General features: G+C 42.5%; 5 protein-coding genes across 8 annotated transcripts; 4 read left to right on the plus strand and 1 right to left on the minus strand.

Moving 5' to 3' along the window:
* Nucleotides 1-4,049: 4,049 nt before the first annotated feature.
* On the plus strand, nt 4,050-6,721 carry tac4 (tachykinin precursor 4). Of its 2 annotated transcripts, none has more exons than XM_086290520.1 (5): nt 4,050-4,335; nt 5,724-5,823; nt 5,940-5,972; nt 6,080-6,133; nt 6,322-6,721. In XM_086290520.1, the coding sequence occupies exons 1-5, from the start codon at nt 4,210-4,212 to the stop codon at nt 6,354-6,356; spliced, it is 348 nt and encodes a 115-aa protein (XP_086146646.1). In that variant the 5' UTR covers nt 4,050-4,209; the 3' UTR covers nt 6,357-6,721. The 2 variants fall into 2 exon arrangements, with proteins under 2 accessions (XP_086146646.1, XP_086146647.1); XM_086290521.1 differs by having other exon boundaries at nt 5,727-5,823; nt 6,322-6,691.
* Nucleotides 6,722-9,043: 2,322 nt separating this feature from the next.
* LOC147331807 (histone acetyltransferase KAT7-like) lies at nt 9,044-27,503 on the minus strand. Of its 3 annotated transcripts, none has more exons than XM_086288077.1 (15): nt 27,069-27,503; nt 25,382-25,526; nt 24,146-24,346; nt 21,385-21,669; nt 21,195-21,277; nt 20,951-21,037; nt 18,931-19,029; nt 18,754-18,843; nt 17,758-17,949; nt 16,200-16,289; nt 15,452-15,592; nt 15,063-15,156; nt 14,772-14,918; nt 13,165-13,271; nt 9,044-13,034 (listed from the first exon to the last, which is right to left on the minus strand). In XM_086288077.1, exons 1-15 carry the CDS (start codon nt 27,081-27,083, stop codon nt 12,936-12,938), a joined length of 1,875 nt encoding a protein of 624 aa, XP_086144203.1. In that variant the 5' UTR covers nt 27,084-27,503; the 3' UTR covers nt 9,044-12,935. The 3 variants fall into 3 exon arrangements, with proteins under 3 accessions (XP_086144203.1, XP_086144201.1, XP_086144202.1); XM_086288075.1 differs by having other exon boundaries at nt 18,733-18,843; nt 27,069-27,500; XM_086288076.1 differs by having other exon boundaries at nt 18,733-18,843; nt 21,385-21,666; nt 27,069-27,497.
* Nucleotides 27,504-28,508: 1,005 nt separating this feature from the next.
* Nucleotides 28,509-40,669, plus strand: aldh16a1 (aldehyde dehydrogenase 16 family, member A1). The gene is made up of 17 exons (XM_086288078.1): nt 28,509-28,794; nt 29,968-30,067; nt 30,196-30,322; nt 30,409-30,566; nt 30,652-30,729; nt 31,269-31,456; nt 32,019-32,177; nt 32,261-32,419; nt 32,591-32,747; nt 32,896-32,971; nt 33,210-33,315; nt 33,615-33,748; nt 33,843-34,016; nt 34,984-35,188; nt 35,291-35,476; nt 37,841-37,966; nt 38,105-40,669. The coding sequence occupies exons 1-17, from the start codon at nt 28,705-28,707 to the stop codon at nt 38,276-38,278; spliced, it is 2,397 nt and encodes a 798-aa protein (XP_086144204.1). The 5' UTR covers nt 28,509-28,704; the 3' UTR covers nt 38,279-40,669.
* A 4,662-nt stretch (nt 40,670-45,331) lies between these two features.
* Nucleotides 45,332-47,038, plus strand: LOC147331809 (ferritin, middle subunit). Its single transcript, XM_086288079.1, has 4 exons — nt 45,332-45,659; nt 46,074-46,220; nt 46,398-46,523; nt 46,628-47,038. The coding sequence occupies exons 1-4, from the start codon at nt 45,558-45,560 to the stop codon at nt 46,781-46,783; spliced, it is 531 nt and encodes a 176-aa protein (XP_086144205.1). The 5' UTR covers nt 45,332-45,557; the 3' UTR covers nt 46,784-47,038.
* Nucleotides 47,039-53,144: 6,106 nt separating this feature from the next.
* On the plus strand, nt 53,145-54,851 carry LOC147331810 (ferritin, middle subunit). The gene is made up of 4 exons (XM_086288080.1): nt 53,145-53,472; nt 53,887-54,033; nt 54,211-54,336; nt 54,441-54,851. Exons 1-4 carry the CDS (start codon nt 53,371-53,373, stop codon nt 54,594-54,596), a joined length of 531 nt encoding a protein of 176 aa, XP_086144206.1. The 5' UTR covers nt 53,145-53,370; the 3' UTR covers nt 54,597-54,851.
* Nucleotides 54,852-70,012: the final 15,161 nt, after the last annotated feature.

Here is a 70,012-nt window from a genome sequence, read left to right on the forward strand (position 1 = left end):
GACATATGTAGTGTTCCCAAACTGTTAAAATGTGTATTGTTCGCTGATGACACCACTCTGTGTTGCTCAGGTAAAAACCAGGAACAGCTTCTGACTACAGCGGAAAAGGAGTTAAATATATTTAAAACACTGGTTTGATGTAAACTTATCATTAAATACAAACCAAACAAAATGTATTAATTTTGGTACCAGACAAATGAAAGATTTATCTAAAATCAGGGTTGATGGAATTGAAATTGAAAGAATGTACAGTTAAAATAAATTCCTTGGAGTGATGATTGATGATGAGCTGAGCTGGAAGTCTCATATAAACCACGTGAAAACAAAAATGTCAAAAACCATTGATTTTCTCTACAAAACAAACATGTCCTGAACAAGAAATCATTACACACACTATTGTTCTCTGTGCTTCCATATATGACTTACTGTCTACAGATACGGGCTAATGCATATAAAACAAATACTCTTCCCATTTTGGAGTTACAAAAAAGAGCTATAAGAATTATAAACCAATCAAACTATATAGAACCAACTAACATTTTGTTTATTAATCTGAATACCCTGAAATTTTATGATTTAGCTGAATATAAAATGGCACAGATAATTATAAAGCACAAAACAACTGGCTTTGCTGCAGTCAGAGAGAGTCAATATGACATAAGGGCAACAGATTTCTTTAAAAAGAACAAGATGAGGACGAACATAAAGCAGAGACGTGCTTCTGTTAGAGGAGGAAACCTGTGCAATAGTTATGACAGGGATTTAAAAAGGTGGAGTTCATTTCACTTGTTTACAAACATGTTTAAAAATAGATTATTAGAAAAATATATAATTCAAGAATGAAAAGAGCAAAAATAATAATACTGAAACTCTTGGTTGTTTTGCTTTGATTATTTTAATGAAATTTAATTTAATCGATTTACTTATCTAAGGTGGAAAGGTTTTTTATTTTGTTTTGTTTGTTTGCTTTGTTTTACTCTTTGCTTCGAGCCCTGTGTACATGAGCTGCATGCTAGAAGATCTTTTGTTAAAGCGTAATAAGCACATGATTCAGCCAATACCTTTTGATCAGCTTTGTCTCGTGCTTTCTCGCTTTGTGGTAGATCTTTATTCTGTATTCACTGAGATGCTAATCAATAAATCAATATTCAACTCAACATGGTGACGGAGACAAGGGATCACAGGAAGGCAAAAGAAATATCACTGAAACAAGACAGAGAGGGAGATGGTGAGGGTGGAAGAAATGATGAAACACGTGAAATCAAAGCAGGAACTAAAACTAACATAATGAATAAAGCAAAAAAACCAGGAATCCCAAAACATAACAAACTTCAAGAACAATAAAAGACAAACTCAAACACCAAGAACCCAAATCCTCGTTGGAAGTTGTTAAATCTGAAAGAATTATTTTGAAGCACAGATTGAACAGGTTGAGTCCATGCACTAATGTCAGCTACAACAATGGGAAAAATGTTGACACTGGTAGAAAACAAGCTACTGCATTAAGACTAACAGCCAAGCTAGATATAGTTCAAGCCTGTTACAGATGGTGCACTAATCAACAGACAGACAGAAAAAACTCACAGCTGCTGAGCTCTGCATCACTTTGAACACATGCTGCAACATGCAGCTACATCTTGAGGAAGATGAAGGTCAAGTTACATCAATGCACACAGCATATTGAGCATCAGACAGACAAAGTATGTGGGTTTGTTAGTTGGTTGAGACCAGAATCGGAGCTCAAAGAGTGAATAAAACTGCACTAACGCTCCTCCAAAATGGCCAGAAAGGCTTTGGCTACTATGCTAATTGCTAATTCGTTGCAATCTTCACCTTTTCACAGCTTTTACCTAAAAGCTGCTCATAAGAACAGCAATCGCTACATCAGAAATCATCAAAGCTACACACAGCTTCCTGAGGCTGTAGAGCTGTATAGAGAAGCACCTGCTATTAGACGAAAAACTTATAGACTAATGCAGTGTTGAATGGTGGCCATAGCATCGGCTATGTGGTGTAGGATAAGCTGCAGATTTAAAGCAGTAGTGTTTCTTTGTGAATTTAGTTGCATAGGCATGTTGCTAATTTCCAAATTGAGCATCAGAATGGTAAAAAAATGCTTTAAGTAAGATAAGTAAGAGCTACACCAGCAGAAGACCACATCAGGGCTACACCTGTCAGCTAAAAACAGGAAGCAATTCACACTGGCTTACCAAAACGTGACCATGGAAGATTGGAAAACCATTACCTGCTCGGATGAGTCTCAATTTCTGCTGCAGCATTTTGGTGTCAGCATCAGAATTTGGTGTAAACAGCATGAAAACATGGCGCCATCCTGCCTTGTGCCAGTGGCTCTGCTGCAGGTGGTGTACTGGTGTGGGGAATGTTTTCTTGCTGCAATTTTTGCCCTTTAGTACCAACTAAGCATCATTTAAACACTACAGTCTACCTCAGGATCACTCCTGACCTTGTCCACCCTGTATGACCATACTGTACTCATCCTCTGATGGCTGTTTCAAGCAGGATATGTCAGGAGCATGTCACAAAGCTCAAATCATCTCACGCTGGTTTCACAAACATGGCAATGAGTTCACTGCACTCAAATAACCTCCACTCTCAGCAGATCTCAATCCAATAGAGCACCTTTGTGATGTGGCGAAGCAGGATATTCACATTATGGATGTGCAGCTAACAAATGTCAGAAACTGGGTGATGCTGTCATGTATGGACCAAAATCTCTTTTCAGCCCCTTATTGAATCAGGGAGTCCAACCCGGTACTAGTAAGGTGTACCTACTGACGTGGCTGACTGAATTTTGTGCTTTCTTTATAGTAAATAAAAACATTTCCTTCAAATGTTGATACAAATCGATGCATCAAAATTGACCAAAATTCAGGAAATGAAATGTCTGATACTCACAGGTTCCTGGGAGAAGTCTTTCAGATCCCTCACATGTAAACACTTCTGGTCATGTGTCTCAAGTATGAAATCTGCCCGGTGTGCTTAACTCCTGTCCCAAAAGAAAACTCCAATTTTGCTCCATCTTTCACTCTCCTCACTGAGTCTTGAATGAAGAGCTTGTGTAAAGCTATTTTCCCCAAAAGGAAGTGAGCGCTCCTTAACTGTTGCTGAGAGATGAATCAGTTATGCCACATAAATAAATAAATAAATAAATAAATAAATAAATAAATACATACATATGTGAAAAATTTTTGCGTGGGTGTAGCTACTTGTGCCACTCATTAAAACACATAGAGGTGGAGACTGATTGATCAAATGGATACTAATAGCAGAATAATTTGTTGGTGTTAACAGCGTTTTTTCAAAGAGTTCTGGTGAGCTGAAGAATCCTGTATTGAAAATGAAAGAAAATTGAAGTCATAGGACATTCAGAGCAGAACCAGTTGAGTTTTACCCAGCGGGTGGGTCCAAACCCACATGTGGGGCTGATGCGCAATTGTGTGTTTGTCACAGATCAAGTCAAAGGATGGATTCTCGTCAGAAGCTGCACTGATCATGATTATAAACCCATCATAATACTGTGGCACTCACCCGCAGAGTCACACAAACAAACCATGAATACATCTAGCCCCGAAAATCAAATTGCACTGGGACAAGGCGACACGAACCATAAAGAGGACACAAAACACGATTATGATCTGGTTCAGGGAAATATAACCGTGTCAGTTGGAGTTGTGATTTGGTTTGGCGTCTTGTGCTCAGCCTGTAAAATAAAGACACATCCTGTCTTTTCCTACGCTCGCACCATTTTTCTTCCTTTGGGTTCATCGAGCTGACATTTCAAAGGCACACTGTGTCATACATGGCTTTGCCACATTTTACCATAAACGTGTGGGGTAAATGAAACAGAAGCTAACCAATCAGCACACCCATCCTTCACAGTTTGGGTCAGTTGGTTTTAGATTAGATGAAGTTTACTCACAGTCAACAGCTCATGAGTCAGACAGAGGGGTGGGAAAAATACGAGGCTGCTGGAGGAAGCGGGGAGGAGCGAGCACAGGGCGTTTATAAGAGCAAGCACGGACCTCGCCTCAAGACCAGAGCACAAAGTGCAGAAACATAACCACGCGTGGACGGGTTGAATTCTGTTGGCTCCTGTATGCGTCCGAATCAGGGAGACTCTTCTTGACTATTTGCAGCCACTTCTATATTTTATTATTGTTGTTATTACTTTGGCATCCTTAGGTAGCCATGGAGACGCTGAAGTTTGTAGTAGTGATGCTGGTGGTCGTGCTGGTGCAGGTTTGCAGCGCGCTGGGGACTCCGCTCTCCGGGGAAGAAAACGACGGAGAAATGTGGACGGTGGAGGACTGGCAGGTACAACCCCCACCCCGACCCCTCAAAGAAAAGAAAAGGGAGAGGAAGAGAGACGCAGATTTGAGGGTTGCATCCCCATATTACGGAGCTTTGTAGAGAAAAAGATATTTTCTTATCAGAATCAAGTCTAAATTTGTTTAAGCTGTATAAATATTACAAAACAAACTTCTCTCTCTTTCTCTTCTTCTGCAGTTTCTTTGACTAACTTGCTTTTCAGCACCACAGACAGAGACCGAAAGTCCAACAGAGGCTGGAGGATCATCGCCTTATTTGTTAGAGCCAATCATCTAAAATCATCAGCAGCCGATATTAAAAAATAGTTCTGGTAATAGTTCTCTGTCGAATGTGCCTGCAGCTACAAATCCTCAGAGAAATGTGAACATGACAACCGAGCGTGTCCGCCAAACTGGTAATTAGATGGTAAATGGGCTCGTTCACGCTTTTCCACTCTAACCGAGCAATTCAGTGCTTCACACACACACACACACACACACACACACACACACACACACACACACACACACACACACACACACACACACCTGGTCTATCTGACCTGGTCGATCTCCTCGTAAACATGCTAATTTCCTTTATTCATACATTTCACTTAAAGCCAAAAACTGAAGTACAGACAGTGAAGTGTGTTCAGTGACGTCAGACGCGTCACCGCTGGAATAGTTGAAAGCGAGGAGAACTCGTCCAGGGCAGAGACGTGTTCGTGCTGACTGCAAACTTTAGACTTTTGGAAATAAATTCACGCGTGATGCTGTGCTTTATATCTACGTGAGTGTGGCGAGCCTCAGTCTTCTGTTGTTGTGTGTGCAATTTTCTGGGACACATCTGCAGATCCGCTGAATCACATGCCTCCGAAATAAGAAAATCTGCGGTGGTTTATTTGCGATTTGACGCGTAGAAATGAAGGCCTAGCAGGCACAGATGGCGTGTTTATTACCATATTTAACAGCTGGAGTCTCAGCTAATGTCTCTGCTTCTGTGGCAAAGCATTTCAAAGCCATGTTCACGAGTAATTCTTACAGCTAAGATGTGTCATTCGGAAACATTTTAGAAGTCTGAGAAGTAGATGTATTACAGGGTTATGAAGTCTCCACGACTACAAATAGTGTTTTGTGTGTTTGGTGTGGTATATCTATAGTATGTGGTGACCTTTAGTCCAGATGCTGGTGAAGAATTTTGTAACAGACTTTTATGAGACACAAAGAACGAGTGTATGCAGAGCTTAATACTCCCATTTCTGCTTATTTCCACAATCTGACTAGATCCTAGTATTTATATCAGCAATAACCTATTGTACTATATGTACGTGTGTGTGTGTGTGTGTGTGTGTGTGTGTGTGTGTGTGTGTGTGTGTGTGTGTGTGTGTGTGTAAGCAGGGTTACCCAGTGGAGAGAGGAATAACCATTCGTCTGGCAGATCTCATCAAGCGGTCCAAAGCGCAGCAGTTCCACGGTCTGATGGGAAGAAGCTCAGGTGAGCAAATAAACCAGCTCATAATTGTACTGCATGGTTTAGAGTTGATGATGTGCTCCACAGTCCTTTTTGCTTCCTGTAATACCCGAGACTTCTTTATCTCTTGCTTGTTTCAGGTGTATCCCACGCTGTGAGACTGGGCAGGAAAAGTGAGTAAGACAGATTAGAGTTCAGCTTTTCTTTATTGTTTTATTTTGGTAGCGAGCCTAAAAATCTTTGTGTTCCTCTTTCTCTGTGTGTTGGTTTGTTTTTACAGGAAATAAAGGGGAGATGTTTGTTGGACTCATGGGCAGAAGGAGTTTAGGAGGAGGTAAATGTCCGGCTACAGCCACGTCTATTTGTATATAATGTTTGCTTTGCATAACTCTTTAGATAGAGAAGCGGCTCTGTTATCATGTTTGAATCTGCCATTTAAAAAGTGATTTTCAAACTTGATTATAATCAAATCTAAATGTTCATTCTAATATTTGTTTTTGCTGTTTTCTTTCTGTTTTACAGACATGGAAGAAGAATTTAAATCGGACTCTTACTGAAGACAAAAAAAGAAAAGAAACCAAACTCCATTTCAGTTATAACGTCTTATTCAGCCATCCGTTGTTGACCAACAGGACACTGAGATGATGCACTTTGACCGACACGGTCCAAACACCTGTTACAATGAGCTGAAATAAATGCTTTTAAAAATCGCTAACTTCACTCCCGTCGATCTGATGAACTGCACTGCTGTATGTTGTAGCTGATGATATCTTGCCACATTTAAACTTAATGCATATGTAAGTCTCGTGTCTTTTCAAAGGGTTCGCTCAGTTTGTGCCAGATTCATTAAAGATGATTTCATTAGCTAAGTGTGCTTTCTTTCTCTGTCATGCATTACTTGCAGAATATCATTCTCTCGTGTTCATGACCCCTACTGGTCCACTAATTCTTAATTTACGTTTTAATAATTAGAAATAAGCAAAAAAGATGTTTGGTGTTAATTGTTATTACCTATTGTTATTTAAACTCACTAAAATAAAAGTGGAATAGAAACCCTGAGTATACGAGGGCATTTTTAAGTGTATTTACAGGGAACCACACTAATATTCAGCTCTGCTTTAGGCTACATTTGCTTATCTAATAAGTAAATTAATTCATTAATTAATAAATATTTAGAATTTGCAACCGAAATAAACATTTGGTAACAGATGTTTTATTTAAAACACTGACAGGCACATTCTTTTCCCCTGCATCGGCCCTCTGTAAAGATATTACAATTAATAAATCACATGTTACATCTTTGCATCTAACTAACATGAAAGCGTGACCAGGAAAAAGAGCAGATCAAAGATCAAAGGTCTCCTATCATCTCCCTCATGTGTGGAATTAGCAAGTGTTACAACTCTGAGTCAGTTCTGCTCTTTAAACATTTTGAGGCACCACAGAGATCTGTTCTTGATCCAGTTATTTAATCTAATAATAATGACATTGTTATTCCAAACCAACACTTTATGTTCAACCTTCTTTTTAACTGATGATACAATAATATATGCTAGAAAGAGCCTGCAGGCCCTGATTTATCTTAATCCCCTCAATCTCTCTTTGGCAGCTCAAAATCAGCATAAATGCAGAAAGGATCTTAAAATAATCTTTTTGAAAACCTTTACATCCTGTGCAAATAAAATAAATGGATCTTATAAATATTTTTTTTAATAGCGTGTGAAAAACGTACATTTGAGATTCATGTTCAACGAGGGGCTCAAACACTGCACCGTACAGAAATGTTGTCTTTCATTTTCCAGCTGCAGTATTATTGTGCAGTCAGTCTCCATAACTGTCCTGGCCTATGAAGAGATTCATGCAGCCCAAACAACACTCCATCACTTAAACCCCGTATGTCATCATGCTTCTTTGAGCTCTGAAGGAAAAGCTTGGATGGATTCCCTTGAACAATTAACAGCCCTCGTGTGGTATTCCTTTGTAAAGCCTCCAAACCACACATCTCTCATTTAAGTGTTGTAACAACAATTAACAATAAATTGACATTTTAATTTCAGATGCTCTCCAATGAAACCACCTGTTGGGTAGAACTGGTTTCAGCAGCACTATTCAAACTGAATAAACTCAAACCACAGACCTACATTCTCTTTGTAGCTCTTTAAGTTTTATGATCTGATGTTTGTTGGAATTTTGCAATTTTTTTTAAATTAAGTGTATTTTGTGCAGCTTTGTTATTTTTTTCTGCCAATTGTGTTCTTGTGGATGTGGGATATCTTGATTTTCAGTCTCCAGTGTGGACAAAACTCGATCATCTTCTTCAAAGCCGACATGACCGCAGTAGTGCCAGGATTTATTTAGTCAGATTAGACATGCAGTAGATACTTGCTATTGCTGAAATGCCCCTTTAAGCGATCAGTGGCATTGCATATTTAGTTATTTAAACAGGCACGACACATAGAAATATTCTTTTGTCTATAAGTTCCTTATTAGCTGAGCAAACTGACCGAGCCTAAACAATCCTTAAACCTTTAAGGATGCTGTTCGGGACACAGTCAACACATGAGGCGAAATCTGTTTGTTTCACCATTTGTCTTTATTGAAGAGGAAGGCAAAGAGGAGAAGCAGGTACAAAAGCACAACTGAGCTACACAGCAATGTCACGCTACTTTTGTGTCACTTCTTTGTGTGAGTAGTTTAAATAGGTAGCACTACAACAACAGCTTTCTGGTGACCTATGAAAGGCAAAGGAATGCATCTTTGTTTCTCCAGGGAGTCGTGATAGCATATGGGTGCGTTAGTAACCAGCAAAATGCTCTAAAACTGTCCATCTATAGCTGCCATTGGCACCAGGGGGAGGAATGAAGAGGTGATTGGAAAATAGACACAAGCACAACAACGTCATGACAGGTTTCTTGAAAACAAGGACCCTACACACACGGGTAAATTTGATTTTTTTTCTAAAGTTCAAAACACTCCAGTTATTTACAGATTTAATGGGCTGTATTCAGCATTATAATTAGGTCCATTTTCTGCTCAGGTAAGAAGGAAAAGAGTACACCCTTAATGATGGGATTTCTTCTTGTAAGACTCTTAAATATCAGCATAATGGAGGCCTGAAAAAAGGAACCCATCCTCTATAATATTTTCTCTGATACCAAAGCCTTTTGCTTACCAGTCATCTCAGCCAAAAAAGACCTCGAGAGCACAAGTATCCCAATCATGTATGGAACATTGTAGCCAGGAGTGTTTGAGGATGCTTTTTATTCATTGGAGATTCATTTAAAGGCAAAAAAAAAAGAAAGGAGAAAATGGTAAGTAAGCGCACTTTGCTGTTAATGCACATGAGTTAAAAAAACAACAACAACCTACCAACAAGTAAATTCAGGCTGCAGCACATTTGTGAGTGATTTATTGAGAGCTCATGCTAAAAGGATAAATGGAGTGTCTGTTAGCACTGTTGCCCTGTGCTGTATGACCCAATGACAGTGCATTTAACCACATTAACCACCGGATAACACAAATATGTATTAATATGTCAAATGCAGATAACCCGTACACAGAAACGATCAGTATATAAAACAGGACAAAAAGACATTGATTTTTTTAAACTAATGAACTTTAAAGGCAACAGTTGTTTCAACACAAGAAGAAATGTAACTTTAAGCCGCAGTCGGGAAAAGAAAATGGCTCAAGTGTGACACAAAAGCTACAGGAAAAAATATAAAAATAAAAAAGATAATGGTTGATTCAATGTGACATTGTTGGCAACACACCTCTAATTTCACAGCCAGCTGCTGTCTAAACTTATGCACAATGTTTCTGACTCTTACCAAGTGTTAGACGGCACGATTGAAACCACCCCCGTGTCTGTTTGGTAAAAAACAAACAAAAAACTACTAGTAGTATTTTTACAACTGCTAGCTTGTTTCGCTTTTAGTGCCTGCAGCCACTCAGTGTTTAAATATGTATTTCCTTCAGTTACCTAAACTGAGGATTGTTAGGATGTATGTGAATCCTCTGTTGGACCAAGCAGATGTTTAGTCTGAACAAAAAGGGAATTTCCTGTTTTAAAGTCGGTTATTTGCTCGAGCCAGAACGGCTATTTCCCAGTTTCCAGTCTAAGATAAGCGAACAGCTTCATATTTACCGAACAGACGCGAGAGAGATATCGATCACAGATCAATGTTCACAGATCCACATTTGATAATAACAGCCAGCTACTCCTTTACCAAAACATTAAATGCTGATTAAAATTCTTCAACATGTTGATCCAGATCAATAAATGTAGAGATTGTCAATAGAATTAAAATAATATTTTAATCAATCATATAGAACAAATTAAAAAAATTTAAAGTGCTGCCAACCATGCTTATTGAGCTTACACAACAAGGCTGCCCTTTTCTAACAGCTCACAGCATCAACTATGGTGGTAATAGGTAGTGACAATGTGCACAGTGACATGTTTTGACTCAATCACGTCACTTTTGATAACATGGAATAAATCTCTGAAATGTAAATGACTCATCGCCTTTGTTGGTGGGGAAATGCTCTGGATTGTTCTTCCTGTACTTCCCAGTTTGTAGACACATTCAAAAGCACGTACAATTTTTTTTTAGATTTTTTAAAATATTTGATTCACCAGGAAATCAGTTCCCTAGAAAGGAGAGATTCCTCTACGCTTGTTTACGCTCTATGTAGTTAATGTGGTTTTTTTAAGAATATAAATAGGCTATTTAAAAAAAAAAATCTATAAAAAACCCCAAAACACTTGCTGGGCAGTAACATCTACATTATTTTCACGTTAATACACACACAAAAACTAAAAAACAACAACAAAAAACCCCAAACACAACAAAACAAGAAGCTTAATGCGCCATTTTAGCTTTTTATACAGTGGTAAAACCTCAGAGGTAGAAAAAGTATGAAAATCATTGAGAACTTTAACAAAACCAAACAAAGCACACAAGAGCTCCCAAACTCTATAAACTGATAAAAAATGAAACTGCAGACACAACTGAGAGAAAAGTCTTAAAACATGAGTTACAAAAACAAACGGAAAACACACAAAAACACACATCGTGGGTAGGTTCCTCCTTGGTGACGGTACAAACGTGGCCCAGTGGCAGCTATAGCTTTTTGCTAACCAAGAGATGGATGAGACGGGGTTAAATGCTGGACACAATGTTGCATGAGAAGCTCTGTTACTGATCGGCTCTGGGTTCAAACAGCCACAAGGCCGTAAGGTAAAACACCTGACCTAAAACCATATTAGCTTTTCAATACTGCATCTAGTTGATAAAATGGATTAAGTTAAGTTAGATCAAATCACTTTTCACTACTTTTCACCTGTGTATGTGTCAAATATGTGAACACTAATTTACATAGTGTTGTTTGCTCACTGTGGTTTGATACTTTTGGACATTTTCTTTCTTTAGATTTCATCACTCGTCCCAGAGGAATGATCAACCTTATTTCTTCTCCAGTTTGTTTGAAAACTCTCCATTTAATCATGTGGATGGCAGTATTACATGCAAGCCCAGACATGGTCCTGTTTAATCACAACCAGCTGGTCTGTGTCTGCAAAAACACGTTTACACGAGTCAAAGTGTTGCCGACCTGCATTTTGTCTCAATGACAGACTGAAATGCACTGCAGATTTGATACCACATGCCACTGATTGGATTAGCAAGCGGGCCTGGTGCGCCGTGCTAATTAAGTGTCTGGGAGAAGGTGCGCTAACGATGCACGATTACCTTCACTTTGCAGAGAACAAATGAGGTCAAGAAGCTATCAGCGGCCATGCTACGTATACACACGTCAAAAGAACCTAAAGATGAATAGTGGCTGTGGTCAGTGTATAATAAAACCTGTCTGTTCTATTGTGTAAAATGTATAACTGCATTTGTGAAAATGTTAAAGAATTACATAAAACTCAAAGCCCATTTCATCAGAACAATCCAACATTCAATATTGTATTGAATAACATTCTCATGTTATCCCCCACTTTAAAAAATAATTTATAGCAAAAGCTAATCAAAAGCTAATTAGCTAAACTCAACATCAATAGTTTATAGCTAGCTAGTTAGCTTATAAAATACTGTTTAATCAAGAAATATTCATCAGTTTTATTGAATATCTGTGTTATTTTTGCCATTTTTCCCAAAATGCCCATTTTCAGGAAAGTCTTAACCAGCTAACTTTAGTAGTGGTTTTTGCTAGCTTATAAAATACTATACAGGGGAGTGTAGCTATTTTGGCTGCCATGAGATAAGGGTCGTTCTACATCCTGAACAGGGAAATAAATATTTAAAATTGTGACTGAATATCGTTCCTATTTTTCACCATATTATTTTTTAAATGCCCACTTTTGGCCCAAACAAACCAGCTAACTTTAAGCAGCTGTTGTTGCTAGCTTTAGCATAGCGCATGTAATACGCAAAAAATGAAAAGACAGCGACAACCCCGGTGTTGCTTTGTCGTAAAAATGTCTACCCCTATCAAAAGAGTAATAAAACAAGATTTGAATCATTAATTAATTATTTAACTTGTCAGCATCCCGCCACAAATAAAGCAAATTTATATTTCCTTTTTATAAATGTGTTAAGTACTGTATTGGATGTTGTATGTTAGGACCTGTTCTGTAATCTGTCTTTATTTCACTGCTTATTGCTCGAGATACATCTAAATGTAGTTTTCCCGCTCACAGAAATTAAACATTGCTTTTCATTAGCCCTCTTCCTTTACATATTTTATTTATGTAGCTTTCCTTTCAAAAGGACGTCGTTCCTGATCGCTTGCTATTAAACACCTGGCAACTCAGGGTTTTTACTAACACACAGTTAAGTGTCTGAGAAGTCATTCCCAGACTCATATGGATTTTCCTTATTTTTCTAATTCAAATTTTAGGGAAATCTCCAAACAATTCTTTTAACAGGAATCCTACCTGTGGACTAACGTTGTGGTTACTTGAACCCAGAGTAGCAACTGTCCATGTCTGTGACTGCGCTGTAGCTGCTGAAAGCGTTTCGTACAATAGTGAGTGAGGGTTTAGACTCAGCGTCTGTGAGCATGCCCGTGTACAGAGGAGGATCTGTGCGTGACTGTGTGTTTTTGGAGTGTGTGTATTGGTAGCTCCTCTACGTCCCTTTGGGTGGGGTCCATTTTAAGGCTGTGGGGTCAATGGTCTTGCTGTTACCACGTTTGGTCTCCTTGGCCTTCCAGTCATCAATAAGGTCCTTTAAAGGAAGAAGGAAACACCCCGCAAAGGAACCCTGGTTATTAGAATCATAAACAACAACCAGCTGCTAATTGGGAGAGAGTGGCTAATCTACTAAACAGAGACAACGGCATGGCTGTGTTTCATACCTGTCTCTTTAAAACCAGGTGCTTCCCCTTCCAATATTTAAGCATCTGGAGGGACTGCAGTGTGCTGACTATATCCACCGGGTTCACTGCAGTTTCCTGGCTGATCTCTGTGAACATAAAAGTGAGAGAAACTGAGGATGAATCATCAGCAGCTTTCAAATCATTTCCCTGCATTCATTACACCCATAAAAAACATCTTTAAAAAATTCATATTTAAAAGTTTTTTTTCATTAAAATATTCCCTTCAGGTCTTCAGAAAGCTCAGATCTAACTTTACTATCTGTGGCACAGGGACACACAGAGCAGCAGAGTGGGGTGACTGAGAAGAGTCACTGTCATCACTCTGTGCGAGCTGGAGACATTTTCCTAGATTCAAAATAACAAGAAGACATTCTGAGTTCAAAAGAAAAAATACAAATAAAAGAGGACAAAAAGATGCTCAGAAGTGAAGGAACAGTGTTATCACTGAACCATTCACTGTTTAGTCACATTCTTCTTTATTCCGCGTGTCAAACAGATTGCACTGAAGGACGCTCGCGGTGAAGAAAAGTAACTCCTATCAAATACTGGCGTGTCAGTGCTTCCAACCTCCAATTAGATACACCTATGGTAGCTAGCATTTTCAAGATCCTATGTCACGTCCTTCTCAACTTTTTGCATTGACAACAGTTTCATAAAAACTTGACCTCTGACCCCTGACCTTGAGGATGAGGTCACTGAGATTCAAAGCCGTCTGAGATTTTTAGGGATACACCTAAGATATCGAACATCGTTCTCGAGTTACTGCATTCACAAACTTGGGTGTCTGTGAATATAAAACCCCACCAGCCTGTTACAGCAGAGGGGTAACAACGAAACACAATATTGGATATTGAAGTGAAATTATTGAAAACTTTAGAATACACAACGTGATGATTATAGTGCTGTTAAATGATGATGTCAATCCCATCAAATGCAAAGGATGCATAAGCACCATGAAACAATACAAGTGTAAGCAAGTAAACAGAGGTGTGAATAACTTCAAATATTCCAAAATCCTCCATATAAAGAAGGAAATACAAGCAGCATGTGAGCTGGACTGCAACATGAAGACAAGGAAAATGAATGTGTCGTGTGTTTGAGGCCGGTGTCACTCAAAGCACTGCTGTGCCTTAATGCCTTACACAGATGTGAGTGTGTGGCTGCACTGTTTGTTTTTAATCACAGAAGCAGAAACGAGCAGCGCAAACAAACGCGATGCACCATGGGAGCAGGGCGTTCCTCGCTTCCTCCGAGTCACCGCTTCTTTGGCAGAAAACCACAGGGGAAGCCTCGCGTGCGCCCGCCTTCATTTATCACCAGTACATTGACTCGATATGGCTGCAGTGCTCTCTGACCCATTCACAAAAGTGGCCACGCTTGAATGTGTGCACACACACACACACACACACACACACACACACACACACACACACACACACACACACACACACACACACGGTCTCAGGAACTGTTCTTGTGTCTTACACTGTATTTTATAAGCTTTTTGACCAGCAGCCATAGTCAAACAGAATCAACTAGAAGTCAGATATTTGTCTTTCTCCATCCAGCATTTTGAACTTTCTGACCTTTGATGGAAATCTCCTTGCCCTGAAAGTTGTTCAGGTAGCGCAGCAGCACCTCCTTCCAGTAACTTCGGTAGCTGATTAGTCCCAGGTCTGACAGGGGCCGCTCAGGTGAGCCCACCTTCTCTTCTACTTTGGACAACAGGTAACCTGGCAGGACAAACCGAGAGAGCAGTGCTTTGGATGGCTACACTTAGGAGCGACCTGAAGCTCCTACACCTGCTGTTACTGTGTAGCGCTGTGCAGAATCTCTGGCCAGTGTGTGAGCTCGTTTACATTTAAGTGGGTACTCACTGAAGTCTATGAGCATCTTGCCGTAACCCTGCCTCATGTACTGCGGCATGGTGAGGATGCAGGATACGTTGTAGTTCAGGAAGGAGTTTTTCTCCTATGGGAGGAGAATGAACGCATGAAGGTAACAGGCTGAATCAAAGCTCATAGCAGGACTATGGAGGCTGCAGCAGTATGAAAATGCATTATCTCTGATCTGATTGCTTTGGCCCAACATCACAGAGCAGCTGACATTACAACCTGTGTGAAACTTCATCAGAAACACGGTTTTAAATTCAGCTCGCACTTCGTAGTAAAGACATTTGTGATTTGTTGTAGTCATTCTCTGCAAACTCTGTTAACACTCCCTATTTTCAAGAAGAGTTCAGTCATGTAAAATACTCTGGAGTTACCTTGGAGAAGTATCCGACAAGGTGGCACCCTGTGTTGTCAGCTTCAGTCATAACATAGAAAAGGAACGGTTCCACATCATAATACAGAGTCTTGTGGTCCAGGAAGAGTTTCGCCAGCAGACACAGATTCTGACAGTAAATCTGCAGAAAGCACAACGTGAAGAAGTCGCACAGCAAAAGTGTGTGAAGTTTTAGCCAGTCAAACAATCCTGCACTGACTTTCGTGACTTCACGTTACCCATCAGGTATAAATACATTAAGAGTCTTCCACACCTCAGCCACACAGCCTGCCTTCCTCCACAGGGAGGAAATACTTGTTAAGGCCTTTCTGTCACACCGGATGTGTAAATGTGCAAATGTTTGGTGTGTTAAAAAAATCTATCGCAGCCGTTCACCTCGACTGCGCTTTTTTGCAGGTAATTATTTGGATGGATTCATTGGATGAACCCAGAATCTCAGTTTCTTCCTTTGAATCATCAGGATTCGCTCATTAGACATTTTCTGTGTTACGAATTCTAAATTCTGTTGGTTTCCCCCTCACAGTGCACTCGGTGTGTAACGGCCTTTAGATTTGAAATATTAAGATCTTGTTAACAAATTTAGCCTAAAGTTCAAGTACATTAAATCGAAATGTAACTGCCATTATCACTGCCTGCAGACTTGCTGTGAGGGTTAGATAGAATATTTGGCAGAGCAAGTTTAGAGGTCAGTATTTGGTGGGAAAATCCTCCCACTGAGACTCTCTCACCTTATTCTTCTTTCCATCCACCTCAAAGACAGAGATGTTCCCCTTCCTGTAAATCTCGTCACCTGGAGGGTGTTTCCACACACACTTGGCCTTAACAAAAAAGACAAACGTGAAGAAATCGAGACAAAAAGTAACTTTTGTTCAGATCTTCAACTGGTGCAAAATTCTAAAAATACACTAAAAATAATAAATAAAAAATAATTTAAAAAAGTATTTTTTCAGTGTTTGCCAATTGTTTTTTTAATTTTATCTTTTGTGTTTATTTCAGTTGTAGCTGCTCTGTCCCCCCCCATATTCAGGCTTTAATATTTAATCACTAACACTGCCCTGCTGTGGCTGTGCAGTTCATCTGTCTGACAGTCAGGCTCCAAACACCTGACTTCAGCCAAGCACCCAGTTTGGAAAAATGTTCTCGTCAGCCTTGTCACTTAAATACAGAAAAAGTCTGAACGTCTCAGAAAGGCCAAAGTTACACACTTTATCTAAACGGTGTAGGAATAATATTATAGAGCACCTGAGGCACTGAGACAGTCTAAGACAATAGCCCAGGCTCACTTTGATACCTCTGTGTCACTGACTGGCACCTTATACTTTCTAATCAATCAGATACTTTGACTGAGATAAACTGAAGCTCAACACTTTGAGGAATCATTTGCATATTTTCCCCGTTTACTGATTACAGAATTAAAGCATAAAAACAACTTTAAGTATGACAGGAGAAGCCAAACTGCAGTGCACAAAAACAGCGGGACCTACAGCACCGTGCCAAATCTCAGACCACCTCATGTCTTTGTAATTTGCAGGAAAATTGGAAATGGGTGCAGGAATTTAAAGCAGTATCTGCCAACATACACGTGTACAGTATGCGAGACAAAATCAGAGTTTGTGCAGTTTTTACAAACTTGGCATTTTATTACTCGACTTTTCTTCACGTAGTCTTCAGCAATAGTTCTCCAGGCCTCTTAAAGGACATGCAAAAGTCCTCTTTAGATGTCGGCTGCCTTTTGTTCTGTTCTCTTGCTTCAGTAACACTGAAGTCCAGCCTCTGGACAGGACCAGCCCACGAGTGATCAGGTATGTTTTTACTGCTTTGGCAGTGTGTTTAAGAACATCTAAAGCTGTTGGCTGAGAAATGAAGACCTGGACTGAAAAGCAATGAAAAAGCAAAGACTGAACAATATTCTGAAAGCCCGGAGAATTACTGCTTAAAACCAGTTTTTAAAAAATGAGCCAATGTTTGTGATAACAAAGTCAGTGTATGAGCCAACAGCTCAGCCTGCTTCAAACACTAGCAGTGTTGAATGCGTAGTCCTAACATGGTCCATCTCAGTCATGCTGTTCTGCCTTTCAGCACAGAAGCCCCACCCACCTGCTGTTGAAACCTTGTGTTTGTGAGTGATAGCCAATCAGTGGAGAGTTGGGGGAGAAGTTATCAAGCTACTGTAGGCGACTCCAACAATGCTAATCTGGTAAGAGTCTGCTGCGATCTATCTTATCTTAATGTAATGATGATAATAATAATAACAATGATGATAATGATGATAGTGGTGAGCCTCACCATGTGCCTGCGTAGAATGGTCTGACTCTTCATGTACTTGAGGCAGAACTCGCACATGTAAAGCCTCCCCAGGCGGGCGTACTCCTCTGGGTATGGAGAGTGGTACCAGGTGTCCAGCTCGTAACGTCCAAACACAATGGTCTTTATCATGTTGCTGCCCTCCGACACCTGGCCAGCCAGACGGAGCTTCTCCTGCACAACCAGGACAGGAAGGGACAGGAAGACAAGGTACAGAGAGGACAAGAAGACAGGGCAGGCGTGCAGAGAAAGAGAGAAAAACAAATCTCAATTATTTGTCGAAGAGGATCGGGCGAATCAAAGGTCACGCTCAGGGAAACCTCAGTGGAGGAAAAACAAAAGAAAACGATGCAGGAAGAAAATTTAAAGGAAGAACTAAAAAGAAAAGAATTCGAATAAAAAAGGTATGAAGCAAATTCTTTAGAAAATACTTGAGTGTAAATGTTGTTCATGAGGAAGTGAATCAACAAACAAGCTACTGTTAATATAATATAAAAATCATAGTCAGCAAGAAAAATGATCAGATAACTGTTAAAGTTGCAAGCAAAGAGTAAAAACACGCATATGTGATGTCAATTCTAACTTAGATGCTTTCAAGATGACTTTGTTTTGAAATTGAAAAGCTAGTCATTCATTTACCTCTGTAAAGAAATGTATCGCCAGAGCAACGCAGTTAAAAGACCAAAATACTTCCAAAATCCTATGTGATAGTTCAAGTATGTCTGTTTGAGAATAACGATGCTTGAATGGGCCACAAAGTGACAGAACAGAAGGGGAAAAACCCAACACGGAATGACAGGAAGTGATTTCCCAAACTACCAAAAATATCTCAGACGCCTCCTGCAGCTGCAGGGGAGGGTCTGCAGACTGCAACAGAGAAGAAGAGCGATAAGGCCAAAAATAAAGGGAAGAAGACAAAGTGCAAGGGGGGAGATGAAGATGAGTTTTCTCTCTTACAAGGTCGTCCGAGGCACGTGCCTGCGCTTTCCTGAACAGCTCGAGGTCATAGTCACTGGTGATGTTCTCCAGCAGAGGCTCGCGGCTCGTTCCGTGGCTCTGACGGTGCTCCTGGTGGTGAGCGGGGACCAGAGAAGACGGTACAATCAAATGATATGTGATATATTACACACACTGACTCTTATCTAATCCACTTACCATGTACTTTTCCTTCTGCTCCTTATTGAGGCCAGTGTTCCTCTTCCTCCTCAGCTCTGTCACCTTCTCTTTGTAGCGCAGCTGACGCTCTGTAGGGGCCTGAGAGGACACAAAACACACTTATATATACACTCACACAAAGGTGATGCTCATAATAAACATGCCCCAACTTTTAAATAATAAACTCACAGAATGTCTATGAGTCAAAAGCTCAGAAGTCATCGATATAAAAAAGAATATTGTCCTCATAAATAAACACTGATTTGTGTGTAATTATGTCTTCTGACAAACTGATGCTTTCTCATGAACTTAAAATGAATCCCTTAAAAATACGCAGGAGCAGTGGTCGTGTTCATGGTCGACCACCATGTTGGCCCGCCCTTTTGAATGCAGCCAAAAACATAATCACACTTTCCCTCCGATAAACAGTTTGCTTATGGTATGAGAGTTTATTCACTGACATAATAACGAGATAATAAAATGTTATTTCCACAGACTAAAATGAGCTAACAGCAGCTAACAGAGGCAAAAACAACAGACAAAAATGTTTAGGATATCAACACCACCAGCTCATCGACTTGCTTTCATAAGGTTTACAGCCATGGACACCCGGCACACTGACTCGTGAAGCAAACAGCATTTAACATGTGGAGTAAAATGAACGGTGGGCAGGTCTTTGTCCTGCAGAGACCACCGTAGCTAGAACTATATACTAAAACTGGGAGGCGTAAGAAAACAGAATTCAGTTGACTGCAATCTGCAACCTCCTGACATCTGCTGGTGAGATTTTACACACTGTAACTTTAAAGGGCGAGAAGCTTAACTGCTTCTTTCAGATAATGAACTAAGTGGCTGCACCAAGGTGCAGCGTGAGACAAATAAGTGCTATTTGGAAATGTTAATCACGCACAGTTCCACTAGTAGACTCCATGAATATAATAAAAGGATTTAAATAACATAATAAGACCCTAAAATGGACACTTTATCGCTTTCTGAACACAAAACTTTCTAAAAATCTCATTTTTTTCTCATCTGCACTGACGTCCCACAGGATGTATAACCGACCTGGCATTATGCTGGCTGCATGTAACCGCGTTTGGCTGATCAGCCTTCAGCCAGGAGAAATAACGACATATTGTTAACCATGTGATCTAATATGCAAACAGTAGTTTAGCCCTTTAAAAACCCATTCATTGGGTCATATCTCAAGTTCAGTCTAAAGTACCAGATAAATGATTATAATTCATTCATTACATTAAATAAGTGTAATTAATCTGATGTGTAGTAACTAACTTCAAAAACAGCTCCTCAATATAAATGATCATTCAACACTTCACATATCATCCAAGCACAATCAATAATTATATTATAATTATCTAAAATTATAATTTTACAAATGTGTTCCAGAAACCAAACAGTTTTCACAGAGCAGAGACAAATACAAATAACCGGGAAGGTAAAACAAACGTATGTGCTTAAAGTATAAATCCTTAACCAAGTGTCTTTATTAATGCAGCGGTCATAAACATAACCAGGGAAATGTCATTTGGCCTTCCGTGCGTCCACAGAGAGGAGGTAACCAAGTGTAAGCGTAATTATTCGTTAGTGCATGTGACCTGGGTTTACTCAGGATCAGAGGGAAGCCAGTGCAGAGAATAAACAAGCGTAACAGATCAGTCACATTGCTGCTACTCTTACAGATACAGTCAGGCAGCGAGGGGTCCTACCAGTTACCAGCAGCAGCTCTTCATCACTTTGCCTCTGACCCTGCTATTCTGACAAATCGCAGCATGATGGGAGGTGTTGCTGCTTTAAGAGTGATGTTGTGCTGTCTTGTGGGTGGGTGAGGGGGGATTCCCTCCCATACACACAGACAGCATTGTGTAACAATCCACTGCATCTAAATTCTTAGGCTGAGTTCAGCTGACAAAGGGAATTACTTAACAGAAGCATGTGCACGAACTGGTGGACTTGTTTACGTTTTATTTGTTTACTTGCGTGCGTGCCGTCCACGCGTTACCTGGTTTCTCGTGGAGTGTCTGTTCTCGTCCTGACGGTGCGATAGCGTCCTTTCCTCGGCCTGTTTGTCGCGTGTCGATGCCTTGCCCTGACAAAACATCAACACCGTCTGCCACCAAAATCTCACAACTGACCCCGCAGCAGGAACATCACAGCACGTAGCATCATAGTTTCACACTCACTTCTTATCCTGAATTCCCCGTTGATGTATCGTCATGTTTATTTGTGTTTGTGTGTGCGTGTACCTTGCATTCATCGGCAGAAAGGTTGTGGTAGAGAGGGCATCCTGATATGGAGAAATGTCTCTCGTGCCTCCCTGTGAGATGACCTGAGAGAGACCGAAGGAAGAAGTGGAAGGGGTGGAATGGGAAGAGGATGAGGAGATACTCTGAAGAGGAAGCGATGCTGTGAAGTATGTGTCAGTCTGTCACTCACCCAGCGAGTTGCAGCCAGGTGTGGGACACTTCATGTTGAAGTTGTAGCTCTCGTGGAAACGCCGTCGTTTGGGCCGGTGGGAAAGGTCGTGGGCGGCGGCCTCTTTGAGCGACAGCTCTTTGGCTAACCTCTCGTCTTCCTCTTGTGAAACTACAATGTCGTTGCTAGAAGACACGAGGTCATTGCTCGGGCTGGAAACTTCAATGTCCGACTCTGATGACGGGGCGTTGCCTGTTGGTGTGCGAGGAGGGGTCTCGTCACGATCCGCCCCTTGTTTGATGTCTACTGAATCAAATGTGACAACGAAGACATGTCAAATGTCAAACAGACATTCTTACAAAAGTCCCATCATTTTTGCGTGCCACCAACTTTCAACTGTCTTATATCTCATGGGAGGCCTCTGTTAACTTTTGTCACCACATACACAGCTAGCTAACACCCTGCGACGACGAAGAAAAATCTAATATCAAGGAACATATTAGTGCACCAGTGTCTGAGCTCACAGACCCCAGCGGCTCAATTGAAGCAGGCACATCAACACTTTTCTTTTTCTGTTTTTCACTCATGTAGGGCGAGTCAACATGTCAGTCCAACTCTGTGTCTACAGAGCGGACGCAGTAGAAGTAGCATGAAAGCACCAGCAGCAGCTCAAGTGATTTCTGTCCAGTGAGACGGCGAGACGGTGCTTAGGCAAAGGGTTAAATGATATGCTAGCTACATGTTGGAAACACTCAGAACTTAACACACAGTCACTACAGTAAATGGTAAATGGCCTGTATTTGTATAGCACTTTTACTAGTCCCAAAGCGCTTTACACATCCAGTCATCCACCCATTCACACACACATCCACACACTGGTGATGGCAGCTACATTGTAGCCACAGCCACCCTGGGGCGCACTGACAGAGGCGAGGCTGCCGGACACTGGCGCCACCGGGCCCTCTGACCACCACCAGTAGGCAACGGGTGAAGTGTCTTGCCCAAGGACACAACGACCGAGACTGTCCAAGCTCGAACCGGCAACCTTCCGATTACAAGGCGACCTCCCAACTCTTGAGCCACAATTCTGTTTTCATGGATGCCTGGATGTTAAACTTAATTGTTACACCTGGTAAAGCAGCACCTGACCCAGACAACCGGTCACAGCAGATGGCCCCGCCCCTCCCTGAGCCTGGTTCTGTCGGAGGTTTCTTCCTGTTAAAAGGGAGTTTTTCCTTCCCACTGTCACCAAAGTGCTTGCTCATAGGGGGTCATATGATTGTTGAGCTTTTCTCTGTATCTATGAAGCGCCTTGAGGCGACTTTTGTTGTGATTTGGCGCTATATAAATAAAATTGAATTGAATTGAATAGATTACTCCACGAGGCTCCAGACTACGATAGCTGTAATTCTCCGACAATCCATCAAGCGGTGCGGCTTCATACCTTACCAAAGTCGTACTAAAACATTTTTGACAGATGTTTGAGTGCCGTGTAGCACATGAAATCGGTTCATGGTCAGTAAGCACAATCAGAATTCATATATGAGGCGCACTGTCGATTTTTGGAGAAAATTAAAGGCTTTTAAGTGCACCGGAAAATACAATATACAGAAGAAACGAATGCATCACGATATATATAGTTAAAGCACAGGCTTCAAATTATACGGCGATATGGATTTTAGGCCATATCACCCAGCCCTAATTTCAGCATACTTTATTAATCCCTAAGGAAATTATGTGTTATAATTTACAATCATAGCATTATACAATCAAAATTTAAGCTCATATATCAAATAGCTTTTAATTTTTTATGCTTCACTGGTTTTTCTTCATCACAGTGAATCAGAATTTGTCATTTCAAACAGATACAAAAAATGTCCAGCCCTCCTGCAATGTCCCATATTTGAGCAAATATTAATAAAAACTTCAAGTTGCAAAAAACAATTTGTGATGATTTCTGTATAGTTCAGTTTTCTATGTAGCTCAGTTACACAATACTGTAAGATAAAGCATGTGGGATACGTTTTAACATAAAACTCCCTGATTTCATTCAACTTTCATGTTGGATTGAGCAAATACAACAAATTGTACCAGTAGAACAACGTGCTGGAGTTTCTAGATGGTGCTCTGATTATAACACAGATAAAAAACGAGTTAAATATGTCTATATTTTTTCATTTTTAAGACCTGGGTCACTAAATCATCCATTTTAAGAACATTTTCTGCTCCACCACCACTGATTTGCACGTTTGAATGTGCAGTATATAACAATTGATAAATGAAGCTAAAACGAACAGCCTAATAACCTTCTGCAAACCAAACCTTTCTACAGGTACAATAAAGTAACCCGAACCTGCAGATGATCATATCCTGCATCCGCTGAAGTTAGATAACAGTTCCTGGTGTCTATGAAGTAATTCATTCATCTCAGTGACAAAACACAAGCCCAGGATATCTACTGATAGCAGGAACACACCGTGATCACAGACAAGCCTCGTGACATCAGCTGAATGGCATCACGATGTCAGATGGACTCCGCTGCACATTCATGTTCTTCTTTCTTTTCTTTTGCCCTCTTGCTTTTCTAACACTCTCGTTCTCCACCTGTCCTGTTTCTTTCTCTCCCTGAACCCCTCCTTCCCGTTTTTTCCTCACTGCAAATTCATCCTCTAACTAAAGTGGAGCTTGGCAATGACCAAGCTCAACTTTTAATAAGAAAAAATGTTTAGAGCATGTTTAGAGCATTTGACAGTTCTGAATTCTAGTACTGTACCAATCTTACCGTGAGCCTCTGTGTCAGAGCCGGACGACCTGCTCTGCCGTAGTGGGTATTTTTTGGCTGTGGTGTTTGCCGCCCCCTGCTGGCTGCGTGTGACCCTGCGCCCAGAGGAGAAGACTGATGCTGCAACAGCTGTCGGCGCTGACTCTACGGCTGAGTCCAGAGCTTCATCAGAACCCACAGTTACAGGAGAGCTGCAGTTATCTACAGAAGAGAGGGGAAGTCAGTCAAACGTGTTTTATTTACTGCAGTAAAATAACTTAAGAGGCCTTTCAGGGGATTACTCAACCAACTCATTAATCAACAGAAGAGTAATCACCAGTTACTTTATAATGTACTTTTCAAGCATTAAAATGAAAGGTTCTGCCAAACCATGAAAAAATTATCAGCATATGAAATCTGCTGCTGTTGGAGCCCTGAGTGGACTCTGCTCCTCTTCCAAGAAGGAACTTGACTGAAATGCCCGATTTCGTTAACTGTGCAAGTAGTTTGTCAGTAACTGAATCCAAACGAAAAAGTTAAAAGAAAAGAAAAGATGCAAACGGCCTCAGTGGCTATGAAGAGACTGATCCCATCACAAAACAGAAGCAGTGAACCTTTGAATCCACTTTGTTTTTGCAGATAAATAGCCTCTTTGCTGTTTCTGTCTGTCTGTGTGTGTGTGTGTGTGTGTGTGTGTGTGTGTGTGTGTGTGTGTGTGTGTGTGTGTGTGTGTGGGTGTGGGTGTTTCCTTGACAAAAAGCAGAGGAAACAGTGTCAGTCTCTGTTTTAAATCTCCTCTGATAGCCAGAGCAAAACGAGGTCACCCAGGGGTGGGGGTGGGAGTGTGTGTGTGTGTGTGTGTGTGTGTGTGTGTGTGTGTGTGTGTGTGAGAGAGATGAGGGAGATCAGTCTGTCTAAAGCCATTCATCCTCTATGGCTGCCCATATACAATAGCTATGTCTAAACCAGTGTAGTGAGGAGGCTGGACTCTGAATGAATGCATCTTTAATTTATATTACTTATAGAGACAGAATTAGGCATGCTTGGATTCTTATGCTTCCAGAACACCCAAAAGCTACACAGTAACCTAAACAATGTGAAAAGGATAGATGTACACCTTTATGTCAACAAGTTGTGTTTTTTCCATTTCATGCAATTTTTATTTTGGTCAGTTTTTTTGTGCAAACCTTTGGCTCAAAATTTGACTGAAGTGATCTCTCTTCTAATTTGTATTTCTGTCCAAATGTGAATGTTTACCTTGTGAACTTCGGCTGAGTCGCAGAGACGCGCGAGTCAGGCGTGTGCTGCTGCGTCTGTGCACAATCTCAGCAGCTTCAGCATGCTCGACATCAGCGGAGAAGTCCGAGTCCTCCGTCCCGTCCGAGCTGCTGCCAGCGGTCCTCTGGGAAAGCAGCAGTTAGAAGTTAGAAGCAACAACTATGGACGACCAACACAACCGCGTGTGACAAAGTTACTTTTTTTCCCTCTTTACCAGAGGATAATCCAACAAAGATCCCATTCTGGGGGGAGGAGCGTCACCCCCTTCAAATCTCCTCCGGCACTTCACCCCCTCTTCCCACCAAGGACTTGTAAATACTTCAGATAAGCCTAATACCAGTATCACCACGGGAGGTCCGGACAGCTAATCTATTGTACCAAGCACAACCTATAACAACTGGGTTTGTTTAGAAGTCCAGCACCTAACGATTCAGGATAATTTGTTCAAATCAGCACACCTCCAGGTTAGCTAATAAGCATAATGAATGTAATGTTGTTTTATTCTGACGATTCACACTAGACTAATTAAGCAGTGAGGGCTGTCAATCACTGCACAAACTGATCCCTGTCATCTGGGTCTAGCCTAAAAAACAAAACAAACACAAAAAGTATGAAAACAGGATCAAACAATGTGCACATTTCTCTGTTTAATTCATTACAAACATTATTATTGTCACAGTATTTATTTAGTTACTTTTCTAATCTGTCCTTACTTATGTTAAATGAAATGTAGAAACAGTGACTACTTTGTTACATTCACTTCCCATTCTTTTCTCATTGTTTTGCTAACTATTTATGAAAACAAATGAACAGTTACAGACTTTGATAAAAATGGAGAGGTAGATCCAGGCCAATGTGGTTATCCTGCTTTATGGACGTTAGCGTAACAGCAATAAAATAATAGTAATAACATGTTATTAGGCTAACTAATTGTCTTTTAATATTAATGTAAATTTATAACAATGTAAGTTACTTTTTAAAATCCACACAGCCAAAAAGAAACCCAAAGATCAAACACAACATCAGTACAGCACGGGCTATTACCGCAAACTATGTTTGACAACTTCATAACAAGATGCTGCGCGCACAATTTACATACGACCAATTAAATTAAAAAGGAGGCGGGCGTTAGAGAATGCGAACCAATGAACGCGACGCTTGTCAGGCGTCCGTCCAATCACAGCTGTTGTTTTGGTGCGGGCGCCCGTTCCTCCTCGCACCCCAAGAACTGCCTATTGCTTTTTCATCAGTAAGCTAAAGCTGCTGCTGTTACCTACGTTAAAGTGTGCTCGGGATTCCCACTGTACTAAGCAGCCGTTACAAATTTGAACAAAGTTACCAGCATGTTTAAAACTCTTATTTGGGTACTAGAAAGAAGCGACGGTTCAAAAACAACAACATATTCTTGCAACTCAGCAATATGAGCCTGAGCTAGCTTAGCCATATAGCAACCGCAGATCGACAGCTCACTTATGCGATTCTATAAGCACTGATATTCTATGAATGCTACAAGCCGTTCACTTTGTCTTGTAGGAACGTTTTTTAGCTTGCAGCCCCCTTAAGTTTGTTTCCCACACAGTTTGTTTGCTTTTACCTCTATGTCGGCTAACATTAGCTATGACGTTATGTTGTTGTTTATCTGCATTAACGGTTGAGTCTGCCTCACCTTTCTCCGGGGCATTTTTCAAAGATCTGCCGTAACGCCTCTGGCGGATTATTATCCCGTGCTGTGGCAATTTATGGCAGCCTTTTGAAACTGTAACAACGAAAAAATAACCACCAGCTGACATGAGCCAACCCAGCTGAAAAAAAGCGCATAAAATTCTCCGCACTTCCTAGTGAGGACAGCGCAAACTCGCTCTTTTTGGGCGGTACAGTGACAAAATGACTCCGGGGAGAAACATACACCGTCAAATCACGTTACTATGGTGCATTAAGATTTTTGCAGCCATATTTGAATGCGCTCAATTGGGTATTTGGGATTGCTTTTAACTGTACAGCATCGTAAAAAGTAATAGTCATAATAAAAGCAATAAATAAATAAATGTAAAACAATTAGCCGTTTAAAGTAATGGCTGCGCTAGTCACAACTAATAACGTTCTTATAGACGTGGACCACTAAACGCACCAAAACACGTTGCGTCTTTAAACCAAATTTGTATTGTTGCTATGAATCTTTTAACTGGAGGAAGTCTTCAAAACGGCAGACAACACAATTACACATGTACTTAAAAAAAGTGATTTAAGTTTAAAATGTAACACCATAACCTCTTAAGATGTGATGAGTCATTTTTAAAGCGAATTGCCCCTCATTTATTATCATTGATTTTCATTTTTTTAATCATTCAAAATCACTTTTTGTTTTAAAATTAAATTATTATTATTTTATTTAGCTACATGACAGACTGGACACGTGACCGAATGTTTCCGTGTGTGCGTGTGTGTGTTTTAAACTTTACGTACGTTGGTAAATAGACTTCGGTGAACAGGGTTTACACAGGGGTTAAATCTAAACTTTAAAATTTACATGTTTTTCAAGTATCTTTATAACTCTTTGATATTGTAACCAATCCGGTCCTTTTTGTCCACTTAAAATATGTTTACAGAACTATTGTGATATTGTTTGTAATATTTGCTGTCCTCTTGGGCAGATTAACCTTAAAAAAACATTTTTAATGCCAACAAGATTTTCTTAACTGGATAAATAAAGGATATATAAAAGTCACTGCCAAAAACTGATTGCAGCTTCTGCCTTGTTACAATAATGTTGTTTGTGGCTCAAGATGACTTGATATCAGTCATGGCGGATACATTTGACATATGTTTCACATATTATAGACCAACAAGTTATATATCAGTTTTGGCAAATACCAAAAATCAGTTTTTGGCACAAACACCGGAAATTAGGCTTTATTTTGAAATTATGTCACACGTTTTATTACAATAATTTGTATGAGTTTGAAAAAACTAAAACTAAAAACTGGATTGATTGTGCTTTACGAAGTTAAAAACGGTTATTTTCATTTTCTCAGTGTCCATACATCCTAGTACGGTCTATCTGTGTTCTGGTGAACTTAGCGCACACAATAGCGGAAGTCGGGAGGAGTGAATCCTCTCGCTCTCACGTATCGATCTGCGCGTTTCTGGCAGCTCAGGGAAGCTAGCACGTTTCTTTCAGAGTCGGAGTGACGCTCGAGTTCCCCTTCTGCCAGCTTTCTCTCTTCGTATTCTTCCTAACTCCATCCAAGAACGACCACGCACAGCGACGGCGAGATTTGCTCCCACAGTGGTTTCTTCTTATTATGGCTGTTAGCAGCACCAAGACAGTGTACGAGATTTTCCAAAGCATGGAGTACGGGCCAGCAGCAACTTCTAGCACTGCTACTGCACAGGTTACGTTCAGATTCATATTCGGAGACTGCTTTGAAACTAAACTTACTCACAGCACGCTGTGCTGCGGAGTTAGCGGATACCTATATATAAGTTATTGGACTCGTGAAGTTGCTTAACCGTTAGCCCAGTGTACCTCACAAGACAAACATGTGACAGAACTAGACACATAATTACATTATAATGTGTCGAGGGATTACTGTTCATGTAGATTGTTTTTTTATGTCCGTATCCCACCGTAGTCCGTGAAAAACATTGTAGGGGTTTCCTCTTTTTACCTGAACTTGAAAAGAGTTTAACAGGAGCTTCTGCCAAATACCAAATGTAGAAGATGGGATCTCTCAATAAAGGTTTACCCCTCGTTCATGGTGCCAGGCCTGCTAAAACTAAGTAAAATCAGCTGGCTACTCCCATCTTCTGTGTACAGTCTATGATTGCTAATCTGCAAACAGCTGTGTAAAGGTTTTTGTGGCTGTCAGGACATTGAAGGTTTACAAAGAGTGCTAAATTACTGGAGAAGCACTCAAACCACTAGCATGCTGTCATTTGACAGCCCACATCATGTAGCGCATGAGAGACCATAGTACCAGCACCACGGCTCAGTTAATACACACTGCTAAAAAATGCCGTTGGTGCTTTGCAGAGAGTTGAGCTCTGTACTTTGGTCTTCAGTCTGTAAATAGCTGACACTCTTCACTTTGCCTACCCGCCTTTATCAGTCACTGCCATGTATATTGGTCTCTTCAACCAGTAAAAAGGTTTTTTTGGTTTTGGGTGCTGCTCATCTGCAGGCCATAATTTCACGAGTGTGCTAATGACGATGTTAACATGTTGTGGATTTAAAATGTTGAGAGCACGATAGACTGTAGTTTTCTTTTCTTATTTTCAAAATAATGCACATCTCTTATATGCAAATGCTTAGATTTGCAAAAACATTAGAAGGGCCTCCTTTACCTGTAAGACTCCAGATAACAGCTTGTCTGAGATGTTCGGCATCCTCATCCTCTGTACTCATACAGGCACGGTTTGATAAAAGGGAAGCAAGACTTTTTTATTTTAATTCAAGGATTTTCATAAATCTGCAGTAACCTTTTAACAAAACTGAATCTGTGTGGGAGTGTTGGTCTCTCTGTTCTGGAGCTGATCCTTCCCCTGTTCCCTCTCTTCTTCATCAGGCCTGGCTGGAGCATCGTTCCCGTTCTCTGGGTCTCTTCATTGACGGTAAATTTGTCTGTTCAGCAGACGGGCGGAGCTGCTCCCTGGCTGATTCTAAAGGTGAGAGCAGCCCAAGCACACAGTTACACAGAAGTTAAAACCTCTTCATTACAAGTCAGTGTTTCAGACTTTTTACAAACATCCTAATGATAATGATGGTCTCAGTGTTTTGCCTGCCTGCTCTCCAGGAAGTATTGTATGCAGCACAGCATGCGCTGAAGAAGCTGATATTTCCCAGTGTGCCTCCTCTGCTGTTAACGGTTTCAAGTCCTGGAGCAGCCTGAGCTGCAACCAAAGGGCCAAAGTGCTCCTCAGGTCCAACAAACACACCTTCACACACCTCGCTGCTTTGTTTTTGAGCCACCAGTTTAACATAAAGATGAATTTCTGTCCTCTAACAGGTTGGTGAGTGTCCTCGGGCAGCACGGCCAGTGTCTCTCAGAGTTGTGTGAGCTCTGTGAGGCCTCCTGCGCCACTGCCGCCCTGGTCAGGCTGCTGCAGTTCTACAGCAGCTGGGCGCAGCTCAGAGACACACTCCTCACTGACTGGACACCTCTGGGTAAGTGAATTCAGCTATCTTTACAAAATGCTCTCAGTCTTTTTATTGTGGTGTTTCGTAATTTTTCTTATTTTTTATCTTCCAGGTGTGGTGGCAGTGGTGACCTCGAAAGACTGTCCTCTCTATTCTCTTCTGCTCAAAGTCCTGCCAGCACTGGCTATGGGTAAAACACACACTGATGTTTGTAGCTGAACCCTAATCTGACTCTAACATCAAATCTGAACATTTCAAAATCGTCTTAATACCTGAGTTTAAAAGTGAAATACTGAAATGTCTCAGTTTAAACATTTGGGATGAAATACTATTTTATAAGAGCTTCATTTGGTTCTTATTTACTTTTCCTGCAGTGTCCCAACTTTTTCAGAATTGGTTTTTGTGGTCCGCTGTTAGATCTTAATTACTATCAAATGTATCCAGATCTTTGATATGGGAAAAACATCAAAGCACTTCTCTCATCAACCACCAAAGAGCCCTGCAGCCTGTGGTTATATTCATCGATTCATGCTTTAGTTGATTAATAAATTTATTAAATACCAGAAAATTCATCCAAAGGCCAAAGATGTGTAGCTTAAGATTAGTCATGAGAGAGAAGCCAGTTATCTCTTTTTGTAATTTGTTATCATCTTAATCGTTTAGGTTTTCTATCTTTATTTGTGGTGTCAGAGGAGCTGTGAGGTATAAATGAATGCTTCTTCCTTCTAGGCAACTCTGTGGTGGTTGTCCCCGGTCAGAGCACGGCCCCCCCAGTACTACTACTGGCTCAGCTTTTTACAGGAGCAGGACTTCCTGCTGGGGCTCTTAATGTGCTAACAGGAAGTGACATAACACTGGGTGTCAAAGTGGCCCAGAACCACAGCATCAGTTACGTCAACTACTGCGGCAACAAGGAGGTGTGTTTGTGTGCCATGTTTGCATGTCTTTGTGGGGACCAGAAATGGGAATGTTACTATACTGGGACCAACAGCCCTTATGGCAGGGGTACGGAGCTGCAGGTGTCCTGCAGGTTTCAGATGTGTCCTTGAGCCAACACAGCTGATTTAAATGGATAAATGACCTCCTCAACATGTCCTGAAGTTCTCCAGAGGCCTGATAATGAACTCATCATGTGATTCAGGTGTGTTGACCCAGGGTGAGATCTAAACCCTGCAGGACACCGGCCCTCGAGGCCTGGAGTTGGACACCCCTGCCTTATGGGGACAAAATGCCTGCCCCTTCGAGTTTGAGGGCATTTTTGAGACTCTTAATGTGGTTTTGGTGTCAGGGTTACTGTTAGGCTTAGGCGAGGTTTGGATTAGGCATTGCTTTTTGATGATTAGGGTTAGGGAAAGCATTGTCAATTAGACGTCCCCACTAAGATATGAAAACACGACTGTGTGTGTTTTTGTGAGAGTGAGTGAAATGGAGTCCAAATGGTTGAGCTGTGTGTAAGAAAATGTTTCCCTGCTCTTCGAGGACGGAGTGATGCTGTGTAAGGCCACAGCAGGGATGGGAGTTCCTGTGGCGGTGTCACCGTGCGTAGGCTCCACCTGTCCCTTCATCATCTTTGAGTCGGCAGACATTAACAGTGCCGTGGATGAGGTGATGGAGGCCGCCTTCAGGAAGAAGAAAGAGGTACGCTCATAGAGCGACGAGGTAACTCCTATTCCAGCGACGCATCCCTGAGCCTGTTTGACGGGACTCCCCTCTGCCTGCAGGTCTTCTGGGTGTTGTGTGTGCAGGAGAGTGTGGTGGACAGTGTTGTTGCCCATCTCCGGTTGCGAATGGCCAAGATGAAATGTGTGACCCTGCCCAGTGAGGCAGACAGGGAACGGGTGGATGCTGCTGTGCAGGAGGCTCAGCAGCTGGGAGCCACGGTTAGTAAGAAGACTTTGAGACATCAGGGTTTAAAAATGTTAATGCCAGGAAAAGTTTCAACGAACTTGAAGGTTCCCTTAGACTCGTCTGCTGATGGTGTGCACCACTTTGTCTTCATTTCCTCTGAGTTTACTGCCCATAACTAGCAGTTTTAAATGATCTCTCCTCAGTTGGTTCAGTCCTGTGCTGATCCCACGTCAGGTGCCCAGTATCCTTCCACTGTGCTCTGTGGGGTGGCCCCCTCCTCACCATGTGTGCTCAACCCCTGTCCCGGACCACTGCTGCCCCTCATGACCTTCAGAAGCAACACAGAAGCCGTGACTCTTGGTAAGAAGCTTCATGTGAAAACGTCTCCTATAAGACACCAACGTGAATAAGGTTTGAGGGTTTTTTAAAGGGTTGCATTTGCATCGTAATCAGAGACCTGGGCCTGTGTCGAACAAGGCGCCGGAGTAACATTTTCTGCCCTGTGCAGGGAACCACAGTCCTCACGGTCAGGCAGCATCCATCTGGACCGAAGACCTCACCCTCGCTCTGGAGACAGCTCAGAGGTGCATCTGCATTCTCTGCTCTCTGTCCTTCTGTTTCCTCTTTCTCCTTCTCTTCGTTTCTTTGTTGACTTTTCTTTTTACTTTCATATACAGTCGTTTCGTCACAACCACCTGTGCTCGGTGTAAAGCGAATACATTGACTTTCATGGTCGGCTTCACATCTCGTGACTGTCCATTTAGTACTAACATTCATATTTATTTCCTTTAAAATGAATATTTCTTCTTCGTGTCCTGCCAGGTTGTCAGTTGGCTCTGTGTGGGTGAATTCCCACTCCATCTGTGACCCCTGTCTGCCCGTCTCCGGTCACAAAGACAGCGGGACCTGCACCGATGGAGGACAGGAGGTTTGTTGTTTTGACAGGCCGACAGAGCCTGGATCAGTAACACTGCTTGCACATGCTGCTGTAGTTCAATGTTTGAATTCAACGTCCCCTGGGTGTCGTCTCACCGTCCTTAGTTTAGTATTTTCTGTTAGGCTCATATAGCCCCGCAGCACTAATAACCTCGGTCTTTAGATATGAGGTTCTTATTGGTCTCCAGCTCCATAGACACCATAGACACCAGCTCCTGCAGTGCAAAACATCCCTACTAAACACGCCCACATAAATCACTCGATAGTTATATCCCCTCTTTATCCTGTCAGGGTCTGTACCAGTTTCTACGCCCCTCCTCTTCCTCCCCCCCTCTTCCTCGCTCCTCTCCCGTCTCCATGGACTACACGCAGTTCGGAACAGAAACGTCCCCACCTATCATTCCTGCTGAGTCGGACCCTGCCAGGTATGTTTGTGAAGCATTATAGCTGGTAAATGTTGCAGGAAAAATGTGTTGCACAGCACTAATCGCATCATTACATTTTCTTTCGTTTTTCTAGAGCCCCTCAGTCCCACCTGCAGTTTGTTGCTGGTAAAGCATGTAAGTCAGTGTCTGGCTGCAGTGTGGCTGTGCAGCCACCAGGTGGTAGTGGTGGTCTGTTGGCCTACTGCCCAGACGGGGGCCGGAAGGACGTTCGCAATGCTGTGGAGGCTGCTGTCAAAGTCCAGCCAGGGTGAGAGCGCAAACTACGTGTACGTGTTCACAAACACGTACAGGTCATTCAAAAAAACCACAAACACAACTGAGGTTTGTGTACTCGCACAACAGATGCTGTTGAGAGTTTATGAAACTGCACAGATTTTCCAAGATGTAGTCACTATATTAGTGGAAAAGCCATCAAGTAATGACGTAGGTACAAATCATCCCTGTAGTATTTCTGGATGGTTTCACAGGTTCTTTCAAGTCTTTTCTTAAAGTGGAGACGGGGTTCAGCTCCCAGACCCACACCTGCACCTGCTTCCACAGAAGGGCTGAAAGCTGATTGTGCATTGAGACACTGCCGGTCTGAGAGCAGAGTGCTTTGTTGGTATACTACGGTAATATGAGGATTTTAAGATGTGATTATTTAAGACCTTGAAGGATTTAAAATGAAGTTCTGCGTCTACGACAGAGCCACTAAAGAAATGTTAATATTTTTAACTTGGAGTCAGACGAGGCTGTTCGACGAGTAGAGTCACAAAGCAGAAATCTGGAGAGTGAACTGAGCAGCGTAGATCCACTTTAATGTTGTTTGTTACATTTTACTCCATATACACAACATGTAGATGAGTCCTCTGAGCCTTCCATGTAGAACATTGTGTTCTTAATCTGCTCTTATCAGCTGGTTACTGTAGGGCCGGGCTGTGTGCGTTTGCCATCAGTCAATGTACAACTTGACTGTGGGAACAGATAAGAAGACAAAGTGCAGAGTCATGAACTCGACACAAACTGCTTACAGAGTTCACTGAAATCTCACAAACACAAGCTGTGAAGCAGGACGTGTGGCCATTACTCATCGGCAGTCTTTAACAGTTGATAGATTTTATCCACGTAATGAAGCTTAACCTGACGGACACATAAATCCCAACAAATGGCATCAGGCTTTTGTTTTATTTATATTATTATTGTTGTATTTCTTTGAATGCCTTTGTCTCTTACAGCTGGATGAAAAAGAGCCCGTCTGCACGTGCCCAGTCACTCTACTCTCTGGCCAAGGGCCTTGAGGCGAAGAGGCGGGACATAGCTGCAGCAATCAACACACAGACCGGCCTGTCAGTGGACGAGGCTGAGGAGGAGGTGGAGCTCAGCATTACCAGGCTCAGCGTTTGGGCCGCTTACTGTGACAAAGTCCAGGGAGGAGCGCTGGTGAGACCTTTCATGTTACTCAAAGCTGCTAAAGATGCTGAAACATGATAGAAAAGTATCAGCTGAGGCCGTCTGATCGCTCGTTGTTTCCCTCTCCTTCAGCCCATGCCAAACTCTGGCTCCGCTCTCTCCATCCCTGAAGCCCTGGGAGTCATGGGGGTCGTCCTACCTGACTACAATCCCCTCCTCTCCATGGTAACCGTGCTTGGGGCAACTATTGCCACAGGCAATGCTGTTATTATGGTCCCCAGTCAAAAGTATCCACTGCCTGTCTTGGCATTCATTAAGGTAAGTGTATAAATGTGCTGCGTGGCAAGTGGCAGGGAACCTTTAGAAAGAAGTTGCATGTTTCAGTCGGAACACAAAGTCAAACACGGTGGAACAAAAGTAACACGAACTGAAGCAATACGTCTTTGTTATTCAGAGGCAGCTGACCTGAATATCGTCTTAACTTGGGGGTCAAACTAGTGATTGTACAAGTGAATAGAAAAGTCTACACAAAAAGAAAAGTCTGCCCAGGTTTGTATGAATGTCAGTACACTGTGTGGGTCAGAAGCAGAGCTGCTGTCATTCTAGAGGAAAGGCTCGCCACCCTGCAGCCATTTTAAACATGCGCGGGCACCTGTGTGAGCATGTCGATTTACTTTAAATTCAGTCGTCAGCATGACATAATCATGCACGCGCAGAAACGCCAGTCAGACGTGATAAGAAGCGCCGTTAAGCAAAAATAGTAATAAAGGCTTTTGTCCATTTTGTGTCCACCGCCACGTTTGCTGGCGTTTCTCGTTTACTGCAGCAGTTTGCTCACATTGCTCAGGACGCTGCACTCTGTTTACACTCGAGGTGCACGTCCTGGGCAGGGAGTCATAGGCTGCGTTCACACTGCAGGTCTTAATGCTCAATTCCGATTTTTTTGATCAAATCCGAATTTTTTGTCTGCTCGTTCACACTACAGATAAAATGCGACAGCAAACGAGCTCTAGTGTGAACGCTCAAAGCGGCCCGCATGTGCAAAAGAAGATGTCACACACAACGCGCTCTGTTTAGACACAGAGCAAACAATATTGTTTGACTGATGGCCTTAATATAAAGACTTCGGACTTCACGTTTCCCAATTTTTGCTTTAAGTTATTTTGTTATTTACATAATAATGTAAATAACCTAATAATGATCCTTATTGCTGTTTAAGAGAGGAGCGGTGCTTCAAAGGATAGCTGCAGGTTTCTGTCAGAATCTGCAGATTATGTAGTACAAATAAAATGTTCACGTTTCTCCGACGTTGTCTTCCCAGCAGTTTCACCGGGTGGCCAGGAAGCGTTCGCGATGTCTTATCGGGCGCTTCTCCGGTGCTGATAATTGGCGTCTGTCTTGTGTCAGTGACGTAAAAGACGGATTTAATGCGACTTGACCGTTCAAACAGCAGTCGCTTTCTGAAACATCGGATATGTATCGGATTCAGGACCACATACGAAAGTGACCCAGATCGGATTTGAAAATATCGGATTTGTGCCGTTCACACTGTCATAGCATGATCGGATATGGGTCGCATAGGGTCAAAAAAATCGGATTTGATGCGCTTTTGCCTGCAGTGTGAACGTAGCCAAAGAGACCAATTACACGAAGAGTCTCTCAGTATGTCATTCTGCGCTGTGATTACAGCCGTTCACCAGCTCTGTGAACAGTCCTCGTAGCCATTGATCACCGGTCACGACAACGAGCATACTAACAACCATGAAGCTGAGCTTGTGGCTCAGCTAACATGTGACTCTAAAGTGGCTGTTGGTGTGATGGTAAATAGTGATCTGTCTAAGTGTTAGCCTCTTAATAATAATTTGAGGACAGGCTGTGCAGGCATAAGGGATGTGAGCCGAGGATAAAGGAGTCTTCATGCGTTGAACACATGAAATGAATTGAACTGAAATAAATCATCACTGGATGAGTGTTACATGTCTGCACCTAGCTGTTTGAGGGTAATCCCTAAATCTGCACAGCTCTGTGCGGCTGACCTTGTCAGGTCACGTCTAACATGCATGCACGTGTTTTGCTTTACGTGTTGCAAAGAAGCTCTGAAGATGTTTTTAATCAGGTCAAACCTTGGAAAGAACAGCTGTTTACTCAAATGGAAATAATGTGCAAAGGTTTTAGAAAAGTCTGCTTATAGTGTCATGATTGTTTTAGTTATGTGCAGTTCCAGATCCTTTCAGTGTTGCATCTATTCTGAGTTCCCCCAGAACATGTTTGGTTGGCCTGCTATTGTAAGACATGGTGCCTAAATGTTTTTGTACAGCCTAAGCAAAAAAAAAGAAAGAAAAAGACGTAGGTGAGTGGACTGTTGGTTAGATAATGCTTCCTAATGGAGAGTTTGAAAGTCTTAAATTGTACCTTAATGTTGCGGGCCTGTTTCTAGCCTAGTCAGTTTTTCTAAGTTGGTCAGCATTAAAAGTGCTTGGTCAGCGCAGCTTAAGCTGCAGTCGATCACGAGGCTGTCAGTGTGAACTTGTGTGCAGATCTGTTTTCATTTAAGATGAAAACTTGACTGCAGAGTTGAAGCAAGTCTTCGGTTTCCTCAGCTTGACCTGCATTAAAAAGCACTGTGAATCATAAAAACCGGTTGTTATCTTTATTGCACCTTTTCCTTCTCCTCTTTCTCAGGTGCTCCAGTCCTCGGACTTGCCAGCAGGTCTGGTAAACGTTATTACAGGAAGTCGAGACCAGCTGACTGTGGCTCTGGCTAATCACAGTGTCATCAAGGCCATCTGGTACTGGGGCAGTGCTGAGGTGAGGCTAACTCTTTTAGCTAACTCATTTTGCATTAAACTGAGCTCCTGAGTGTAGGATTGACTTCCTTCTCCCAAATTAGGCCTGCCTCATATAATCGCCTACACTCACTTCACTGTTTCTGATTTCCTGCTGCAGGGCTGCCAGTACCTCCAGTACACCTGCACTAGTCCGCTAAAAACCCTGCGCCTGTGTGAGGACCAGGAAGGGAAAGACGGGGAGCTAGACTGGACTCGGTGCCGTCCGTCATTCCTGGAAGAAATGTGGAGAAGCGCTGTGCAGTGGAAGAGTGTGTGGATTCCTACAGCTTAAAACAGAACGGCAGGAAGAAGGAACAGAGTTACAGTTTGGATCATGGAGCGTTTGACTGTGACCTGAAAAAGCAGAAATCATCACAGGCCAGACGGCGACAGAAGGGGAGGAGGGCTTTTAAAAGCAAAAACATTCGATGTTAAATTACATTTTGAGATTATATTAGGAATGGCTGACACAAAGCACTTAATAGACAGACGAGGGATTCAATGCAGCTCACACGTTAACAGTGTTGCTGACTTATGAGCTGATTTTTGTTGCCAACATGGTTTAAAAATGATCCTAAAATGGAAAATGTGGCGATTCACTGTGATTAAGACGAAAGGTTTTTCCCTTTTACGTCCCTGTGACGGTCAATGCAGAGACCCTAAAAACATTTCACTGTTTTCATTAAATGTATGTCGGTTTACTGAAGATTATCGAGCAGAGCAGTAGCTGCCCGTCAGAAGAATCGATTCATTGTTGAGTTTGTCATTTTGGTTTTTAAATAAATATAAAAAACAATGCTAGCCAAAGTAACATCCATTAGAACTACTGCAACGTTTTGCTTGATTAGTCAAAACAATAAACCTGCAGGTTTATTAACAACAGCTGCTCTTTAGTAATTCCTTTATTTTAGTCATAACAGGCTATCATGATAATAACCCTGCTGATTTTCTACCTCTGTTATGCGTTTTTTAATTAACCCTCACATGTCTGATCAGGTATCACAAGTTATTTCAAAGTAGGTCATGTTCACATTTCTTTCCACGTTAACGAATAATCCACGTGAACCGTGACAAACCTCAGGAGAACTTTGGCTCAGATTATTGCGCCTGTGTTGCAGGGTCAGTGCATATTAAATAGATAAAGTTGTGTTATGGGCTTGAGCGTGTTCTGTGGGGGCCATTCCACTTCCTGCTCAGAAGTTAAGACAGACAGAAATGAGGTGCAATTCAGAAAAGGTCACAGCAGGGGGCGCTCACAAGGTAGTTCTCAGTGATCAGGAGTGAATACAGATAAACGTGAACAATATATATATTTTTTATTTTGTTTTTGACAATACAGCAACACTTATGTACTAAAGTTTTTCTGAGAGAAAAGCCAAAAAAATACTTCCAATCTGGTGACGTATGCTGAGAGGTCCTCGAAAAAACCCTTTGTGGCTCCTGTTTCTAAACAGCAACTAAAACACACATTAGATGTGCGGTTTAACTACAACAGAACCTTACACGTATAGGAAGCAGCGGGTATCAGAGGCTTCAACACAGCTAGCCGTTGTTTGTGTTCGCTGGCTTGACAAAACCTAAAAGCCCAGTTGGAGATAACAGGAACCTCGACGCTGGTTCTCAGCTTCCTCCTGTCGTAGCTGCAAATCCAGCTACGTGCATAAGATTAGGCAGCAGATTTGAATGAAGTATAAAAACATTTGTTCATTTTTTTGCAGTTTGCACTTCTGTAACTTTACAGCTGGCCTTCATTCAGTCAGTTTAATAAAGTCTGGCTTAACAATCATGCAGGTACTTAAAACACGCTGTAAAGAACGGATCCAGAGAAAATGTTTTACTTCAGGATCTTTCTAAACCAAAGCACCGGGCTGTGTTCAGCATAAGTTACCATGGTGATTTAGTAGAAAGAGAGCAACTTTTGTGACACAGGAAACTCTTTAAGCTCAACATCGCTGACTGAGGATTTAATCGAGCTTCGCAGTGCACCACTCGGGCGGCTCCTGCACACTTCATGCCTGCAAATGTTCTGTGGAGCTATGATGTATTTCTTTACTTACTGGTTTACTACAAATCAAATGTGCAGAGCCCTTCGACTTAAAATCTAATGATATTTTCCAAAGAAAAGTGTCCACCCAAAATGTAAAATTTTGGACTGCATCTCTGTCGTCCGCTGTTCATTCAGAACGGTCTTGTGAGTGCCCCGTATAAAAACCCTGAACTCCAGAGAGTGTTTGTTGCTTTATTCTCAAGCTGCCAGAAGCAGCTACAGTTTGTGTGATTTGCCCCGGTGTCAGAATAACAAGCATTTAGCTGAAGTTTGCACTCCTGGAGCTTCTAAAGAATTATGGTCTGCATCTTGGTGCTAATTATGCTGTTCGCATCTGAGCAATCAAATCACACCAAAGGGAGTCCAGTTTAACTGCACTGAAAAGAGTTCTCCATTGAAATATCTCAGCTGGGGGGAACTATGCATACTCTGCAACTAGAAGCCGCGTCAGCCTTACAGATCTGTCAGTGACTCAGCAAAACAAACAAAAAGCAGCAGTACATGGATCCAACTTCCTGTGTCATGTGTCTTTTGCTGTACATTAATACTGTAATTTGTAGCCATGAAAGGTCAAATCTGACTCTGTCGTGCAAAAACATTCCAAGTGACATTTCATTTGTTTCCAAATTCACATTGTGAAATAAAACAAACAAATGTCAAGTGTGTCTGTTTAAAAACGAATATTTAAAGAAAACGATTGTCTGGAAATGTATATTTATTGTTTTCTTTTCCCATTACTCACAAATACATTAGCTTTTCTAGCTTCTAATGTTTAAGCTATGTTTCTACAGCTGTCTGTGCTGTTGCAGAATTCTTCTGTAGATTCTTTGAAAGCTGTTTTTCTCTGCTACACGTATTGCATCAACACTTCTTAAATGAATAAATCCGGACTACTGATTTGATCAGCGTCTCAAATTATTTTATGCATGGAATAGGTTAAAGAAATATAAATGTGCTTCCTGCATTATCTATTTTTTATAAGAAAACAGCAGCGCCGCCACTGCACATTGTAAACCTACTGGCTCATATGTTTGATTGTGGCACTGTGACTGTGATCCTGGTTCTGCTGGAGGTCTCTTCCTGTTAAAAGGGAGTTCTTTCTTTCCACTGTATCCAAGTGCTTCTGATTGTTAGAGTTTTCTCTCTTATTGTAGCGTTTTTCCTTTGTAAAAGTGCCTCGAGGCAACCATTGTGAGTTGGTGATATACACTCGGCCCCCTTTTGTCTCCAGAACATCTCTACTTCTTCAGATTCAACAAGGTGCAGGAAACAAGCCTCAGACACTTTGGCCCATGTGACACGATGGGTTTGTCAGCTGCACGTCCATGATGCTAGTCTCCCATTCCTCCACATCCTAAAGGTGCTCGACTGGATTGATATTGAGTGCAGTGAACTCACTGTCATGCTCAGGAAACCAGTTTGCGATGACCTGAGCTTTGTGAAATAGTTTATCCTGCTGGATGCATGCATCAAAAACTTTAGCTTCAGTTTCCTGTTATTAGCTGACAGGAGTGACACCTGGTGTGGTCTGCTGCTGCTGTAGCTCAAGGGTTGACATGCTGGGTGTTCGGAGATATTATTCTGCAAGTGATTATTTGAATTACTGTTGCTTTACTGTCAACTTCAAGCAGTTTGACTTTTCTCATCTGACCTCTGACACCAACATGGCATTTTAACCCAGAGAACTGCAGCTCACTGTATATCTTCTTTCCTTTAAATAAACCTTGGTTGGAAACATCCCAGCAGGTCAGCAGCTTCAGGAATACTCGGACCAGCCAGTCTGACACCAACAGCCGTGCCACATTCAGAGTAAATCACATTTTCTGATCCTCGGTTTGAACATCAGCGAACCATCTTCACCACGTCTACATGCCTACATGAGTTGAACAAATGTGCCTAACAAACATGAGAAAGTATGAATACAGTTCTTTTCATTAATTACTACTAGTTCACACAGATAACTGGTCAAAAACAGTTTCGGTAACTCAAGTACACTTTTGGTTCCTTCGTTCACACTTTCTGTTCCTTGTTCGTTTTTCCAAACCGGTCCCATCCAGCAGAGCACTGAGGTAAACGTACAATGAGATGCGATCACGAGGTGTCCTCCCTCTCACGGCCCTGTGACAACAAAAGCAGAACAGAGAAAAAGGAAGACGGGTGCTGGCGGCTGCAGAATGCTGACTCACAGCGATGACATCGCACAACACTCAGCTGAACCTGATGGTACAACCCGGACTCATCGTCTTACACGAGAGTGCACAAAATAAAGATGGCAAAGCTGCTGTCTGAACTGCTCTGTCATCTTTGTTAAGCATGAGAGTGGAAAACAAAGCAAGTGTAGCCACTTGATGACGAGTGCTTATGTGTTGTTGCAGGTGTTGGTGAAGTATCGTCAACACAGGACAGCTTACAGTGCTTTTTAGTACGATGATAAGTGAGCAGTGACTGTGGATCTGTCTTTAGCTCGTCCTTCCTTCCTTTCAGCTCTGTGGTTCCTCCATTTTCACAGAACACTAACTTATGTGATTGTTGTCTCTATACTGTGAAAGCCTTTTATTAACAATCATTTTTACTGCAGGATGAAATTTAGTTATAAGACTTGAGTGACATAAAAGCCATGTGAACACAAAGCTATCTATTGGGCTGGCATTAAATACAACATGTATTTGATTTTTTTCATTTTATGGAACTTTTTATGTCTACTTCCTTATTTCTTAATATGACACAGGAACTGGTGTCTTTACTCAGGTCATTATTTATTTAACAGTTTTATAACTTTTCAGATTGCAGTTTTCTTACCCTTGCTCCGTACCAAAAACTACAAATTTCTCCACTGATTCTGAATACTCTGACAAAATTAACACCTTTATGTTTTTCTGAATCCATTTTCCTTTATCTTGAAATATATGTAGAGGTGTTTTAAGTTTTTTTTTCTGAGGTCATGGAAAATGTCTCTTATTAGTACATGGTCCTGATTGGACAGCGCCGCTACTGACAAATCTTATAGAATATGATGATTGCTGTGCCCATTGGCAAATAAAACAGTTAAAACAGCTCCAACTTAAACGTCTACAGGTATAAATGCATCATATGTAACACCTGTAGCTCTGACGCTCTGGAAAAACAAGTGTTGCTTCTCTGACTGAGGAATGTGTTATGTAATGATGTCTCTAGCTCTTGCAACTATGCTAAAAATGTAATGTGGCTTTATTTTGAACATGTTAAAATTACACAACAGCAACTACAAAAAAAGCACAAACAAACAAAAGGAAACATAAGGAAAAAATAACAACAACATTTTCAAAACGAAGTAAGAAGAAGGAAACGCTTATTTAATCCCACGCATGTTTCCACAAGTCATAACTAATAATCATCAGTGTGATTAATGGCCTGTCCTACAATAAATCCGTCCTTAGAATTCGTTACATGCATTTGCTTTTATAATTCCAACATCGTGGCAGGAGAGTTATTTACAGATGTGCAAACACATATATACTGTGTAGATAGCGAGTAACAAAACTATCACCTTCTTGTACCTTGAAAAAAAACCCATAATTTTGTACCACTATTTAAAATGTGTCAAACTAATAAGATGTAACCTTTGCAATATCATTGATGTGTTTGAGAGAGGTATTGTTTACTCTCGTACATTACGTGTCAGCTAAAATCACACACTACAGCAAATCATAAGGAGAACTAAACCTGTTCTGAGACATATTTTAGAGACAAGCGGTGTCGGCCTACGTGACTGCCACTGTGTGTGAAATGACACGTTCAGCCAAAAGGCTTACATATGTTCTCCTTAGTGTGCAGGAAGGTATCAATTACTCTAAGACAAGCAGACATGGTGGAAGTTATTCACTGGGAAAGAAAGAGTAGATCAGTAGGCTTTCTCTGTCATTTCAACTGCTTAAAAGCAAGTCTAGTGATGTTCTTTCATTCATTTTATTATTAGAAAATGAAGCTGAAAGGGTGCAGCAAAGAAAATGCAGGCTCCGTCCTCGTGCTGGGAACACGTGATTACCAGCACACCTGTTCAGACTGGCAGGTCTCTCGGGCACAGTGGGAAAGTACTGCTCACACCGCTGTAGGTGTTGTCTTGTAGTGCTTGACTTGATGTAAAGACAAAGTCAAGTTAAAGATAAACGTACAGAAGAGATATTTATGATTACATGAAGATGAATATTAAAGCTTACTGTATGTGTTTTGGGCTTTCTATTAAAAACATATCATGAGTGGATTTACTTCTACATGCACTTTACATAGAAAGGATTGAGTATGTGACGTTGTGTTACACTTATACCTCAGCTGCAGTGAGACTATTCAAGGACAAGTTTCATCTAACACGATACTCTTACATGAACAGACTAATACAAAAATGTGTATACATGTCTTAGTTTTCGTTTTGTGTTACCCAGCAGTAGTAATGTTTCCGCCTGGGAGCTTCTACTATTGCTGGTAATGTCTGCCAACAGTGCTGTGGTGTTGAGCAATGCAATGCAATAAGAAACTCTTTGGTTGTAAACACCATTATCAGCAGTTTTTGGATGTCACGTGTTAGATTTATGGCGTAACTCTGCCTCAGTTTATGCTGCTTTTATGTAACCATTAACTACAATAATATGCAAAAGTGTTCTTCTTTTGTACTTGTTGGTTAGAACGAATGCCCGTCTAAACAGGTTGTTTTTGGAATTTTTCATTGATTCAACAAAAGAATGTGTGTGTTTTATTGACAGGCTGCAAGTAACAAAGCGCCTAAAGATGCAATTTAAAAAGTTTTCTGTTATATATCAACACAATTGGGTCAACCTTTGGGTTTTGTGCCTTTTTGGCTTGAATGTTTCAAAGATCAGTCTTAAGTCCCTTTATTAAACAAGCAAAAAACATTTGTTTAAAAAACTTGTCCAGATAAAAACTTCAAACGCCCTTCAGAACTGGGAATTATTGAGGTCTGGCTACTTGAAAAAGAAATATCAGCTTTGGCTCAAGACTTTTGCACAGCATTGTACGTATTAAACAAAGAAGCGATTTTACGCGTTTTGAGATTTATCGTTAAATATCTTATATATGTTGCTTATTTCCTGTTGAACTACGGAAAATGCTTTTTCATTGCACGTGACTATCTCCCAGCAGGTCACATTAAACATTAAAGTGGATGATGAGATTTCTACGAATCAGGAGGAGAAAAAAATGCAACTTCATCCTGTGAGTCACAGCTGGTACAGACGCCCCGGCTCAGTGATTGGTGGAAACATACGTCACATCTTGCACGAGCACTTCCGGTGGAGTATAAATACAGGGACCCGCGAGTGTGCCGTTTCACACCAGGGGAGAAATCTTTGAGGAGTTTTTGCTTCAACAGTGTTTGAACGGAACTTCTTGACTTCGTCCCGCTTTGTATTTCAGCTACTCTGCACTTCGGAAGAAAAATCCTTTTCTACTTGAACACTACACATAAAGTCGACGTGAAGCTTTATTTTTGCACCGTTTTTGTTAATAAAAAGCACAAGAAACGCCAGCCGAAATGGAGTCCCAAGTGCGCCAGAACTACCACCGCGACTGCGAGGCCGCCATCAACCGGATGGTGAACATGGAGCTGTTTGCGTCTTACACCTACACTTCTATGGTGAGAACACGTCATGTGATGCTGATGTCTGTAATAACCTTAGTCTCAAGCTATATTAGCTTAATGCTAGACAAAGAGAACGGAGTAGAGTCGTTAAATGTAAAGTCCGGTATGTTGTTGCTAATTTCAGTAATGCATGATTTCAGTCGCAGCTCGTTTGTTGGTTGTTTATCACAGTTGGGCAGGTTGCCAGATGCGGAGTGTATTTTCACCCCAAACACATCACCGAAAAACCCAAATGCTGCGTCGTGCTTCGTTTGGCTTTTCTTTAGTCTCGAGTTCAGCAGTTACCTCGGTCTAAACCAGCTGAACTATTGGTGATGAATCATGTCTGTCTCCATAACTGTTTGTCACGATGCTGTATTTGCAGAAGAATTGGTGCTGTGTACTAATAACCTGTGTCTGATTTGTCAGGCCTTCTACTTTGACCGTGATGATGTGGCCCTGCCAGGCTTCTCCCACTTCTTCAAGGAGAACAGCCATGAGGAGAGGGAGCACGCTGACAAGCTGCTGTCCTTCCAGAACAAGAGAGGAGGTCGCGTCTTACTCCAGGACATCAAGGTGTGTACAAACTGAACCAGTCCTGCTGTGACATACCTGACTGTGTCTCTAACACAGAAACTGGGATTAATGAGCAGTGTTATGACACTTGTTCTCTTGTTGTTAGCGTTAGTGTGTAATGTGTACACAGAGCTTAAAACAAGTGTTCAGTCTCTAACAGAATTGTTTGTTGTGCAGAAACCAGAGCGTGACGAGTGGGGCAGCGGGCTGGAGGCCATGCAGTGTGCTCTGCAGCTGGAGAAGAATGTCAACCAGGCTCTGCTGGACCTGCACAAGCTGGCTTCTCAGCATAATGACCCTCATGTAAGTGGGAGTTGGAGGGAAGAGTTTGGGGTTAAAGACTGAACTAGTTCATGCTGTGTATGTTTGACAAATCATCAAATGTTAACTGTAGTTTGTTTTCCCAGCTGTGTGACTTCCTGGAGAGCCACTACCTGGATGAGCAGGTGAAGTCCATCAAGAAGCTGGGTGACCACATCACTAACCTCACCCGCATGGATGCCCACAACAACAAGATGGCAGAGTACCTGTTTGACAAGCACACTCTGGGTGACAAGAGCTAAATGCTGAGACGTAGAAGTGAGCCTGGAGTCAGCATGTTAACAACACAGGCTTTGAAGTAAACTCACTTCTGCTCCAGCTGATTTCTTTCCTGATTTCCTGGCTTTAAAGCTGGCATCAGTTCTTGTATGTTGTGGTGTTTGTGTGAAATGTCACATGGAGAGATGGATGTTATCAGGGTATGGCTCTGCTTCTAAGCTGTCTGACATTTGGAAATGTTTCTGATCTGTTCATCTGAATAAACCTTTTGAGCTGGATCTTTGGTCTGTCTGCATCAGTCACTTATCATGACTCATTTTATTATAGTTTAGATCAACTGCTCTGTCAGATGTATGCCTATTCAACAGACAATGCATTTAAGTATAGTGTTTCAGTTCAAATGGCTTCAGAAGGAGTTTGGTGTCAGATAGGCTGGTCCAACTATTTCAGAAACTGTTACAGGATTTCTCTACCCTGCCAGGAAGTGTAAGAGGAAAAATCCTGTGAGGTTGTTGAACCAAAATGCCTCTTTCATAACACCCAGATTGCTTCAGGTTCTTATGGAAGCCTGTTTCCGCCACTAAAAAAAACTAGTATCCATAACTCGAAATTAGTTATTTTCTCAATTTCGAGAAATATAACTCGAAATTTCGAGTTAGCTCTGCCAATCAAAAATATACGTGAATGAGGTCGCTTTCTTGTTACCCGGAAGCATATGGCGCAGGACCGCGCACTCAAAAACGGATCCCAACAAATTAAAGTATGTTTGCTGATAGTAATGTCATGTGATTTGGCTAATAACACAGGGATTTCATCATTTGTGAAGCCAGGCTGAAAACACTCAGCAATCTGTGCATTCACGACTGGATGTAATACCGGTAGCTTAGCTGTAGCATTTGTAGCTGAGGGCTTCAGCTTCCGGGTAACAAGGAAATGACGTCATTCACGTAGATTACTGATTGGCAGCACTAACTCGAAATTTCGAGTTGCTTTTCTCAAAATTTCGAGTTAATATGTCGAAATTTCGAGAAAATAACTCGAAATTTTGAGTTATGGATCCTTTTTTTTTTTTTTTTTAGTGGCGGAAACGGGCTTCCATAGGTTCTTGAGTCCCTTGTGGGAAATTATAATTTAATTGTAGCTTCAACATTGACAAGAACCACACATGTGAAATGATGTTAATTACTAATAAAGTTAAAGTGAAAAAGGCACATATTCCATACAGCCATTATTTCAGTCTTGATGACATTAAAGCTTAACTCTTAACTTTTTCAGATTTAATGACTAGAAAACTGAGGTGAATGTTTTTGGTTTTTGACCTCCAACGTGTATTTAGATACCTTGGCCCAGTATAATAAGCCAACTGTCACAAACCTGGGGCTGAAAGTGGCCTCTGAACGTGACAGATTAAGGCAGTTGTAAAATCAAGCTTCTTGCTGCTCAGGCAGCTGTCACAGCAGCACTTTGAGACAGTGATCCACGTCTATGTTAGCACTCAGCTGGATTACTGTAATGCACTTTATATAGGGATCAGTGATTCATACATTACTCGTTTACAGAGGGTGCAAAATGCTGCAGCTCGTCTTTTATCTGGCACTTGAACGTTTGAATACATTTGCCCTATTTTAGCTTCACTTCACTGGCTGCCCATTCATTTTAGGATTCATTTAAAAATTCTTTTATTTGCTTTTAAAGCCCTCCATGGCCTAGCCCCATCTTATCTCTCTTAGCTGCTACAGCCTTATACACTCACCTGCTCTCTCAAGTCAGCTGATCAGCTGCTCCTGAATGTACCCAGGACTGAGCGTAAACCTCGAGGAGATCGTGCTTTTCCTGTAGCAGATCCAAAACTGTGAACGATCTGCCTTTAGAGATAAGACTCGTGATGGCAGCTACGTTGTAGCCACAGCTGCCCTGGGGCGCACTGACAGAGGCGAGGCTGCCGGACACTGGCGCCACCGGGCCCTCTGACCACCACCAGTAGGCAAACACGGGGTTAGTATCTTGCCCAAGGATATTTGGCATGCAGCCAGGAGGCAGCCTGGGATCGAACCACCGACCTTCTGGTTAGTGGCTGACCTGCTCTGCCACCTGAGCTACAGCCACCCCAGAAAGTGCTTTATAAATAAAGATGGATTGGATTGGACATCTTATAGTTTTTAGGTCAGTGTTGACAGGAAACTGACTCTGGATCTGTCTTTAGCTCGTCTTTCTTATCTTGACCTCTGTGATGTCCTTTCACAGAATACTAAGCTATGAGATTGTTGTCTATACTGTGATAACGTTTTACTAACATTCACAAATCCTCATGCAGGATGATAACATGTAGTTATAAGACCTAAGTGAAAAAAAGCTGTCTCATATGGAAACAGAGGTTTCTGCTGGGTTGGCAGTGTTGGAACATACAATGGAAAAAAAAGCAGAAACAGAAAAACCCATCATGAAAACAAGGCAATAATTTTGAGTACATTAATGGTTTATTTATAATTAATCACTGAGGAAATGTGCGGAAAGTTCATACCCAGCACAAATGTTCGCATCAGGTCAAATTTTATTTGACCTGATGCGAACATTTTACAAATTTACTTATGAATTAAATTACATTGAAAACTGACATGTAATTAAGTTTACTTTTAGTGTACTTATGTATCTTTTCCAAACATGGAAGCACGTGTACTTAATTTTTTTATTTAATTTATAGTACTTTATACTTCTACTTAAGTACATTATAGTACTGTATTTAGTTAACTCTTTTACTATTTTCTTACCCCTGCTGTCTAATGAAAACCACATTTTTCTACTTGTGATGATTTAAAATTTTCTGATGAAATTACTTGATTTGTGTTTTTCTTTATAGAATGAACATTTCCCTTTTCTTAAAACATATAAAGATTTTTAAAGTTTTTTTCTGAGCTCATGGAAAACGCCTCTTATGGTTATCCGATCCTGACTGGACAATAGTGCTACAAACTGGATGAATATGATGACTATGATGTATCGCTGTTGGTCAAACTGCCCGTTATTAAATAAAATAGTTAAAAACACTTTTAAAAGAAGGTCCACTTAAGACATAAAATGCAACATAAACATAATGCAGCAGTAATAATATCTCAGAAACATCACATCATACTTATAGCTCTGACACTTTCAGTTCATTCTGTGATATTTTTAGTACAACTGATTTCTATGGAAAACAAGTGCTGCTTCCTTGATTGAGGAATGTGTTACATAGTGATATTATCTGGTTTCAAACTCTTGCAGCTATGCTAAAAAATTGTTGGAATACCTTTGGTGTGTTTTAGAACGAACCTGTTCTGAGACATATTTTAAAGATGAGCCTTGTTGGTCTGCATGACTCCCTTTACTTAGACTTGGTTCCTCTTGCGCCAGATGGCGCATTGGGCGGCAAGGGATCATCAACGAGCTCGATTTGCAGCCACATCTTCAGCCTCGTCCCATGAAAGATCGACCACTTTCAGGTCCTCAATGAATGACCGTCTCCACGTCTGTTTTGTCGTCCGCAGACATGAAGACGGTCATTCATTGTGGACCTGAAAGCATGACTCCCACTGTGTGTGAAATGCCATGTTAAGCCAAAAGGCTTACATACTAATGCGCATAAAGATAATAAATAGTCTAAGATGAGTATGCCTTCTTGAGTGAGATGGTGATTGGCTGGTACAGAAACAAGAGGAAAAAAGAACTCAAATAAGAAGTTCTTGGGTTCCTGGTACAGATCAACTAAAGTAAGTAAATCCAGGGGTAGGGCAGCACGGTGTCACGATGGCTGCCTCAAAGCAACAAGGTCCTGAGTTCAATTCTGACATCAGGCCAGGGTCTTTCTGTGTGGAGTTTGCATGTTCTCCGTGTGTTTGCGTGGGTTCTGTCCGGGTACTCCGGCTTCCTCCCACAGTCCAAAGACATGTAGTTAGCGGGGATAGGTTCGTTCGAAACTCTAAATTGAATGCGAGTGTGAATGGTTGTCTGTGTCTATGTGTTAGCCCTGCGACAGAGTAGCGACCTGTCCAGGGTGTAGCCTGCCTCTTGGGACACCTGGGATAGGCTCTGAAAAAGCCCATCCTAGGCAACCATGAAAAAGGATAAGCAGAAGAGAATGGATGAATTAAGTATGTGAGACTGCAGCACACTGAATAATCTTCAAATGTGTGTTACATACCTCTGCTGCGATGATATTCTTGAAGGTTTCATTGAAAAAGCTACTTTTACATAAATAGGCTGATATAAAAGTATATAAAAATACATTTCTTAGGTTGTTTTCACTCAGCAGTAGTAATGCTTTAGCCTGAGAAATTCCTGTCCACAGCACTGTGGTGTTGAGCAATGCAATAAAAAACAGTTTGGTTGTAAGCACCATTATCAGCAGTTTTTGGATGTCATGTGTTACATCAGCTGAATCAGCTTCAGTTTGTGCAGGTTTTATGTACTAGGCCAGCGTTAACTCAAATAATCTAACTTTTATACAGCACAGTAAAGTCCTGAATATACCGTCCTGAAGCACCTGTCCTTTATATTTTGCCACAAAAAAGGACGTTCAAAGATGTACTGGAACATCTGCATACATACATGAAAATCTAGTTTTCACATTTTTACCGAGCTTTAAAGTCAATACTTTGGTATGAAAACCTTTATCCTACATATTCTATATACCACAGGCTGAACTCTCGTAGATAGCATTCTTGTCATTTCTCTATGCAGTTTTTAGGAATAGTTCTCCAGGCTTCTTCTTAAAGAACGTGCAAAGCTCTTCTTTGTTGGCCTCTTTCTGTTCTGTACTCTTACACTGCTTCAGTAATGTTAAGGTCGAGCTTTGGGGAGGTCAGTCCATGGCTAAGAGGGATCATAATTCTATCACTTTGGCAAGCTCTCCAAAACCACTGGGTGAGGGACTCAGGGTCTCAGTTCCCTAGATGTTCACTGGTGTTGGTGTGGTGGGTCTGCCCCTGTGGAAATTCACCACCAGCTCCTGGTTTTCCCGTGTTGAACTGGAGATGGTTCTGCTGGCACTAGTCCACAAACTCCTGAGTCCACTGTCTTTATTCTGAGTCATCCTCACTTTTAATAAGGCCAACTATGGCAGAGTCATCAGGAAACTCTTGCAGATGACAGTCTAGGTTGGTAACTGTCTGCAGTGTAGAGAGTGAACGGGAATAGTGCTAGCACAGTTCTTTATAGGGCCCTGTACTGAAGACCAGCCTGTCAGAAACACAGCCTTGCATCCTCACATACTGTGGGTAGCCAGTGCGATAGTCCAATATCTATTGGGACAGGTAGTAGTCCACCCCTGACTGCTTGTCCCTCACAAGTCCAGGTTGGATGGGGTTAGCACTGGAGAAACTAGAGAAAGAACATTAGCCTAACTGTGCTTCCAGGCTTCTTCAGGTAGCACGATCTCGGTGCAGGAGGTAGATGATGACATCATCCACCCCAATGCTAGACTGATAGGCTTTTGCAGTTGATTCAATGGAGACCTAACCGGGGCTGAAGATGCTTCAGTACTAGCCTGTCGAGGGTCTTCTTCAGATGTGAGGTCAGTGCTACTAGCTTGTAGTTGCTGAGGTCTTTTGGACGTGTGATCTGTGGTAATGGTACCACACAGGTACTGAGTATAGGCAGCCTAGTAACGTGGTACCGGAAGATAGATGTTGATGGGGGAGAAAATGTCTGTTAATCTGTGTTATCTTCAGGACTGGTGGTAGATTCAACTAAAGAAATTGAAATAAATTATGTCCTTTGTTATACACAGCTAGTAACAAAGTGCCAAAAGCTATAATTTAAAATAGGTTCTTTGCTAAGTTCTCTGTTAGGAGTAGACACGACTGATTCATCACTTGAGTTTTGTTCCTTTTTTTTTATGCATGAATCATTGCAGGAATGAAAATGAGTAAAAAAGCCACCAATCTCCATATTAAAACTTAGAGCTTAAAAGCCCTTGAAAAGGCTAGGAAAGTACTGCTATTTAAAAATTAGCGGACGGTCTGGCACATTGGAAGCAAGGTTTGGAATAAACGTTTTAAACAGTATTTTTAAACAGTATTAAACAAATACATTCATACCATGTGCGTGTGCATATCGGCTCTCATGTCCATCAGGACGTCTACATGTTTTTTGAGAAAATCTTTATATATTTTACCCATGTTGCTTATTTCCTGTTGAACTACGGAAAATGCTTTGTCATTGCACGTGACTATCTCCCAGCAGGTCACATTAAACATTAAAGTGGATGATGAGTTTTCTACGAATCAGGAGGAGAAAAAAATGCAACTTCATCCTGTGAGTCACAGCTGGTACAGACGCCCCGGCTCAGTGATTGGTGGAAACATACGTCACATCTTGCACGAGCACTTCCGGTGGAGTATAAATACAGGGACCCGCGAGTGTGCCGTTTCACACCAGGGGAGAAATCTTTGAGGAGTTTTTGCTTCAACAGTGTTTGAACGGAACTTCTTGACTTCGTCCCGCTTTGTATTTCAGCTACTCTGCACTTCGGAAGAAAAATCCTTTTCTACTTGAACACTACACATAAAGTCGACGTGAAGCTTTATTTTTGCACCGTTTTTGTTAATAAAAAGCACAAGAAACGCCAGCCGAAATGGAGTCCCAAGTGCGCCAGAACTACCACCGCGACTGCGAGGCCGCCATCAACCGGATGGTGAACATGGAGCTGTTTGCGTCTTACACCTACACTTCTATGGTGAGAACACGTCATGTGATGCTGATGTCTGTAATAACCTTAGTCTCAAGCTATATTAGCTTAATGCTAGACAAAGAGAACGGAGTAGAGTCGTTAAATGTAAAGTCCGGTATGTTGTTGCTAATTTCAGTAATGCATGATTTCAGTCGCAGCTCGTTTGTTGGTTGTTTATCACAGTTGGGCAGGTTGCCAGATGCGGAGTGTATTTTCACCCCAAACACATCACCGAAAAACCCAAATGCTGCGTCGTGCTTCGTTTGGCTTTTCTTTAGTCTCGAGTTCAGCAGTTACCTCGGTCTAAACCAGCTGAACTGTCCATCATGAATCATGTCTGTCTCCATAACTGTTTGTCACGATGCTGTATTTGCAGAAGAATTGGTGCTGTGTACTAATAACCTGTGTCTGATTTGTCAGGCCTTCTACTTTGACCGTGATGATGTGGCCCTGCCAGGCTTCTCCCACTTCTTCAAGGAGAACAGCCATGAGGAGAGGGAGCACGCTGACAAGCTGCTGTCCTTCCAGAACAAGAGAGGAGGTCGCGTCTTACTCCAGGACATCAAGGTGTGTACAAACTGAACCAGTCCTGCTGTGACATACCTGACTGTGTCTCTAACACAGAAACTGGGATTAATGAGCAGTGTTATGACACTTGTTCTCTTGTTGTTAGCGTTAGTGTGTAATGTGTATACAGAGCTTAAAACAAGTGTTCAGTCTCTAACAGAATTGTTTGTTGTGCAGAAACCAGAGCGTGACGAGTGGGGCAGCGGGCTGGAGGCCATGCAGTGTGCTCTGCAGCTGGAGAAGAATGTCAACCAGGCTCTGCTGGACCTGCACAAGCTGGCTTCTCAGCATAATGACCCTCATGTAAGTGGGAGTTGGAGGGAAGAGTTTGGGGTTAAAGACTGAACTAGTTCATGCTGTGTATGTTTGACAAATCATCAAATGTTAACTGTAGTTTGTTTTCCCAGCTGTGTGACTTCCTGGAGAGCCACTACCTGGATGAGCAGGTGAAGTCCATCAAGAAGCTGGGTGACCACATCACTAACCTCACCCGCATGGATGCCCACAACAACAAGATGGCAGAGTACCTGTTTGACAAGCACACTCTGGGTGACAAGAGCTAAATGCTGAGATGTAGAAGTGAGCCTGGAGTCAGCATGTTAACAACACAGGCTTTGAAGTAAACTCACTTCTGCTCCAGCTGATTTCTTTCCTGATTTCCTTACTTTAAAGCTGGCATCAGTTCTTGTATGTTGTGGTGTTTGTGTGAAATGTCACATGGAGCGATGGATGTTATCAGGGTATGGCTCTGCTTCTAAGCTGTCTGACATTTGGAAATGTTTCTGATCTGTTCATCTGAATAAACATTTTGAGCTGGATCTTTGGTCTGTCTGCATCTGTGACTCATTTTACTGATTAGTTCAAGCAGTCCAAAAACTAAATCACAACTTCATTACTGACTTTGTCAGATTAAAGATGATCTCAGTTCTTTCAGTTAATATTTCTACTTATTGGCACCAAATACAAACGAGGCCATATCAGATGTAAATATTACTGGACTTGCAGGACATCGCTATGGCAGCTTCAACAAGCACCACACATCCGAAATGGCAAAAGTATATTACTTCATGTTAAGATCTAAATATAACAGCCAATAACTAACATGAAAATATGGAATAAAGTGGACATGTGATCGAATGCTTTACTATGATGAATCTTTGGTGGGTGTTCCTTTTTGGTACAAATCTGTTTGCCTTGTTATGGATATTACTGTAATGCACCATCGCCATCTACTGGAGATATTCGGTTTCTGTTAACATCTTTAAAGCAGGTAAAATTAAAAAAAAAAAAAAAGAACTAAAGGTGTTTTACATTACAGCCTGCATTTTTTTTTTTTACCTTATGCCTTTCAAGTTCAACTTTATTGTCACTTCAACCATATACAGTTTAAAAATACACAGTGAGGTGAAACAACGTTCCTCCAGGAACCAAGGTGCTACAAGACAAGTTAGTGCAAAAAAAAAAAAAAAAATATATAATATATCTAGTAATAATATTGTGCAAAAGAGCATTTACAGGTTGGTGTGTGCGATGGTTTGGTGGTGTAGGTCAGTGTGTTTGCGCTTGTGTTGGTTAGTCAGTCCAGTCTCAATGTTTTGAGGTATTTGAGTTAAGCTGAGTGATAATGTTAGTGTATGTGTGTGTGTGCGTGTTTATCAGTCAGTCCCTTTTTGCTGAGGAGACGGGTGGCTTGTGGAAAAAAGCTGTTGCACAGTCTGGATGTGCGTGCCCGAATGCTTCGGTACCTTTTTCCAGATGGCAGGAGTGTAAAGAGTGTGTGAGAGGGGTGTGTCCGATCAGCCACAATGCTGGTGGCTTTGCGAATGCAGCGTGTGGTGTAGATGTCCTCAATAGAGGGTAGAGAGACCCCGATGATCTTCTCTGCTGTTCCCACTATCCGCTGTAGGGTCTTGCGGTCTGATATGGCACAGCTCCCAAACCAGACAGTGATGCAGCCGCTCAGGATGCTCTCAATAGTTCCTCTATAGAAGGTGGTCAGGATTGGTGGTGGAAGCCGGGCCTTTCTCAGTCTTCTCAGAAAGAAGAGACGCTGTTGGGCTTTCTTGTGCAGGGAGCTGGTGTTGAGGGACCAGCCGAGGTCCTTCTCCAGGTGTACGCCCAGGAATTTGGTGCTGTCAACGATCTCCACAGAGGAGCCGTTGATGCTCAGCGGTGAGTGGTCGCCTCGTGTCCTCCTAAAGTCAACAACCATCTCTTTTGTCTTGTCAACATTCAGAGACAGGTTGTTGTCCTTACACCAGTCCGTTAGCCTCTGCACTTCCTCTCTGTACGCTGACTCGTCGTTCTTGCTAATGAGACCCACCACGGTCGTGTCATCAGCGAACTTAATGATGTGATTTGAACTGTGTGTTGCTACACAGTCATGAGTCAGCAGTGTGAACAGCAGAGGACTGAGCACACAGCCTTGTGGGGCCCCAGTGCTCAGTGTGGTGGTGCTGGAGGTGCAGTTCCCGATCCATACTGACTGAGGCCTTCCGGTCAGAAAGTCCAGGATCCAGTTGCAGAGGGAGGTGTTCAGGCCTAACAGGCTCAGCTTTCCGATCAGTTGTTGGGGGATGATCGTGTTAAATGCTGAGCTGAAATCTATGTACAGCATTCGGACGTGTGAGTCCTTCTTGTCCAAGTGTGTCAGGGCAAGATGGAGTGCAGTGGAGATGGCGTCGTCCATTGAGCGGTTATGGCGGTATGCAAATTGCATTGGGTCCAGTGAGGGGGGCAGCAGGGTCTTGATGTGTCTCATGACGAGCCGTTCGAAGCACTTCATGATGGTGGGTGTAAGTGCGATAGGGCGGTAGTCATTGAGACAGGACACAGAAGACTTCTTGGGCACGGGGACGATGGTGGTGGCCTTGTGTATTGTACTTATTCAGTACAATACACAATACAAAACACTAGCCAAGTTTACTTCCAAATATAGAACAACTGAAATGAGTTGTGCAAATTCTGATTCAGTGTTGGGAAGGTTACTTTTAAAATGTATTCCACTACAGATTACAGAATACATGCCCAAAATGTATTTTGTAACATTCTGTTATGTTACTCAATGAGAGTAACGTATTCTGAATACTTTGGATCGGGGTGGCTTACTGGGCTTAAGCTGGGGTTGTTTTTTCAGAAGCCCGGGGTCTTTTGGAGTGTAATTTTTTCATAGTTAGATGCCTGGCTGACAACTGTATACAACAAAAACTACACACAATATTTGAAGCACATAGTGCACACTGTTGGAATTTCCCCCCTAATCCGATTGTTCAGTCTGACGTCGTGTCTGGGCCTAAACTCTGCTGCAGGTCCATATATCAAACGATCACTGTGGCATTACTGAGAGTTGAAAAACTATCTAAAGTCTTTCATCTTTAATAAAATGATCAGCGTTCTGCTCTACCAGGTGTAACAATTGAGTTTAACATCCAGGCATCCATGAAAACGGAATTTATGACATTTAACGGAGTTAGAAGTTAGCAGGAAGTTAGCTCGCTAGCTTCTATCTAAAATTTAGATTTTTTTCGATACCCATCCGGTTTTCGATACCCATCCCTAGTTATAATGTAACCTAAAATATTGTGTGAAAACTCTGGTTTGCTGGGTTATCAAGATTGCCAACATTCATTAAAGGAACAACCTCTAGAACTCAAAAATCATATTTTTATAGACTTTATTCTTCATTAAAAACTGATTCTTGTGTTTTGGGTCATACTGGCTGCCAGTCCTGTCACAAAGAAACAGTTGAGCACCATTTGGCTTTGAAGCTAGCCTTTAAAGTATTTTAGTCTGAATACAGTTAATCAAGCAAAGCTGATTGATCTAACGGACGGAAAACAGAACAGTCATGGTCAAAAAGCCAGGTATAAATAAGAAAATAATAAAAAATAATAAAAAGTTTAGACCTCTATTAATAGTTTACACCTTCATTAAAAGTCATCCACCTGTCCAGTTATGTTAGGGACATGTCAGCACTGATGTGTAGGGATGGGTATCGAAACCCGGTTCTTGTTGAGAACCGGTTCCCACTGTTTCAATTCCTTGGAATTGTTTGCCATTTTTGCAAACGATTCCCTTATCGATTCCAGTCGCCCCAAATGACGTCACCACGTCACCACCCAATAATGGGGGTGATTTTCAACATGAACCACAATGAAGCAGGTACTAAAAATTTGGGGGGGAAATAGCGAATCATGCTATTGGAAAAGGCTGTCTAACCGAAAGGCTACCATCAAAGTCATGCTGAGTAGTGCTGTGTAGGGAAAACCCCTATAACGGTATTATAAGAAAAGGCTAAATTAACTGTGAATGCTGTTGTCATGGAAAAGGACACGTCAAACTTAAAATTCAGCTACAAACAGTTTAGGTCTTGACAAACTTCACGGATGGTTCAAATTTTCAGAAACTTTAAGTGTGTTGATTCAACAGTCTGTATTTAAACTTCTAGTTTACTATATTTATGTATGTTTTATTTCCAGGTGAATGCAGAGTTCGCGCAGATCACTACAAAACCCCTGCAGGCCACTTTTTCATTAATTTCATACATTGTTTTAGTAAGTATCCAAAACATACAAGTTTCATTATATAATTTTTCAAGGGATCTTATATCTGTTTTCACTCTTATATGCTTTTCATACCAGTTTCACACAAGACAGATACAAACTTTATAAGATTTATATATATCTTTTCCATATGGGTTGGCTCAGCTGGACAACTTAACAGACAAGCTGATGCAAATTTTTGAGGGCAGCAAAGGAGCAAAGGGCCAAAAGATCAAGGATATCATGGCAATCAGTAGTTTGGTCAGTACTAATGATAAACCCATCAATTAAATGCAATCAACCAATTACATTTTTTTCACCCGTTTTTTTTCACCCTTGCATTAGTGTGATGACATCGACTGGTACGCTTTATTTTCTAGCTTCAATTTGAGTTAGGTTCATCGCACACAACATCCTTATATATTCAAATAAGACAATATTATTGTGAAATATGTATTATTCTTAATAGTCATTGTTGAAACGTGTACTGGAGAGCACTTTTTAAGGGGACAGATTCAGCAAAAATTCAATTTTTCATTCCTTTGGTGCTGCCATGTAGGTATCTACTGCCTCTATAAAGATGGTAAATGTGAAGAAAACATTCATCAATTTTCTGTCAGTGTTTCAATTCAGTTTATTTATATAGCGGTATATCACAACAACAGTCATCTCAAGGCACTTCATAAAGTAAACACTTTTAAAGTAAACAGTAAGTAAACACAGCATTTTACAGTGGCTTGCAAAAGTATTTTGCCCCCTTGAACTTTCCCACATTTTGTCACATTACAGCCACAAACATGAATCAATTTTATTGGAATTCCAGGTGAAAGACCAACACAAAGTGGTGCACACGTGAGAAGTGGAACGAAAATCAGACATGATTCCAAACATTTTTTACAAATAACTGCAAAGTGGGGTGTGCGTAATTATTCAGCCCCCTTTGGTCTGAGTGCAGTCAGTTGCACATAGACGTTGCCTGATGAGTGCTAATGACTAAACAGAGTGCACCTGTGTGTAATCTAATGTCAGTACAAATACAGCTGCTCTGTGACGGCCTCAGAGGTTGTCTAAGAGAATATTGGGAGCAACAACACCATGAAGTCCAAAGAACACACCAGACAGGTCAGGGATAAAGTTATTGAGAAATTTAAAGCAGGCTTAGGCTACACAAAGATTTCCCAAGCCTTGAACATCCCACTGTTCAAGCGATCATTCAGAAATGGAAGGAGTATGGCACAACTGTAAACCTACCAAGACAAGGCCGTCCACCTAAACTCACAGGCCGAACAAGGAGAGCGCTGATCAGAAATGCAGCCAAGAGGCCCATGGTGACTCTGGACGAGCTGCAGAGATCTACAGCTCAGGTGGGGAATCTGTCCATAGGACAACTATTAGTCATGCACTGCACAAAGTTGGCCTTTATGGAAGAGTGGCAAGAAGAAAGCCATTGTTAACAGGAAACCAGAAGAAGTCCCGTTTGCAGTTTGCCACAAGCCATGTGGGGGACACAGCAAACATGTGGAAGAAGCTGCTCTGCTCAGATGAGACCAACATGGAACTTTTTGGCCAAAATGCAAAACGCTGCACATCACTCTGAACACACCATCCCCACTGTCAGATATGGTGGTGGCAGCATCATGCTCTGGGGGGGCTTCTCTTCAGCAGGGACAGGGAAGCTGGTCAGAGTTGATGGGAAGATGGATGGAGCCAAATACAGGGCAAGCTTGGAAGAAAACCTCTTGGAGTCTGCAAAAGACTTGAGACTGGGGCGGAGGTTCACCTTCCAGCAGGACAACGACCCTGAACATAAAGCCAGGGCAACAATGGAGTGGTTTAAAACAAAACATATCCATGTGTTAGAACGGCCCAGTCAAAGTCCAGATCTAAATCCAATCCAGAATCTGTGGCAAGATCTGAAAACTGCTGTTCACAAACACTGTCCATCTAATCTGACTGAGCTGGAGCTGTTTCAAAGAAGAATGGGCAAAGATTCAGTCTGTAGATGTGCAAAGCTGGTAGAGACAGACCCTAAAAGTCTGGCAGCTGGAACTGCAGCAAAAGGTGGTTCTACAAAGTATTGACTCAGGGGGCTGAATAATTACGCACACCTAGGGATGGGTATCGAAACCTAGTTCTTGTTGAGAACCGGTTCCCACTGTTTCAATTCCTTGGAAGTGTTTGCCATTTTTGCAAACGATTCCCTTATTGATTCCAGTCGCCCCGAATGACGTCACCACGTTGCGGAGCGTCATTTACCTGGCAGGAAACACGGCGCCAGTGGCTCAAATGCTCAAAAGCTTGGTTATACTTTACGAGAACGGATGACAACAGGGCAACTTGCAATACTTGCAAAGTAGATGTTTCATTTAAGGGAGGAAACACTACGAATATGCAAAAGCATTTGCTCACAAAACACGCGATGACCTTAAATGAATGTCGTGTTTTTAATTCCGCTCCGGACTCGTGAATCTCAACCCAGCAGCAGCGGTAACGTTTGCACGTCCTCTCCCGTTAATGCGGCAGGTAAATAATCAACTAACAGTGCATATTATGTTAGCGCGATCTGCCTTATTACAAAACCTGCCATTACTGTGCATTTAGGTGACCGTGATGAGACAGACAGAGTCTGGCTCAGATGCTGCCAGTTCTCGCTGCAGTCTACCGGTAGCGTCTCCTTTCAGGCCAGGATAGACGAATGTCACCGAGCAGTGACTCAGTTTGTGGTCAAAGGCTTGCACCCATTTGCCACAGCAGATGCCCCCGATTTCACTTTGGTAAGTGAATGTGTTTAATTGTAGGCAGGGACATTACTGGATATTCTTGTGTAATTGCTACAGAATAATTTATGTTACACTTTGTTATTGCTACAGAAGAATATTTATTTTATTATTTTACATTTACATTTTTTTTCCTGGGGACCCTGTGACACCCCATTGAAGAGCCGTAGGCTGGATCTCTTAAGATCTCACTGTTGGGTTTGTAAGGCCATGTTACTCCTAAATTTCTATCTTGTTCAAAGAGAAGATAAAAAACAAAGTTCTAAGCTAATCGACCTTAGTGTTCTCCTTTTTAAAAATAAGAATCGATAAAGAATCGAATCGTTAAACAGAATCGAAAATGGAATCGGAATCGTTAAAATCTTATCAATACCCATCCCTAGTCAGATATAAACCAAGTTTAGGTGGAGTTTATTTTCGTTGTGCTGACTTTTTACCGTCAGTTGCAATAACTCGTACTGCGTTCTAGCCAGCTTGACGGAGTTTTTAGGTGGGTGGGTGCTATGATGTTACTGATAGTGAACTTTATTTTATTCATAAGGTTAGTAGAGTTGCCAACGGCTCCTTAAAAAAATGGAATGGTCCCTCAATCAGAGAAAATATTACACGTTTTGTATTGAGCTGAGAAGAGATGCAGTTTGTCCCGAACTTCAGCTAGAATGGAAAAAGACACAAAGCTGGAGTTATTCTGTCTTTACGCTGCACAGCTGCCTCTTCTTCTCTCATTCTCTCCCCTCCCTCTCCTGTTGCTACTTCAATCATGAAACTGATCAATGATCAGCTGATCGGCTTTTCTCTCTCATTTATTTATCGCCCACTTTGTGCCAGAAAGAGGAAACCAGCGGATGTCGCGCTAAACAACAGCAGCACGTTTAAGCTTGATCAGCTGTTGTTAGAATTTATTTAATATTAATTTCCAGTATCAGCTGATGTTTGATGGAGCCACAGCTGTAAAGCTGCTGGTCATGATGTCGGTTTGGATATGTGGTGAGAGGGAAACATGAAGATGAAACCAGGAGATGTCCTTACTGAATCATCAGAGCTGTGATGAAGAAACAGGTTTACCTTTTAGGTGACATGAATGAGTTGAAGTTATGAACTGTTTCTGAGAGACAGATAACCCCAGGATCCTTTTTTATGTAGCTGACAGCTGGGCCGCACGCGCTTACAAAACACTGATATCATGTTATTCTTTGTGATCTTTGCTTCAATTATGTCTTTAAGGTTAGTTTAAATAGTGGCAGTTAATTAAACGACATTTATTAAAATATTAAATACCTGAGTCAGAACGTTACACGCGGATCACCTTAAGAGTCTGGGAAACTTTGTAGCTGCCTAACTTTTTTTTTTTTTTTTGAATGGTCTAGCTCCGTTGATTTGACACATTGGAATGTGTCAAAAAAGGGGGGAAGGTTGAGCTTTAACATCAAACCAGGATTATTTGAACATTTTATAACTTCATTTGTGTCTTTAATAATTTAGGAATGGTAAAGCTTAAGTTAATAGCGGTCCGAGAAGACGGACCTTTTAGAGAATCAGTGAAAAAGCATAAACTATCACTTTCATGTTTAATCATTACTCATTGAAATGAACTGAATAGCGCTTAGAAGATTTGTTAATTTCTTTGTCTTTTGTTAAAAAGAGGGGTTTCAATAATTTTCAGACACACCTTGCAAATGTGCTTATAACGAGTTGGCACTCGGTCTTTTGAAGGTCAGAAGCTTCGTTCGGCGTGACTGTCCGGACTGATATATTGGGGACACCTTCCTGTTCCTTTTCTGGAGAATACACAGATCGTTGTTTGAAACCGGGGCAGAATAATCCCCTGATCTGTGCCACGACTGAAGGGTTGTCTAACCCCTAAGGTTGAAGAATGAAGAGCAGAGGATCACCCAACTGGACGACACTGGTAGCTGCAGCAATAGAATAAAGGCTGAAAGCTGTGGGAGACAAGGAGAGTGTCATCTGTACCTGCTACTGTTGGAATCATAGTTTTTCTTGCATCTGAATTGCGCAAACATAGAGGTCATCCCACATATGGTTCGCCCCTCAGGGGGACAAAGGACCTCAGGAGTGAGAAGAGATGAACCCGGCCACGCTGAATTGAAGGGTGTTTGTGAGGTCATCATTCTAATGACCTCATCAGGGGGAATTGTTGGATTGTAGTGTTAGTTTATGCCATGTTAATGAATTAAAGATTGTGAATTATTATGTAGTTTTAGTTTGCATTATTCTCCTGAATTAGAAGAAGCTGATAACTATTACATTAGTTAAACTGATTCGCATTACATTAAACTGTTAATTTATTGTGAATGAATGATACTGTTTTATGATGCATTATACTGCTGAGTTATAAGAAATACTGTTTGCAGAAAGTCATCGCCTTATTTGTCTGATTAGAAGAGAACAGAACATGCTGGAGTTTTCTGCTCCATCTCGGCAGGAGCAGATAACCGGGGAGCCAAGGTCGTAGCTTAGGCGCTGTGTGAGGGAAAGCATGTGAATGTTTAGGCTTTTTATGATAAGGTGGAGACACCAGAGGCTATAAGAGTTTGAGCAATGCTCCACCATTTTGAGATTTTGAGGCTGGCTACACTATCCAGCCGACCTGGCTACATTTTCCAGCCGACCTGGCTACATTTTCCAGCCGACCTGGCTACATTTTCCAGCCGACCTGGCTACATTTTCCAGCCGACCTGGCTACACTTGCCAGCCGACCTGGCTACATTTTCCAGCCGACCTGGCTACATTTTCCAGCCAACCTGGCTACACTATCCAGCCGACCTGGCTACATTTTCCAGCCGACCTGGTGTTAAGGTTCAAAATATTGGGGATGGAGACAAGAGAAAAAACCACAATAACAACACTGGTCCGGCCGGGTTGAGTCAAACGATGATTTTAATGAACACACGCGTGGGAGATGGACACTGATGCAGACAGCCTCAAAATCTCAAAATGGTGGAGCATTGCTCAAACTTTTATAGCCTCTGGTGCCTCCACCTTATCATAAAAAGCCTAAACATTCACATGCTTTCCCTCACACAGCGCCTAAGCTACGACCTTGGCTCCCCGGTTATCTGCTCCTGCTGAGATGGGGCAGAAAACTCCAGTATGTTCTGTTCTCTTCTAATCAGACAAATAAGGCGATGACTTTCTGCGAACAGTATTTCTTATAACTCAGCAGTATAATGCATCATAAAACAGTATCATTCATTCACAATAAATTAACAGTTTAATGTAATGCGAATCAGTTTAACTAATGTAATAGTTATCAGCTTCTTCTAATTCAGGAGAATAATGCAAACTAAAACTACATAATAATTCACAATCTTTAATTCATTAACATGGCATAAACTAACACTACAATCCAACACTGGCTACACTATCCAGCCGACCTGGCTACATTTTCCAGCCGACCTGGCTACACTTTCCAGCCGACCTGGCTACATTTGCCAGCCGACCTGGCTACATTTTTCCAGCCGACCTGGCTACACTTTCCAGCCGACCTGGCTACACTACCCAGCCGACCTGGCTACACTTTCCAGCCGACCTGGCTACACTTTCCAGCCGACCTGGCTACATTTTCCAGCCAACCTGGCTACATTTTCCAGCCGACCTGGTGTTAAGGTTCAAAATATTGGGGATATTGGTCCGGCCGGGTTGAGTCAAACGATGATTTTAATGAACACACGCGTGGGAGATGGACACTGATGCAGACAGCCTCAAAATCTCAAAATGGTGGAGCATTGCTCAAACTTTTATAGCCTCTGGTGTCTCCACCTTATCATAAAAAGCCTAAACATTCACATGCTTTCCCTCACACAGCGCCTGGCTATCCAGCCGAAAGTGTAGCCAGGTCGGCTGGAAAATGTAGCCAGGTCGGCTGGAAAGTGTAGCCAGGTCGGCTGGAAAGTGTAGCCAGGTCGGCTGGAAAATGTAGCCAGGTCGGCTGGAAAGTGTAGCCAGGTCGGCTGGCAAGTGCAGCCAGGTCGGCTGGCAAGTGTAGCCAGGTCGGCTGGAAAATGTAGCCAGGTCGGCTGGAAATTGTAGCCAGGTCGGCTGGATAGTGTAGCCAGGTCGGCTGGATAGTGTAGCCAGGTCGGCTGGCAAGTGTAGCCAGGTCGGCTGGCAAGTGTAGCCAGGTCGGCTGGAAAGTGTAGCCAGGTCGGCTGGATAGTGTAGCCAGTGTTGGATTGTAGTGTTAGTTTATGCCATGTTAATGAATTAAAGATTGTGAATTATTATGTAGTTTTAGTTTGCATTATTCTCCTGAATTAGAAGAAGCTGATAACTATTACATTAGTTTAACTGATTCGCATTACATTAAACTGTTAATTTATTGTGAATGAATGATACTGTTTTATGATGCATTATACTGCTGAGTTATAAGAAATACTGTTTGCAGAAAGTCATCGCCTTATTTGTCTGATTAGAAGAGAACAGAACATACTGGAGTTTTCTGCCCCATCTCAGCAGGAGTAGATAACCGGGGAGCCAAGGTCGTAGCTTAGGCGCTGTGTGAGGGAAAGCATGTGAATGTTTAGGCTTTTTATGATAAGGTGGAGACACCAGAGGCTATAAAAGTTTGAGCAATGCTCCACCATTTTGAGATTTTGAGGCTGTCTGCATCAGTGTCCATCTCCCACGCGTGTGTTCATTAAAATCATCGTTTGACTCAACCCGGCCGGACCAGTGTTGTTATTGTGGTTTTTTCTCTTGTCTCCATCCCCAATATTTTGAACCTTAACACCAGGTCGGCTGGAAAATGTAGCCAGGTCGGCTGGATAGTGTAGCCAGGTTGGCTGGATAGTGTAGCCAGGTTGGCTGGAAAATGTAGCCAGGTCGGCTGGCAAGTGTAGCCAGGTCGGCTGGATAGTGTAGCCAGGTCGGCTGGCAAATGTAGCCAGGTCGGCTGGATAGTGTAGCCAGGTCGGCTGGCAAATGTAGCCAGGTCGGCTGGTAAGTGTAGCCAGGTTGGCTGGAAAATGTAGCCAGGTCGGCTGGATAGTGTAGCCAGGTCGGCTGGAAAGTGTAGCCAGGTCGGCTGGAAAAATGTAGCCAGGTCGGCTGGATAATGTAGCCAGGTCGGCTGGAAAATGTAGCCAGGTCGGCTGGCAAGTGTAGCCAGGTCGGCTGGAATATGTAGCCAGGTCGGCTGGAAAATGTAGCCAGGTCGGCTGGAAAGTGTAGCCAGGTCGGCTGAAAAATGTAGCCAGGTCGGCTGGCAAATGTAGCCAGGTCGGCTGGATAGTGTAGCCAGGTCGGCTGGAAAGTGTAGCCAGGTCGGCTGGAAAGTGTAGCCAGGTCGGCTGGATAGTGTAGCCAGGTCGGCTGGATAGTGTAGCCAGGTCGGCTGGATAGTGTAGCCAGGTCGGCTGGAAAATGGAGCCAGGTCGGCTGGAAAGTGTAGCCAGGTCGGCTGGAAAATGTAGCCAGGTCGGCTGGAAAATGTAGCCAGGTCGGCTGGATAGTGTAGCCAGGTCGGCTGGCAAATGTAGCCAGGTTGGCTGGAAAATGTAGCCAGGTCGGCTGGATAGTGTAGCCAGGTCGGCTGGCAAATGTAGCCAGGTCGGCTGGATAATGTAGCCAGGTCGGCTGGATAGTGTAGCCAGGTCGGCTGGAAAATGTAGCCAGGTCGGCTGGCAAGTGTAGCCAGGTCGGCTGGAAAATGTAGCCAGGTCGGCTGGATAGTGTAGCCAGGTCGGCTGGAAAATGTAGCCAGGTCGGCTGGAAAGTGTAGCCAGGTCGGCTGAAAAATGTAGCCAGGTCGGCTGAAAAATGTAGCCAGGTCGGCTGGCAAATGTAGCCAGGTCGGCTGGATAGTGTAGCCAGGTCGGCTGGATAGTGTAGCCAGGTCGGCTGGAAAGTGTAGCCAGGTCGGCTGGAAAAATGTAGCCAGGTCGGCTGGATAATGTAGCCAGGTCGGCTGGAAAATGTAGCCAGGTCGGCTGGCAAGTGTAGCCAGGTCGGCTGGAATATGTAGCCAGGTCGGCTGGAAAATGTAGCCAGGTCGGCTGACAAGTGTAGCCAGGTCGGCTGGAATATGTAGCCAGGTCGGCTGGAAAATGTAGCCAGGTCGGCTGGAAAGTGTAGCCAGGTCGGCTGGAAAAATGTAGCCAGGTCGGCTGGATAATGTAGCCAGGTCGGCTGGATAGTGTAGCCAGGTCGGCTGGAAAATGTAGCCAGGTCGGCTGGCAAGTGTAGCCAGGTCGGCTGGAAAATGTAGCCAGGTCGGCTGGATAGTGTAGCCAGGTCGGCTGGAAAATGTAGCCAGGTCGGCTGGAAAGTGTAGCCAGGTCGGCTGAAAAATGTAGCCAGGTCGGCTGAAAAATGTAGCCAGGTCGGCTGGCAAATGTAGCCAGGTCGGCTGGATAGTGTAGCCAGGTCGGCTGGATAGTGTAGCCAGGTCGGCTGGAAAGTGTAGCCAGGTCGGCTGGAAAAATGTAGCCAGGTCGGCTGGATAATGTAGCCAGGTCGGCTGGAAAATGTAGCCAGGTCGGCTGGCAAGTGTAGCCAGGTCGGCTGGAATATGTAGCCAGGTCGGCTGGAAAATGTAGCCAGGTCGGCTGACAAGTGTAGCCAGGTCGGCTGGAATATGTAGCCAGGTCGGCTGGAAAATGTAGCCAGGTCGGCTGGAAAGTGTAGCCAGGTCGGCTGGAAAAATGTAGCCAGGTCGGCTGGATAATGTAGCCAGGTCGGCTGGAAAATGTAGCCAGGTCGGCTGGCAAGTGTAGCCAGGTCGGCTGGAATATGTAGCCAGGTCGGCTGGAAAATGTAGCCAGGTCGGCTGGAAAGTGTAGCCAGGTCGGCTGAAAAATGTAGCCAGGTCGGCTGGCAAATGTAGCCAGGTCGGCTGGATAGTGTAGCCAGGTCGGCTGGAAAGTGTAGCCAGGTCGGCTGGAAAGTGTAGCCAGGTCGGCTGGATAGTGTAGCCAGGTCGGCTGGATAGTGTAGCCAGGTCGGCTGGATAGTGTAGCCAGGTCGGCTGGAAAATGGAGCCAGGTCGGCTGGAAAGTGTAGCCAGGTCGGCTGGAAAATGTAGCCAGGTCGGCTGGAAAATGTAGCCAGGTCGGCTGGATAGTGTAGCCAGGTCGGCTGGCAAATGTAGCCAGGTTGGCTGGAAAATGTAGCCAGGTCGGCTGGATAGTGTAGCCAGGTCGGCTGGCAAATGTAGCCAGGTTGGCTGGATAATGTAGCCAGGTCGGCTGGCAAGTGTAGCCAGGTCGGCTGGAAAATGTAGCCAGGTCGGCTGGATAGTGTAGCCAGGTCGGCTGGAAAATGTAGCCAGGTCGGCTGGAAAGTGTAGCCAGGTCGGCTGAAAAATGTAGCCAGGTCGGCTGAAAAATGTAGCCAGGTCGGCTGGCAAATGTAGCCAGGTCGGCTGGATAGTGTAGCCAGGTCGGCTGGAAAGTGTAGCCAGGTCGGCTGGAAAGTGTAGCCAGGTCGGCTGGATAGTGTAGCCAGGTCGGCTGGATAGTGTAGCCAGGTCGGCTGGAAAATGTAGCCAGGTCGGCTGGAAAGTGTAGCCAGGTCGGCTGGAAAGTGTAGCCAGGTCGGCTGGAAAATGTAGCCAGGTCGGCTGGATAGTGTAGCCAGGTCGGCTGGCAAATGTAGCCAGGTCGGCTGGATAATGTAGCCAGGTCGGCTGGATAGTGTAGCCAGGTCGGCTGGCAAATGTAGCCAGGTTGGCTGGATAATGTAGCCAGGTCGGCTGGCAAGTGTAGCCAGGTCGGCTGGCAAATGTAGCCAGGTCGGCTGGATAATGTAGCCAGGTGAGTAAGTGACGGAAGTGACGGACAAGGTAAGCGACTCATGTTGTAACTGACGTCAGACGCCGGAGATTTTGGCGGAAAATTAAAGCAAATGGTAGTTTAGATTTGAACAGATTCATTTAAGCTTCAGCATTACCAAATACACTTATCAATTGTCTTATAACTAACACTATTTGTCTAAATAATCTCCAACACCCTGGAGAACAACGAGGAGAGTTTAGAGACTCTCCAAGATTATATTGATCAGTGCTTTCAGGATCTCGTGATGAAGAAGACCCCGTGTGCAGCTCAGCCAAACCTGAGACGCCGTCGTCGAAAAGACAACGCCAGGCAGGTTCCCCCGGCTCAACATCGCCAGCCGGCAAAGATATTGCCGACATATTGGAGTCAATCGACAAGCGATTGTCCAGTTTCGACGCAAGGCTGTCCTTGGTGGAGATTCTTCACCGAGAATTTAAATGCTTGCGAGAATCCCTGGAGTACAGCCAGCAGCAGGTGGAAACGCTTGCTGCTGAAAATGCCACGCTAAGGGAGTCGGTGAAATGTCTCACAGATAATGTTACCCAGCTCAATAGAGAAAATAAAAAAATCTGACGCGGCTTCATCCAGAAGGGCTCCCGCGCTGTCATCGCTGTGGACCGGCTGTACGTGGACGGACAGCTCCACCGCGACCCCAACATCACTCCGTGGCTCCATCGCTAGCGGTAAGCGTAAAGGAGGTGGGCTTGCTGTTTTAGTTAACAACCGGTGGTGTAACCCTGCCAACATAACAATCAAAGAAAGGATTTGTTGCCCGGACACTGAACTGTGTGCTGTTGGACTCAGGCCGTATTATTTACCCAGGGAATTCTCTCACGTCATCTTGGTGGCTGTTTATGTTCCCCCCTCT

This window comes from Aulonocara sp. 'chitande type north' Nkhata Bay, linkage group LG4 (assembly GCF_057382095.1).
Source record: "Aulonocara sp. 'chitande type north' Nkhata Bay isolate Kocher_YH1m ecotype deep benthic linkage group LG4, A_spYH_male_GT1.1, whole genome shotgun sequence".
Classification (NCBI taxonomy): domain Eukaryota; kingdom Metazoa; phylum Chordata; class Actinopteri; order Cichliformes; family Cichlidae; genus Aulonocara; species Aulonocara sp. 'chitande type north' Nkhata Bay.

Bases quoted from the DNA above. Each gene is read 5' to 3' on its own strand.
- LOC147331807 (XM_086288075.1), bottom strand. The intron at 21,278-21,384 runs GTGAGTGACAGA...GGTCTCTCTCAG, and splicing joins ACCTGGCTGCAACTCGCTGG to GTCATCTCACAGGGAGGCAC. The intron at 17,950-18,732 runs GTAAGAGAGAAA...CTGGTTGTGCAG, and splicing joins CACGTGCCTCGGACGACCTT to GAGAAGCTCCGTCTGGCTGG.
- aldh16a1 (XM_086288078.1), top strand. From the start codon at position 28,705: ATGGCTGTTAGCAGCACCAAGACAGTGTACGAGATTTTCCAAAGCATG. The intron at 30,323-30,408 runs GTCCAACAAACA...GTCCTCTAACAG, and splicing joins AGGGCCAAAGTGCTCCTCAG to GTTGGTGAGTGTCCTCGGGC. The intron at 33,749-33,842 runs GTATGTTTGTGA...TCGTTTTTCTAG, and splicing joins GCTGAGTCGGACCCTGCCAG to AGCCCCTCAGTCCCACCTGC.
- tac4 (XM_086290520.1), top strand. From the start codon at position 4,210: ATGGAGACGCTGAAGTTTGTAGTAGTGATGCTGGTGGTCGTGCTGGTG. The intron at 5,824-5,939 runs GTGAGCAAATAA...TGCTTGTTTCAG, and splicing joins TCTGATGGGAAGAAGCTCAG to GTGTATCCCACGCTGTGAGA. The intron at 5,973-6,079 runs GTGAGTAAGACA...TTGTTTTTACAG, and splicing joins TGTGAGACTGGGCAGGAAAA to GAAATAAAGGGGAGATGTTT.
- LOC147331809 (XM_086288079.1), top strand. From the start codon at position 45,558: ATGGAGTCCCAAGTGCGCCAGAACTACCACCGCGACTGCGAGGCCGCC. The intron at 45,660-46,073 runs GTGAGAACACGT...CTGATTTGTCAG, and splicing joins CTTACACCTACACTTCTATG to GCCTTCTACTTTGACCGTGA. The intron at 46,221-46,397 runs GTGTGTACAAAC...TTTGTTGTGCAG, and splicing joins TCTTACTCCAGGACATCAAG to AAACCAGAGCGTGACGAGTG.
- LOC147331810 (XM_086288080.1), top strand. From the start codon at position 53,371: ATGGAGTCCCAAGTGCGCCAGAACTACCACCGCGACTGCGAGGCCGCC. The intron at 53,473-53,886 runs GTGAGAACACGT...CTGATTTGTCAG, and splicing joins CTTACACCTACACTTCTATG to GCCTTCTACTTTGACCGTGA. The intron at 54,034-54,210 runs GTGTGTACAAAC...TTTGTTGTGCAG, and splicing joins TCTTACTCCAGGACATCAAG to AAACCAGAGCGTGACGAGTG.